This window comes from Lepidochelys olivacea, assembly GCF_965140295.1.
Source record: "Lepidochelys olivacea isolate rLepOli2 genome assembly, chromosome: 28".
Lineage (NCBI taxonomy): Eukaryota > Metazoa > Chordata > Testudines > Cheloniidae > Lepidochelys > Lepidochelys olivacea.
The window spans coordinates 3349841-3420083 of NC_140438.1; the positions used below are offsets into that span (position 1 = coordinate 3349841).

General features: G+C 53.8%; 1 protein-coding gene and 1 long non-coding RNA gene across 2 annotated transcripts in view; one reads left to right on the forward strand and one right to left on the reverse strand.

The window, feature by feature from the left end:
* Positions 1-1117: 1117 nt before the first annotated feature.
* LOC311514057 lies at positions 1118-39157 on the forward strand. Its single transcript, XR_014709814.1, has 4 exons — positions 1118-1415; positions 8496-8731; positions 31430-31479; positions 34093-39157. It is a non-coding gene; the product is annotated as an uncharacterized lncRNA (long non-coding RNA).
* A 24409-nt stretch (positions 39158-63566) lies between these two features.
* The window catches only part of LOC311514047 (hydroperoxide isomerase ALOXE3-like), a gene marked incomplete at its 5' end in the record, with an annotated part of 16972 nt that continues 10295 nt past the window's right edge, over positions 63567-70243 (reverse strand). Inside the window, 5 exons of the mRNA XM_084616342.1 lie at positions 63567-64099; positions 65952-66122; positions 67094-67194; positions 67624-67745; positions 69307-69476. Coding sequence (XP_084472468.1) covers positions 63920-64099; positions 65952-66122; positions 67094-67194; positions 67624-67745; positions 69307-69476 — 744 coding nt within the window. The 3' untranslated portion in view covers positions 63567-63919. The remainder of the gene's footprint in view (positions 64100-65951; positions 66123-67093; positions 67195-67623; positions 67746-69306; positions 69477-70243) is intronic.

Genomic DNA, 70243 nt, shown 5'->3' on the forward strand with positions numbered 1-70243 from the left:
CTGATCCCCGTGAGGTGCAGGGAGCAGTGTGGATGGGTGGGTCGGTAGGGGGCGCTCTCCCCACAGACAGCACTGATCCCCGTGAGGTGCAGGGAGCAGTGTGGATGGGTGGGTCGGTAGGGGGCGCTCTCCCCACAGACAGCACTGATCCCCGTGAGGTGCAGGGAGCAGTGTGGGTGGGTGGGTCGGTAGGGGGCGCTCTCCCCACAGACAGCACTGATCCCCGTGAGGTGCAGGGAGCAGTGTGGGTGGGTGGGTCGGTAGGGGGCGCTCTCCCCACAGACAGCACTGATCCCCGTGAGGTGCAGGGAGCAATGTGGGTGGGTCGGTAGGGGGCGCTCTCCCCACAGACAGCACTGATCCCCGTGAGGTGCAGGGAGCAGTGTGGGTGGGTGGGTCGGTAGGGGGCGCTCTCCCCACAGACAGCACTGATCCCCGTGAGGTGCAGGGAGCAGGGTGGGTGGGTCGGGAGGCACCGGAGAGCCAGAGCGTCAGCTTGCGGGAGCGGCGAGCCCCAGCCATGGAGGAGCCGGCATGGCGCAGGGGGGCAGCATGCAAAGGCCGTGGTGCCGCCAGCGGGGAGCAGCCGCACCCCCCGCCCCTCCTGCCCAGGCTGAGGCCCGGCTTTCCCCCTCCTACCCCCCCGGGGGCTCCTGTGGCGGATGCATGCGGGCGGTGGCCCCCGTGCGCCCCCCGGCTCCTCCCTCGCCGCGCTCGGGTTCTGCGGCTTCCGGGCACGCTGCCGGGGAGGGGCTGTGCGCGCAGCAGCCCGGTGGCGCGTCTGCCTCCGGGTGGAGCCAGCGCCTGACCGGCATGGGGGGGGCAGTCAGGGAGCAGGGGGAGGGTTGGATGGGTCGGGAGTTCTGGGGGTCCTGTCAGGGGGCAGGGGTGTAGATAAGGGTTGGGGCAGCCAGGGGACAGGTAGGGGGGAGAGTCCTAGGAGGACAGTTAGGGTGGGGGGTCCCAGGAGGGGACAGTCAGGGGACAAGGAGCGGGGGCGTTGGGGGTTCTGAGGGGGGCAGTCGGGGGGGTGGGAAGTGGGAGGGAGTGGATGAAGGCAGGACTAGGGCAGGGCTTTCCCCCTCCCCCGTCCTCTTTTTTGATTGTTGAAATATGGTAACCCCAGGTGAGGGGGGAGCCGGGGGGCGCACGGGGTCCGGCGTCCACATGCATCCACTGCAGCCTGCAGGAGCCCCTGGTGGGGGGCGCCAAGCTGCAGGAGGGGCGGGGGGTGCGGCTGCTCCCCATTAGTGGTGCCGCCGCCTTTGCAGGGCTGCTGCCCCCCTGCGCCTCGCCGGCTCCTCCATGGCTGGGGCTCGCCGCCACTGCAAGCAGGACGCTCTGGCTCTCCCAGTGCCTCTGGAAGGCAGCTCCTCCCTGCTGAGCTGCTGCATTGGACCAACCCAGCAAGACCAGTGAGTGGACTTGGGGTGGGGGCCACTGGGGTGGGGTGGAGAGGGCTCGTAGGGGGGCTGTGCACCCTCCAGGGGGTGAGGAGGGGGGAACCTGGTCTGGGGAGCAGCCCCTGGGCACAACTGGCCCCTGGGCAGGCTGGCCCTGGGGTCTATAAAGGCTCATTGGGATTTGCCCCTTGAACCTATGTGCGGGGGGGGGAAGGGGGTTGCAAGGTGGAAGTTTCGCCTAGCTCTGCTGAGCCCCTCTGCAGGGCTTTTCCTTCACAGGAGTGTGTTGTCAGCCCTGGATTACCAACTGGGAGACAACCAGAGACCTCTTTCTAATAGCCGTTGACTTGCGGGGGGCGGGGGGGGGGGGTTGTGATGGAGGCTTTACGGAGTAGGAAGCTACTGTACCATCTCAGCTTGTTTGCTTTTCTTCTTCAATAGCCTTAGCCCAAGGCAAAGCAGACAGACGCTCTCTAAGGATAGAAAACCGCTTGTTTCATACTAAATCTACAAAAATGTGGTCAAAAACCCTCCTTATTTAGAATAATAAGGAAACTGACCCTTGAAATTATTAGTAATAAAGCATTCAGGGAAGCTCCAAATTATTAATCAATTGTTTATAAAATACATTTCATATTGAACTTGCTTTCAGGCAAAAACCAAAGCTCTCTCAGCTTTCTGCATTTCAAACATTAATTATCCTATGTTTACCTAGCTTCCAATATGGGGCTTAAAATAGATCTTTGAATTAAAAAATGTGTCTAACAATTGTGTAACTGTGTCAAATATTTTTCTCTTTAGAGGAGGATTAACCTTTTGATCTAGGGAGATCATAGAATATCAGGGTTGGAAGGGACCTCAGGAGGTTCAAAGCAGGACCAATTCCCAATTTTTGCCCCAGATCCCTAAATGGCCCCCTCAAGGATTGAGCTCACACCCCTGGGTTTAGCAGGCTACTGCTCAAACCACTGAGCTATCCCTCCTGAAGCCAACCATTGCTGTGCTACATTTACTGTCTCTGCACATCATTGCTTTGCTACTCTACTATTATCTGAGAAATTTTTCACCAGCAATTATCAGTAATGAGATTCTTTTTGCTTATAATTTTCAAATTCCCAGATGATGAGAACAGACTCCCGACTTCTTTAATATGGAGATTGTCTGTGGTCATCAATGATCAGTAATGAGATTCTCTTTGCTTATAATTTTCAAATGTTCAAATTCCTGAGTGATGGGAACAGACTCCCAGCTGCTTTAGCATGAAGAGTCTCCGAGAAGGGCTAGAGCACCCAGACCCCATGGCCAGCAGCGGTAAGGCACAACAGCAGTGACACCCAGTGGCCAGTCGGGGTAAGGCACACCCTGTGTTCTCAGGAACAGCAGTGACACCTGGTGGCCAGTCGCGGTGATACAGAAAGAGACTAGTTGTGACAAGCTGCGGCCATCAGGGGCAGGCGCCAGCTTCTTCCCGGTGGGGAGGGGAGGTGGAGTAGGCAGATGCTCCCCCCGCCATGAGTCCCGGTCACTCTCTGTGGCCCTCAGTGAAGTGTCAGCCCCGCCTCCTCCCCTCTGAGGCCCTGCCCAGGTCCCAGGCCAGAAGGCAGAGCTGGACAGGGCGGGGCAGCTGTCGCGCTAGCTGGTGCCATGATGACAGGGATTCTGGCACTGAACCTAGGGTGACCAGCTATCCCGATTTTATAGGGACAGTCCTGATTTTTGGGTCTCTTTCTTCTATAGGCGCCTATTGCCTGCCCCCACCCACCCCCTGTCCTGATTTCTCACATTTGCTGTCTGGTCACCATAACGGAACCGCTCACGAGTCCCGTCTGGCAGTGTCCTTGATAAAGGAGGAGCAGGCCCCGGGGCCACATAATTTCCAGTCTCTGTCCCTGGTTGGACTCTAAAGGCGCGCGTAGCAAGACAACAATATGTTCTGGTCACTGTTCCCCGTTGGACTGTAAAGGCACGCGCACCTTGGCTACATAACTTCCGGTCACTGTTCCCGGATGGACATTGAAGGAAACCTTACAGGGACAATATAACTTCCGGTCGCTGTTCCCTGTTGGACTGTAAAAAGGCACTCTCCAGGGCAACATGACGTCTGGTCACTGTTCCCGGGTGGACCTTAAAGGTGCGCGCACAAGGGGAAAATAAGTTCCGGTCACTGTTTCCGGTGGGATTTTTAAGGTGCGCGCACAAGGGAAAACATAACTTCTGGTCACAGTTCCCGGAAGGACTCCAAAGGAGCGCGCACAGGATCAACGTATCTTCTGGTCACTGTTTCCGGAAGAAGAACAGGAGGACTTGTGGCACCTTTATTTGAGCATGAGCTTTCCTGAGCTACGGCTCACTTCATGGGATGCATCCCGTGGAAACTGCAGCAGACTTTATATACACACAGAGAATATGAACCAAAACCTCCTCCCACCCCACTGTCCTGCTGGTAATAGCTTATCTAAAGTGATCATCAGGTTGGGCCATTTCCAGCACAAATCCAGGTTTTCTCACCCTGAACCCCCCCCCACAAATTCACTCTCCTGCTGGTGATAGCCCATCCAAAGTGACCACTCTTTACACAATGTGCATGACAATCAAGTTGGGCCATTTCCTGCATAAATCCAGGTTCTCACATCCCCCCCACCCCCATACACACACAAACTCACTCTCCTGCTGGTAATAGCTCATCCAAACTGACCACTCTTCAAGTTTAAATCCAAGTTTAACCAGAACGTCGGGGGGGGGGGGGGTAGAAAAAAACAAGGGGAAATAGGCTACCTTGCATAATGACTAAGCCACTCCCAGTCTCTAGTCAAGCCTAAGTTAATTGTATCCAATTTGCAAATGAATTCCAATTCAGCAGTTTCTCGCTGGAGTCTGGATTTGAAGTTTTTTTGTTTTAAGATAGCGACCTTCATGTCTGTGATTGCGTGACCAGAGAATTGAAGTGTTCTCCGACTGGTTTATGAATGTTATAATTCTTGACGTCTGATTTGTGTCCATTTATTCTTTTACGTAGAGACTGTCCAGTTTGACCAATGTACATGGCAGAGGGGCATTGCTGGCACATGATGGCATATATCACATTGGTGGATGTGCAGGTGAACGAGCCTCTGATAGTGTGGCTGATGTGATTAGGCCCTGTGATGGTGTCCCCTGAATAGATATGTGGGCACAGTTGGCAACGGGCTTTGTTGCAAGGATAAGTTCCTGGGTTAGTGGTTCTGTTGTGTGGTATGTGGTTGTTGGTGAGTATTTGCTTCAGGTTGCGGGGCTGTCTGTAGGCAAGGACTGGCCTGTCTCCCAAGATTTGTGAGAGTGTTGGGTCATCCTTCAGGATAGGTTGTAGATCCTTAATAATGCGTTGGAGGGGTTTTAGTTGGGGGCTGAAGGTGACGGCTAGTGGCGTTCTGTTATTTTCTTTGTTAGGCCTGTCCTGTAGTAGGTAACTTCTGGGAACTCTTCTGGCTCTATCAATCTGTTTCTTTACTTCTGCAGGTGGGTATTGTAGTTGTAAGAAAGCTTGACAGAGATCTTGTAGGTGTTTGTCTCTGTCTGAGGGGTTGGAGCAAATGCGGTTGTATCGCAGAGCTTGGCTGTAGACAATGGATCGTGTGGTGTGGTCAGGGTGAAAGCTGGAGGCATGCAGGTAGGAATAGCGGTCAGTAGGTTTCCGGTATAGGGTGGTGTTTATGTGACCATTGTTTATTAGCACTGTAGTGTCCAGGAAGTGGATCTCTTGTGTGGACTGGACCAGGCTGAGGTTGGTGGTGGGATGGAAATTGTTGAAATCATGGTGGAATTCCTCAAGGGCTTCTTTTCCATGGGTCCAGATGATGAAGATGTCATCAATATAGCGCAAGTAGAGTAGGGGCTTTAGGGGACGAGAGCTGAGGAAGCGTTGTTCTAAATCAGCCATAAAAATGTTGGCATACTGTGGGGCCATGCGGGTACCCATAGCAGTGCCGCTGATCTGAAGGTATACGTTGTCCCCAAATGTGAAGTAGTTATGGGTAAGGACAAAGTCACAAAGTTCAGCTACCAGGTTAGCCGTGACAGTATCAGGGATAGTGTTCTTGACGGCTTGTAGTCCATCTTTGTGTGGAATGTTGGTGTGGAGGGCTTCTACATCCATAGTGGCCAGGATGGTGTTATCAGGAAGATCACCGATGGATTGAAGTTTCCTCAGGAAGTCAGTGGTGTCTCGAAGGTAGCTGGGAGTGCTCGTATCGTAGGGCCTGAGGAGGGAGTCTACATAGCCAGACAATCCTGCTGTCAGGGTGCCAATGCCTGAGATGATGGGGCGCCCAGGATTTCCAGGTTTATGGATCTTGGGTAGTAGATAGAATATCCCAGGTCGGGGTTCCAGGGGTGTGTCTGTGCGGATTTGATCTTGTGCTTTTTCAGGAAGTTTCTTGAGCAAATGCTGTAGTTGCTTTTGGTAACTCTCAGTGGGATCAGAGGGTAATGGCTTGTAGAAACTCGTGTTGGAGAGCTGCCGAGCAGCCTCTTGTTCATATTCCGACCTATTCATGATGACAACAGCACCTCCTTTGTCAGCCTTTTTGATTATGATGTCAGAGTTGTTTCTGAGGCTGTGGATGGCATTGCGTTCCGCATGGCTGAGGTTATGGGGCAAGTGGTGCTGCTTTTCCACAATTTCAGCCCGTGCACGTCGGTGGAAGCAGTCTATGTAGAAGTCCAGTCTGCTGTTTCGACCTTCAGGAGGAGTCCACCTAGAATCCCTCTTTCTGTAGTGTTGGTAGGGAGACCTCTGTGGATTAGTATGCTGTTCAGAGGTATTTTGGAAATATTCCTTGAGTCGGAGACATCGAAAATAGGATTCTAGGTCACCACAGAACTGTATCATGTTCGTGGGGGTGGAGGGGCAGAAGGAGAGGCCCCGAGATAGAACAGCTGCTTCTGCTGGGCTGAGAGTATAGTTGGATAGGTTAACAATATTGCTAGGTGGGTTGAGGGAACCATTGCTGTGGCCCCTTGTAGCATGTAGTAGTTTAGAAAGTTTAGTGTCCTTTTTCTTTTGTAGAGAAGCAAAGTGTGCATTGTAAATGGCTTGTCTAGTTTTAATAAAATCCAGCCACGAGGAAGCTTGTGTGGAAGGTTGTTTTTTTATGAGAGTATCCATTTTTGAGAGCTCATTCTTAATCTTTCCCTGTTTGCTGTAGAGGATGTTGATCAGGTGATTCCGCAGTTTCTTTGAGAGCGTGTGGCACAAGCTGTCAGCATAGTCTGTGTGGTATGTAGATTGTAATGGATTTTTTACCTTCAGTCCTTTTGGTACGATGGCCATCTGTTTGCATTTGGAAAGGAAGATGATGTCTGTCTGTATCTGTACAAGTTTTTTCATGCAGTTGATAGATTTCCACTCCATACGGCTAAATGCAGGGCCTTGCATAATGACAGGTTTCAGAGTAACAGCCGTTGTTAGTCTGTATTCGCAAAAAGAAAAGGAGTACTTGTGGCACCTTAGAGACTAACCAATTTATTAGAGCATAAGCTTTCGTGAGCTACAGCTCACTTCCTCAGATGCATATCGTGGAAACTGCAGCAGGCTTTATATATACACAGAGAATATGAAACAATACCTACTCCCACCCCACTGTCCTGCTGGTAATAGCTTATCTAAAGTGATCATCAGGTGGGCTATTTCCTGCACAAATCCAGGTTTTCTCGCATCCCCCCCACCCCCATACACACACAAACTCACTCTCCTGCTGGTAATAGCTCATCCAAACTGACCACTCTCCAAGTTTAAATCCAAGTTAAACCAGAACATCTGGGGGGGGGGGGTGGTAGGAAAAAACAAGAGGAAACAGGCTACCTTGCATAATGACTTAGCCACTCCCAGTCTCTATTTAAGCCTAAATTAATAGTATCCAATTTGCAAATGAATTCCAATTCAGCAGTTTCTCGCTGGAGTCTGGATTTGAAGTTTTTTTGTTTTAAGATAGCGACCTTCATGTCTGTGATTGCGTGACCAGAGAGATTGAAGTGTTCTCCGACTGGTTTATGAATGTTATAATTCTTGACATCTGATTTGTTTCCATTTATTCTTTTACGTAGAGACTGTCCAGTTTGACCAATGTATATGGCAGAGGGGCATTGCTGGCACATGATGGCATATATCACATTGGTGGATGTGCAGGTGAAAGAGCCTCTGATAGTGTGGCTGATGTTATTAGGCCCTGTGATGGTGTCCCCTGAATAGATATGTGGGCACAATTGGCAACGGGCTTTGTTGCAAGGATAAGTTCCTGGGTTAGTGGTTCTGTTGTGTGGTATGTGGTTGTTGGTGAGTATTTGCTTCAGGTTGCGGGGCTGTCTGTAGGCAAGGACTGGCCTGTCTCCCAAGATTTGTGAGAGTGTTGGGTCGTCCTTCAGGATAGGTTGTAGATCCTTAATAATGCGTTGGAGGGGTTTTAGTTGGGGGCTGAAGGTGACGGCTAGCGGTGTTCTGTTATTTTCTTTGTTAGGCCTGTCCTGTAGTAGGTAATTGGATACTATTGGATACTATTAATTTAGGCTTAAATAGAGACTGGGAGTGGCTAAGTCATTATGCAAGGTAGCCTGTTTCCTCTTGTTTTTTCCTACCCCCCCCCAGATGTTCTGGTTTAACTTGGATTTAAACTTGAAGAGTGGTCAGTTTGGATGAGCTATTACCAGCAGGAGAGTGAGTTTGTGTGTGTATGGGGGTGGGGGGGATGTGAGAAAACCTGGATTTGTGCAGGAAATAGCCCAACTTGATTGTCATGCACATTGTGTAAAGAGTTGTCACTTTGGATGGGCTATCACCAGCAGGAGAGTGAATTTGTGTGTGGGGGGGTGGAGGGTGAGAAAACCTGGATTTGTGCTGGAAATGGCCCACCTGATGATCACTTTAGATAAGCTATTACCAGCAGGACAGTGGGGTGGGAGGAGGTATTGTTTCATATTCTCTGTGTGTATATAAAGCCTGCTGCAGTTTCCATGATATGCATCTGAGGAAGTGAGCTGTAGCTCACGAAAGCTCATGCTCTAATAAATTGGTTAGTCTCTAAGGTGCCACAAGTATTCCTTTTCTTTTTGCGAATACAGACTAACAACGGCTGTTACTCTGAAACCTGTTCCCGGAAGGATTCCAAAGGACTGCGCACAGGATCAACATAACTTCCGGTCACTGTCCCCAGTTGGACATTGAAGGAGACCCGGTTGGACTAAAAAGGAGCTCTCCAGGGCAACATAACTTCCGGTCACTGTACCCGGACGGACTCCAAAGGAGCGCACAAGGGGAAACATGACTTCCGGTCACTGTTCCCAGTGGGATTTTAAAGGTGAGCGCACAAGGGGAAATATAACTTCCGGTCACTGTTCCTGGTGGGAGGTTAAAGGTGCACGCACAAGGGGAAATATAACTTCCGGTCACTGTACCCAGACGGACTCCAAAGGAGCGCACAAGGGGAAATATAACTTCCGGTCACTGTTCCCGGTGGGAGGTTAAAGGTACGTGCACAAGGGGAAATATAACTTCCGGTCACTGTTCCCGGTGGGATTTTAAAGGTGTGCGCACAAGGGGAAACATAACTTCCGGTCACTGTTCTCGATTGGAGTATAAAATAGTGAGTGAGTTTGTGTGTGTGTGTGTGTGTGCGCGCGCGCGCGAGGGGGGTGGGGGTGAGAAAACCTGGATTTGTGCTGGAAATGGCCCACCTTGATTACCATGCACATTGTAAGGAGAGTGGTCACTTTGGATGAGCTATTACCAGCAGGAGAGTGAGTTTGTGTGTGTGTTTTTTTGAAAAAAGGGGGTGGGGAGGGTGAGAAAACCTGGATTTGTGCTGGAAATGGCCCAACTTGATGATCACTTTAGATAAGCTATTATCAGCAGGACAGTGGGGTGGGAGGAGGTTTTGTTTCATGGTCTCTGTGTGTATATAATGTCTTCTGCAGTTTCCACGGTATGCATCCGATGAAGTGAGCTGTAGCTCACGAAAGCTCATGCTCAAATAAATTGGTTAGTCTCTAAGGTGCCACAAGTCCTCCTTTTCTTTTTATAAAATAGCGGTTACCGGGACAATGTAATTTCTGCTTACTGTTTCCGGTCAGGCTGCGCCTGCTGGGGCCCTGCCCTGCCCGCAGTGCTGTCGACCCTGGTGAGCGTGGCTGGGGCAGGTTCCCGCCTGGGAGCAGCCACCGCCTGGGCAGGGCCCTGCTCCAGGGCACCAGGGTTGGCACCAGCCCAGCCAGACCCTCCCTGGCCCCGGCGTGTAAAGGCCCCGGCCTGGCCCTCCAAGCCCGCGGCGTGAACAAGCTTCCAGAGCTACCCCGGGGGAGCAGGGACAAGCAGCCTTCAAAGGGGGGCGGAGGGATTGCGGTCAAGGGGGTTCACCATCCGCATGGCTCCCTGCGCGCCCCCTGCCCCCCCCCGGCGGCCCCTGCCCGCCCCCTGCCCACCCGCCCGCCGGCCCCTGCGCGCCCTCTGCAAATAACACTTCCTTGTCTACTTTCTTCACACCAGTCGTGCATTTATAGACCTCTATTATATTCCCACTTAGTCGTCTCTTTTCCAAGCTGAAAAGTCCTAGTCTTAGTAATCTCTGCTTATACGGAAGCCGTTCTATACCCCTCATCATTTTTTTGCCCTTTTCTGTACCTTTTCCAATTCCAATAGATCTTTTTTGAGGTGGGGCAACCACACCTGCTTGTAGTATTCAAGATGTGGACGTACCATGGATTTATATAGAGGCAATAGGATATTTTCGGTCTTATTATCTATCCCTCTCTTAATGATTCCAAACATTCTGTTCGCTTTTTTGACGCTGCTGCACACTGAGTGGATATTTTCAGAGACCTCTCCACAGCGACTCCAAGATCTCATTCTTCAGTGGTATCAACTAAGTTTTAGGTGTATAGTTGTGATTATGTTTTCCAATGTGCATTACTTTGCATTTATCAACATTGAATTTCATCTGCCATTTTGTTGCCCAGTTTTTGAGAGATCCTTTTGTAGCTCTTTGTAGTCTGCCCCTTCTGCAGATTTGCCATCACTTGGAGAATTTACCCAGCCCTGGTTGCTAAATACTTCTTTTCTCCCCAGGGAAAATTTGTATGGAAATTAGCTTTGGATTTTCTGGAGGTTGCTTTTGGGGGGGGGGGGTAGGGGAGGTTTGGTCAAAATTTTTAGTGGAAGTTGTTGTCCTCAAACTGTAATCCGAAGGTTTTTTGGCCAACAGTCTTTGAAAAACCACAACATTTTCAGCTGCAAACTGAGCAAATGAGAACGGTTTTGGCCCAAATCGTCCAAACCCAGAAAATCTTCTGAGGAAAACTGCTCAGAACCAGACATTTCTGGGAAAAAAATGAAAAATGTTCTCTTTTCAGATTCTAATTTTCAAAATGAAAACAGAAAACAAAAAGCAATGTTTTTAGAAGAAAGTTAACATGTCCCACAAACTTTCATTTTGTTGAAAACAAATTTAAAAAAAAAAAAAAAGTTTGAATGGAAAATGTCCAGCCAGGCATAGCCTTTCCATTGGATTTGGATGTCTCTTTTAAAAAGCGACTCTTTAGCTCAGGTACAACTTCTTGGGCTCAGTTCAGGACTTTCTGGGTGAGATTTTGATGTGTGGGTTGGACTGGGGGACAGAGTAGGTGATTGTAGGGGTGTTAACTTCCAGGAATCACGAAATCACATCAGTGCTATTAGCAGCATCCTGCCACTGATACAAATATCTTTGTGTGGAATCACAAATGCTGGGCACATCTGGGGCACAGATGTCCTTGGGCACAGCTGGCACACGGCTGTTTGCTGGCCAAAGGTGCACGAAGGACGTGAGAGTCGTACCCCAGCTTCTCCCAGGAGCCCGTGCATGCGGAGAAACCCTTCAGCTTCAGCTCCAGTTTCCTTGGGACAAGAGAGCCACTTAGAGGAGAGACTGGCCAGTAAAGACGAAGGGGGCACGGCCAGAGCGCCGTCCCCAGGCAGGCATGCGCAACCAGCTGCCCAATTGAAGGAAGGGCCTTGCAAGGGCCCCATTGTGACAGCACTCCATATATGTGAACATATGCTAATGAGTGTGAATATGACGTAACTGGAATATTCTCCATGCAAAAGGTCTCTTGTAAGGTATCGTTACAAAGTTTATAATCTATTGAGCGTGGTCATCCTATTTGTATAAATGTATCACTCTTGTGTCTGAATCTAGAAATATGAACTATAACTCTGAGGTCCTATTGCAAATATGCAAAGTGTGGGCCATTAATGGTGGCTTGGAATCGTGCTGTTTCCCATTAACCAGGACAACTGACTGTAGATGGCTCTGTCTACTTGTAAGTCTTCCTGTATACCTGTGTGCTGGCAAGTGGGTAATAAAGTCTTACAGTGACATGTGATTGGGTCACCGGAACTGGAATCCATCTTTAACCTGGTGCTTTTCCACCTATAGGGAGGGGTGGAAACCCAGAGAGGGACAAAGAATTCCTGCCTTGTGCAAAAGCTATATAAGGGGGTGGAAGAGAACAAAGAGGGCTGCAGTCATGAGAAATCCCCTAGCTGCCACCTGAGCTGGAACAAAGACTGGAGCAGGGAAAGGACTGGGCCCAGACTAGGAAGGAGTCCAGGCTGTGAAAGAAGCTCATTGAAACATCTCTAAGGGTGAGATTTTATCTGTATTCAGCTTCTTACTGTATTAGGCTTAGACTTGCGTGTTTTATTTTATTTTGCTTGGTAATTTACAGTACTTTGTTCTGTCTGTTATTACGTGAGGTAGAAAATTAACCACGGGTTGTGTTTGGATCAGAACAGCCTGAGACTCCTTTATTGTAATACAAGCATGCAGGGAGACACAGCTAGCCAGGAGCTGCTCTGCCTGGTTCAGGAAAATTTAACAACGTATAAAGGGTTATGTTCATGCTCAAAGGAAGCATACTTCCCCGTTAGTATTTTTCCTACTTAGCAATACAGCAAAGATCATCTTTTCCTTACATGGCAAACACAAGCTTTTCCTGTTCTTAATAGTTGGTTCTTTTGCGGTTGGTGGTTGTAATACGGCTAGCTGTTGCAGCTACATGTTGCAATTGCATTACTCAGAGCCCCTCCCCCCCCAGCCCCCCCCCCCCCCCCCGTGCTCTTGTCACATACACAGTCAGACTGGTGAAAGTTTGGCTAGCTTGACCAAAGTCTAGGCCCACGCAATTTTGCCTCCACGATCCCCACTTTTGTTCTTTTTATAGCACAACTATTACTCTTAAACCTTTATTTTTATTAAATCTTGTATTTCTGGTTCTAAATGAAAGGGATCGACCTTATAAACCTTAGCTGGATACATTAATAATGCATGTTTAGTACGAACATGAAAGGCGTTCCCATTATTACAGTTTTCACAACAACAACACATTCTCAAACTACACAACAAAAATACAAGCATTAATGCTCCATTGTAACACTACACGGGGGTTATTTTATAGCCTTAGTTACATGATGCAACATATTATAATCAGTACCTAAGGTAGACACTTTATAGGCTGTATGAAAAGCATGTTTTTCAATTTGATATATATTTTGAAGGACATGAATTTGACCTTGCAATTCAGAAATTTTTCGGATCTTTAGTAGGAGCGAAAGTAGATTTTGAAGTCGATCAGGTACTAAAATGGTCCAGTTAAAAGATATTTTAAATTTAAAAGCTACCTGCCGGAACTTGTCTGCAGGCCAATAAATAATGTGATTTCCTGCAGCAGTGGAGAGATTGAAATGCAGGTCTTACAAGGTGGTGGCCTTAACATTTACACAGCTATTATTAGCTTGAAAAAGCAGGTGTCCTATCAGGGTAGTTTCTTGTCCAATACCTTCCCAGCAAACACTGTCATAAACAGTGGTAACTTCCCCTGGCTTCAGCTTTTGTATACACAAAAGGGCCAAAATGGTCATTGATTTCCTATTCTTATTTAAACGTTGGGTGTTATTCCAGGAGCACTGACAGCAAATTGTCCAGGCATACCAGGTGGTTTAATTTCCCAGATGTCACGGTGAATAATCCAGTCCCACATGCATCCTCCCCACAGACCTGGCAGGATTTGGTGTGTGGGAACCCACCCCCCCGACTGGCCCATATGCTTGGAAGGAGCACTGCAGGTACTTGCAACTCCACCCTGAAAATTGTCAAGTATGTCTCCATGGCTACAGATTAGATGGTCCTCCTGAAGCACTAGTAAGGGCAGTGGGCCAAGCCCGATGCTCAAGATGACTCCGAATGGCCATGAGCTGGTCATCCAGGAAATCCTGAATTTCTGAACATGCTAGATCCCACCGCAATTCCTTTCCCGCCTTAGTGACATTTAACACCATCTTTGTTAGCGATTCCTGGGTCATGGAACTAAGGGTGGAAATAACATGTAATTTACCAAATTCAGCCTGCACCCGGGTTAACTGAGCTCCCATAGCCTTTTCCAGCTGCCCCAATTTCTTATCATGTTATTGACCTTTATAAATATTCCAAATCGCTGCTGAACGATTTGCACCAGCCCATAGGCGTCCAGCCAAATTTCTTTTCCTTCTAGAGGAAACCCATGCCCTCTGCTGTGCTAACTGAAGAGCAGCCCCCTTGGGAGCAATTTGGATACATGGAAGTAATTTGAAAGCTGGATAAGGGCAGGATAAATTTTACAGTTCCTAGGGTAGCATTAATTTCTGTTATCCTGAATAGTACTGTACCACATCTGTTGGTGAAAAAATTTTTATATACTTTTGTGAGGCATTAATATTAAGAGCATAGGAAGGGGTATATTGCAATATGGTACAGGTTAAATTATTTCAATACAGGTAAAATTTCCGGTGACAGAGCACACTTTTTTTTGAGTATGAGTTTGATTATTTACGAACTGGGTGAATAAACAACAATAAGGGCCCATTGCCGCTGATACGCTGCAAACCCCCGGAATGGCCATCCTATCAACTTCCTCATAGAACCCATCAACCTCAAATTCAGAGTCCTGGGGCTTGTGTGTTGGGGTATTATACTCTTCTATTTTTACTGACCCATTTGTTCTCCACTTAATTGTTTGCTCATATGACATTTTATACCTGGGAAAATAAATGTTTTAAACAATATTTAAATAGATCACTAAGATGTGAAGGTCTTGGCCTTTCTTGGTCTGAACCTTGGTCTGGGTTTCATCAGAATATATGGTGCTCTCGGTTTCTGGATATATTGGAGGGGACATAGTGGTGATGGGGGAAATGGCAGGGGTAGTGGCAGCAAAACGCTTTTGATATTTATCATCTGAAAGCCAAGTAGGGGGAGCAGTACACGCAGAAGGTACTTGTTCAGAAATACAAGGCACATCCTGTGGAATAAACCCCAATATCCAATCAGTACCACATTCCCAAGAGGGGGACCCCCAATTTCCTCCCTGCCAGTGTATAATGCTTCCTTTCTTTCACCAGGGCCAGTTTTTAATGTCCTTTGTAGTCAGGAACTCCTGGGCCTTGGCAGGTTCAGCGGAGCGAGCATTTCTTTCTTCTTTCCTGGAACAGTCGTGGTTCAGTGTCATACAGGGGAGAGGTTGCCAGCACATCACCCTGTAGTGCTTTGGTTTCTGCAGCAAATGCTGAAGGCACGATAATTCTATCAGTGGACAAGGGAGAGGTAACTAGCACTTCACCTTGTCCTTTCCCTCCTGCTGGCCTTGTTGTTTTGCAGAAGCTGTGAGCACTGTCCTTGGGCGGGGGCCAGCATTTTCTCTTTGGACTGAGCTTGCCAGCTACAGTGTTGAGTTTACTCGTTCTTGATTCTTTTCTTCTTCTTTTCCCCTTCTCAGCCTTTTGTAACCTACAAAGGAAACTTCCATTCTCCACTCACACACCTTTTCCCAAAAATTAACATATGCACATTACATTGCCCATTATACAGCATTTTAGTCTTATTATTTAATTCATGCCACATACACCCTTCCGTGAAATGTCTTTATTACAGAGCTTTGGAGCAACAGTTCAGCACAAGCACACCCACTTCTGAGGAGTCCACTCGGTACAACCTCTGGTGTCTAATAGCTTTCCTCCTTCCCCAGCCCTCTGGCTTGAGATCCAGGGTAGCCAGAAGGATCGCATGTGCAATACAGGGAGTGGGCTAACTTTTCATGTCTTTGCTTCCAAAGTCTGTTGGTTTGCAATTTTAACAATAATTTTCCCAATTAAAAGGTCTGGCCATACTATGCTACCAACATACTGTACCCGTTTGTACTGATAAGTCTCAGTAATTTTTCTTTTCCCTTGCTTTAGCCCATGCACTAAACCCCTAGTATTTCGTGATAGTCGCCAAAATGTTTTGTATTCAAGTTGAATAGAACAAGTATCTGCGTTTTTGGTCTGAGCCTTCCATTTGGTTTTGAACTAGACTGTCCTGTGGAAAATTAAACACAACAGTCCTAGCCATGCCGCAAAACAAAACACCACACGACAGGACATAAAACATAAAACACAATTTTCATCATGCCAGTAAATTCATGATATGTTGGATTGTTCCTCAGCTAAAATTAGCTTTTTCTGATTTTCTGAAAGACAAAAGAACATACTTCTACCCCTTTTGGGGGCAATTAGTTATTGCTTAAAATATTTTTCTTTTATACAAATATCCGTTCTGAGTGCAGGCTAAACAGAGGAATGACCCCCATTTTTCCTGTGTTTGTTTCATAGGCAGGCTAGTTTCAGTAGCTTTTATCAGTTAGGTAATTTGCATGAGCACACACATGCTTTTTTGCTTGCTTTTGGATCCAGAGCCATTTACAATTAAAAACTTGTACTTAATTTTTTTTTTAGCGTTCTGATTGCCTTTTACTTTTAACGCTTGCTTTCAAAATACACAGTGATCTAAAGAGAAACCAGCACCTATTATAGCCCCTTGGAGCCTAATCGGATTTTAACTAAGTAGCACTGTGTAATTGCATTCCTTTTATACATTTGAGGCGGCTAAGTTGATGTTCTTTTAGCTAATTTGACTAAATTGTTCGTAGTCAAACGATTTCAATTAGATAGCCTTTTGCCTGGACCATTTACAGACACTCCCTTGGAAAATGGCCCATTTTGCCTTCAGAATGGCTGCAAAGAAACCAAAACTTCTTTTACAAAATTCAACTTCTTAAATCCCTCCAGCACCTACAGAGTAAACATTTCACTTTCTTTCCTGTTTTTTTAGCTGTTGCCTGCCTGCTGGCCTGGGTCTGATCTTGCTTTTCTCGCTAAACCATTTCTTCTGCTTTTTAGATCATGTTGTCGCACTCCTGCACAGTTCGTTAATATAAGTTTTAAGATCTTTTAATCACTTGAGATTTCATGTTACCCAAACCAGCACTGGATCACATGCGTGGAGTGAGACTCCCCGAGTCCTCCCCTCCACCAACCTGGACTTCTACAACTGGGAGTATACCCACTTGCTCCTGAGCCCGGAACCTTGCTAAACCTTTCCCCGGTTCTCAGACCTACTGCGGCTGAGGGTGGGCACACATTCATTCAATCCTTAACATGTAATACCAACCATGCCAGACCAAGCAAATCTGAAATACCAAGGGCAAATACCAACTGTGCCTCAGTTGATCAGGCTCAGACCTCAGGATCTTAAGAGCAGAGATGAAGAGAACACACCATGTAATTAAATTTAAAGCTTATTAATAAAATAATAAAAGGAACAGCCACTTCATGCAAAGAAAAAAGAAAGGTTTCAGAGTAACAGCCGTGTTAGTCTGTATTCGCAAAAAGAAAAGGAGTACTTTATATATAAAGTCTGCTGCAGTTTCCACGATATGCATCTGATGAAGTGAGCTGTAGCTCACGAAAGCTTATGCTCTAATAAATTGGTTAGTCTCTAAGGTGCCACAAGTACTCCTTTTCTTTTTGAGAAAAAAGAAAGGTACCTTCAGTGGGAATTGTTTAGATGGATCATCATGCTTGTAAGAATTCCAATTCTCTAAGTACTTACAAGTCCCAGGACTATAATACACATACATAGAATAAGCAGGTGTGCCCTTCGGCTGAGCGGGAATAGTTCTGAACTGATTTCCACCATTTTCCAATGTGTCCTGTCCACCGGGATTAGCGGCTTATACAGCTAAAATTACCAGACCCTTCAGGGAAAGGTTGTCACTCTTTTTCATTCTTGCTGGGTCTGGAGGTTGGGCTCAACCCCCCCCCCCATTGCGTTCAGGACTCCCTCACTCAGGAAGTGAGGGCCCTGGTGCAGCTGAAGCTGGCTCAAGCCTCAGACCCAGTCAGCAGCATTCACCTCTCATACATCACTCGCATTTATTCATTCCCATAGCTACATAAAGCTTCATTCAGAATGGAATGGCTCTTTGTAATTTTGGGTCATCGTTGGTACGCCAATCCCATTTTTCGAAGAACTTGCAAGTAACAGGACTGTAATTTAAGTACATGTAACGCATAGGCATGCCTTTTGGCAGGACAGGGAGCCTTTTTGAGCCGCCGGCCCCCATCCTTCCTCTTGTGGCAAGTTGTGCCAATCTCCCACGGGGGACACTCACACCGGAAAGGTTTTGTTAAGGTTATCCACGATCCTCCTACACCTCCCTTCAGCAAAGAGCATCAGCTAGTCTCAGAGAGAATGGGGCCGCTTACTCTGTTGCTTCGGGCAAGCTGATCAGACCAGTCAGTGGCTCGTGGTCCGCCGTTGGATGGGGAGGGGAGCGGAAAGAGGTTACAGGGTCATCCTAAAACAGAGAAGCGTAGGTCACACACTCACCGGGGCCCCCTGGACCATGCTGGATCCACCAATTGAGGTGGAAAATTAACCTCACATTGTGTGTGGATTAGAACAGCCTGAGACTCCTTTATTGTAATACAAGCATGCAGGGAGCAACAGCTAGTCAGGAGCTGCTCTGCCTGATACAGGAAAATTTAACAACATATAAAGGCTTACGTTCATGCTCAAAGCAAGCATACTTTCCCGTTAGTATTTTTTCTACTTAGCAGTACAGCAAAGATCATCTTTTCCTTACATGGCAAACACAACCTTTCCCTGTTCTTAACAGTTGGTTCTTTTGCGGTTAGTGGTTGCAATACGGCTAGCTGTTGCAGCTACATGTTTCAATTGCATTACTCTGAGCCCCTTCCCCCCCCCCCCCGTCCTCTTGTCACATACACAGTCAGACTGGTGAAAGTTTGGCTAGCTTGACCAAAGTCTAGGCCCACGCAATTTTGCCTCCACACTTGGAACCACTTAAATCCTACTTTTTGTACTTAATAAAATCACTTTTTACTTACTAATTAACCCAGAGTAAGTATTAATACCTGGCAGGGGGGCAACTGTGCATCTCTCTCTAACAGTGTTACAGAGGGCGAACAATTTAGGAGTTTACCCTGTATAAGCTTTATACAGGGTAAAACGGATTTATTTGGGGTTTGGACCCCATTGGGAGCTGGGTGTCTGAGTACTGGAGACAGGAGCATTTCTTAAGTTGGTTTCAGTTAAGCCTGCAGTTTGTGGGGGATGTGGTTCAGACTTGGCTCTGTGTTTGCAGCAGGCAAGCGGGTCTGCCTCAAACAAGGCAAGGTTCTGAAGTCCCAAGCTGGCAGGGAAAACGGTCTCAGAGGTAGTCTAGGCACATCAGGTGGCAGTCCCAAAGGGGTTTCTGTGATCCAATCCCTCACCCATAACCACAGCACAGTGTGTCCCAGCCATGGCCACGATGCACCCCCTCTGGGCCCTGGGAGGCAGGGAATAGCCACAGTGCAGAGCTCTCTCACCAGGCCCCCAATCTTCCACATAGCAAGATAGCTATATCATACACTTGGTGGGGAAGTTTACATGACTGGAGCACTGTCATGGATGGGTATAAACTGTTCAGGAAGGACAGGTACGGTGGGGAAAGGTGGGGGGTCTTGCATTGTATGTGAGAGAGCGGTATGCTTGCTCAGAGCTCCGGTATGAACTGGAGAACTGTTGAGAGTCTTTGGGTTAAGTTTAGAGGCGAGAGCAACCAGGGTGATGTCACGGTGGGCGTCTGCTATTGACCACCAGATCAGAAGGAAGAGGTAGACAAGGCTTTCTTCGGAAGCCTAGTGACAGATGATTTTTTTGCCTCAGTCTTCACAGACAAGGGCAGCTCCCAGACTGCTGCATTGGGCAACACAGTATGGGGAGGGGGTGAGCAGCCCTCAGTGGCGAAAGAACAGGTTAAGGGCTATTTAGAAAAGCTGGACGTGCACAAGTCCATGGGGCTAGGTGCTGAGGGAGTTCACTAATGTGATTGCAGAGCCATTGGCCATTGTCTTTGAAAATTCATGGCAACTGAGGGAGGTCCCGGAGGATTGGAAAAAGGCAAATGTAGTGCCCATCTTTTTGAAAGGAAAGAAACAGAACCCGGGGAACTACAGCCCCACTTCCGTCCCCAGCAAAATCATGGAGCAGGTCCTCAAGGAATCCATTTTAAAGCACTTGGAGGAGAGGAAGGTGTCATGGAGTGTGGGGGAGTCTGGGGCTTGCACCCCTCTTCCTGGGAATCACTGTGACTCCTAGCCAGCCAGTAAAGCGGAAGGTTTATTGGACGACAGGAACACAGTCTAAAACAGAGCTTGTGGGTACAACCAGGACCCCTCAGTCAAGTCCTTCTGGGGGCAGGGAGCTCAGACCCCAGCCCTGGGGTTCCCTGCGTTCCACCACCCAGCACCAAACTGAAACCAAAACCCCCCAGCAGGCTCCCTCCTGCAGCCTTTGTCCAGTTTCCCGGGCAGAGGTGTTACCTCCCTCTCCCCCTCCTGGCTCAGGTGACAGGCTCTCAGGTCTCCCATCCCCAGTGAAACTCCCCTGCCACATTCCCAGGTCAACACTCCCCCCTCCCTGCTGCGTCACATCTCTCCCCCCTTCGAGACTGAGCTGAGCGGGGTCACTCTGACCAGTGACCTGGGGAAGTTCGGGGCCCCCTCTCCAGGACAGCGCATCTGCTATCAGGTTGGCACTTCCCTTCACGTGGACCACGTCCATGTCGTAATCCCGCAGGAGCAGGCTCCATCTCAGGAGTTTGGCGTTGGCTCCTTTCATCTGGTGCAGCCAGGTCAGGGGAGAGTGGTCGGTGTAGACGGTGACGTGTCGCCCGAAGAGATAGGGCTCTAGTTTCTTGAGGGCCCACACCATGGCCAGGCACTCCTCCTCGATGGTCGCGTAGTTCTGCTCCCTGGGTAGCAACTTCTTGCTCAAGTACATGATGGGGTGTCTCTCCCCCTTTTCATCCTCCTGCATTAACACCGCCCCCCAGTCCCGTGTCTGCGGCATCGGTGAACGCCATAAAGGGCTTGTCAAAGTCTGGGTTTGCCAGAAGTGGGCCACTGACCAGAGTCTCCTTCAGTGCCCGGAAAGCCTCCTGGCACTGCTCGGTCCAGACCAACTTGTCTGGCTTCCCCTTCTTGCATAGCTCAGTGATGGGGGTAGCTATGGCGATAAAGCGGGGCACAAACCTTTGATAGTATCCTGCCAACCCAATAAAGGCTTGGACGTGCTTTTTGGTGTGGGGAGTGAGCCAGTCTCTGATCACCCCCACCTTAGCTGGTTCCGGCTTTAGGCGGCCACTCCCCATCCGATGGCCCAGGTAAGATACTTCCGCCATCCCCACCTTGCACTTCTCTGCTTTTATGGTCAGCTCAGCCTCCTGGAGTCGGTCCAGCACTTGTCTAACCTGGGACACGTGGTCCTCCCAGGTCTGGCTAAAGACACAGATTTCATCAATATACGCCATGGCAAAACTCTCCATCCCCCTCAGTAGCTGATCCACCAGATTCTCCCTGGCCAGGCCTATGAGTTCAGCAAGTCTCTCTCAGAAGATCAGGACATACTCCACCACTGACTCTCCACTGGGAGTGGCCTTCCCCTCCCATTTGTCTCTCATCAGGTCCAGGGCGGGCCCCTTACCCTCCTTCCATATAACAGTTCGAAAGGCGAAAATCCGGTAGACTCCTGGGTACCTCCCTATACGCGAACAGCAGGTGAGGTAAGTACTTGTTCCAATCCTTTGGGTGCTGGTTCATAAAGGTTTTCAGCGTCATCTTTAGCGTCCCATTGGTTCAGCCCATTGGACTGGGGGTGATAAGCTGAGGCCCAGTTGTGCCGGACTCCACATTTCTCCCACAAGCACCAGAGCAGGACCAACATGAAGTTGGATCCTTGGTCTGTCAAGACTTCCTTGGGGAACCCCATTCGGCTGAAAATGGTCAGGAGCGCATCTGCCATGGTGTCTGCTTCAGTGGAAGCTAAGGGCACTGCCTTGGGGTAGCGGGTGGTGAAATCTACCACCACCAGAATGTATTTCTTCCCTAACCGGGTTGTCTTGCTGAGAGGCCCCACGATGTCCATGGCCACCTTCTGGAAAGGCTCCTCTATGATGTGCAAAAGTCTCAAAGCCGCTTTCCCCTTGTCCCGGGCCTTTCCCACCCTCTGACAGGGGTCACAGGATCGGCAATACTGCCGGACCGTGGTAAAGACCCCGGGCCAGTAAAAGTTCTGTAGCAACCTCTGCCGGGTGCGCCGGATTCCCTGGTGCCCTGCGAGGGGGATGTCATGGGCCAGGGACAGGAGCCTGCGGCGATACTTCTGGGGGACCACCAGCTGCCTCCTAATCCCGCAGGACTCCACTTCCCCCTGGAGGAGCCCATTCTCGGTACAGGAACCCCTTCTCCCACAGGAACCTCTCCTGGCAGCCTCTCCTCATGGTCCGTACCACACTGAGGTCAGCCAGGTCCCTGAGCTTCCGCGAGGAGGGATCTCTCTGCAACTCGGCCTGGAACTCAGCAGCTGGGGAAGGGATGGGGACCGGTTCCCTCTCACTGGCTGGGTCTGAGGCCACAGCCTCTCTGAGCCATGCCTCTCGGTGCTTCCTCCCCACTACGGTAGGGTCCTGTGCCTCTGGTGTGGTGCCCTCCCCAAGGTCAGGGCGCAGTGCCCCTTGCCGGCTCTGGCTATGGGTCACCACCAGGGTGTTCTGGGGATTGCTTGGCCAGTCCTCCAGGTCCCCCCAATCAAAACCTCAGTGGGCAAATGGTGGTGCACCCCCACGTCCTTGGGACCCTCCTTGGCCCCCCATTTCAGGTGTACCCTTGCCACGGGCACCTTGAATGGAGTCCCGCCCACCCCCGTCAGGGTCAGGTAGGTGTTGGGCACCAGCTGATCTGGGGCCACCACCTCGGGCCGGGCCAGCATCACCTCTGCACCCGTATCCCAGTATCCATTGACCTTCCTCCCATCCCGTCTGCCCCTTGTCCAGCTGGGTCCCTGCCCAGTTAACCCTGGGTAGGTTGTATCTGTTCAGTCTGTCCCTGAGCCTGGGGCACTGGGTCCGTACGTGGCCTCTCTGGCCACAGTGATAGCAGCTCAGGTCACGTTGGTCCCCTCGAGCAGGTCGGATGGTCCTGACGCCAGGCATTCCTCTTGGCAGGGGGTTCTCCATATTTCCCCGCTGGGAGGTCCCATGGTGATTCTCTCTCTGCATCGTGGGGGGCCTGTTCTTTTTGGACTCCTCCCAGCTACCCTCTGACCGACTGTTCACAAACTCATCGGCCAGCTACCCTCCCTGCATGCTGTGGGTTCTCTAGCTTTTTGTCCACCAACCATAGCCTCAGGTCAGAAGGGCACTGTTCATACAGTTGCTCCAGTACAATTAGATCAAGCAGGTCCTACTTAGCTTGGGCCCCAGCTGTCCACTTGCGGGCATATCCCTGCATTCAGTTGACCAGTATGTGACCTCAGGTGTTTTACACTGACTCCGGAACCTTTTCCGGTACATCTCAGGGGCCAGTCCAAACTCATGGAGCAGGGCCTTTTTGAACAGTTCGTAGTCCCCTGCCTCCGCCCATCATTCGGCTGTACACCTCCATGGCTTTGGGGTCCAGTAAGGAGGTGAGAAACTGGAGCCTGTCTGCAGGGTCAACCTGTGCATCTTGCAGGCATTCTCAAAGGCCATCAGGAAGCTATCTATGTCCTCCCCCTCCTTCTGCTGGGCCAGGAAGCACTTATCAAAGCTCCTTGCAGTCTTGGGACCCCCCTCACTCACCGCAGCCAGCACCCCACTGCTCCTCAGCCTGGCCAGCTCCAGCTCATGCTGACGTTGCCTCATGCCTCTCCTTCTCCTCCCGCTCATGCTAACATTGCCTCTCCTGCTCCTCCTGCTCATGCTAACGTCACTTTTCATGATCCTCCAGCTCCCGCATTTTCATCTCCCTCTCCCATTCCAGCCGCCTCCGCTCCAGGGCTGGGGAGCTCCGCCGGGAGGATCCCCTGCTGGCTGCCGGGGTCAAGGTGCCCTCGGTATTCCCTGGGCTTCCCTCAACCCCTCTCCTAGGCGTAGGTAGGAAGGGTCTTGGGATGTCCTCGGCAGCAGTCTGACCCCTCCCTGCCCGGTCAGGCCCCAGGGCCCACACTGCTCTGGGCAGCTTTCCACGGTTTCCAGGAAGAACCCCTAGGGGGCCAGTCCTTCTTGAGGTCACCATCTCTTTGCCAGGGTCGAGCTGCAGACTTCTCCGCCCCGGGACCACTCGCTGCAATCATAGAATCATAGAATATCAGGGTTGGAAGGGACCCCAGAAGGTCATCTAGTCCAACCCCCTGCTCGAAGCAGGACCAATTCCCAGTTAAATCATCCCAGCCAGGACTTTGTCAAGCCTGACCTTAAAAACCTCTAAGGAAGGAGATTCTACCACCTCCCTAGGTAACGCATTCCAGTGTTTCACCACCCTCTTAGTGAAAAAGTTTTTCCTAATATCCAACCTAAATCTCCCCCACTGCAACTTGAGACCATTACTCCTCGTTCTGTCATCTGCTACCATTGAGAACAGTCTAGAGCCATCCTCTTTGGAACCCCCTTTCACGTAGTTGAAAGCAGCTATCAAATCCCCCCTCATTCTTCTCTTCTGCAGACTAAACAATCCCAGCTCCCTCAGCCTCTCCTCATAACTCATGTGTTCCAGTCCCCTAATCATTTTTGTTGCCCTTCGCTGGACTCTCTCCAATTTATCCACATCCTTCTTGTAGTGTGGGGCCCAAAACTGGACACAGTACTCCAGATGAGGCCTCACCAATGTCGAATAGAGGGGAACGATCACGTCCCTCGATCTGCTCGCTATGCCCCTACTTATACATCCCAAAATGCCATTGGCCTTCTTGGCAACAAGGGCACACTGCTGACTCATATCCAGCTTCTCGTCCACTGTCACCCCTAGGTCCTTTTCCGCAGAACTGCTGCCTAGCCATTCGGTCCCTAGTCTGTAGCTGTGCATTGGGTTCTTCCGTCCTAAGTGCAGGACCCTGCACTTATCCTTATTGAACCTCATCAGATTTCTTTTGGCCCAATCCTCCAATTTGTCTAGGTCCTTCTGTATCCTATCCCTCCCCTCCAGCGTATCTACCACTCCTCCCAGTTTAGTATCATCCGCAAATTTGCTGAGAGTGCAATCCACACCATCCTCCAGATCATTTATGAAGATATTGAACAAAACCGGCCCCAGGACCGACCCTTGGGGCACTCCACTTGATACCGGCTGCCAACTAGACATGGAGCCATTGATCACTACCCATTGAGCCCGACAATCTAGCCAGCTTTCTACCCACGTTATAGTGCACCTTATAATCCCCCGGGGGACCCTGTTACTGCAAAAGTCCTTCTCTCTGGACACACACTCCCAGGGGTTAACTGCCCCCTGAAACCGTCTCTCTCTGAATCTTAAGCATGCCTGGTCCCCATCAATCCCCCTTTGTTTTACTGCTCCCCAGTCACTTACTGCAGGAAGCACCGTTCATGGGGTGCAGTACATCCCACCACTCCCACCAGTTGTCACAGAGTGTGGGGGAGTCCGGGGCCTGCACCCCTCTTCCTGGGATTCACTGTGACTCTCAGGCAGCCAGTAAAACAGAAGATTTATTGGACAATAGGAACACAGTCTAAAACAGAGCTTGTGGGTACAACCGGGACCCCTCAGTCAAGTCCTTCTTGGGGCAGGGAGCTTAGACCCCAGCCCTGGGGTTCCCTGCGTTCCTCCACCCAGCCCCAAACTGAAACCAACCCCCCCACCCCACCCCAGAAGGCTCCCTCCTGCAGCCTTTGTCCAGTTTCCCAGACAGAGGTGTTACCTCCCCCTCCTCCTCCTGGTTCAGGTTACAGGCTCTCAGGTCTCCCATCCCCAGTGAAACTCCCCTGCCACATTCCCAGGTCAACACTCCCCCCTCCCTGCTGCCACAGAAGGTGATTAGGAACAGTCAACATGGATTCACCAAGGGCAAGTCATGCCTGACCAACCTGATTGCCTTCTCCGATAAGATAACTGGCTCTGAGGATATGGGGAAAATGGTGGATGTGATAGATCTTGACTTTAGCAAAGCTTTTGAACTGTCTCCCACAGTATTCTTGCCAGCAAGTTAAAGAAGTATGGATTGGATGAATGGACTATAAGGTGGATAGAAAGCTGGCTAGATTGTTGGGCTCAAAGGGTAGTGATCAACAGCTTGATGTCTAGTTGGCAGCCGGTATCAAGTGAAGTGCCCCAGGGGTCGGTCCTGGGGCCAGTTTTGTTCAATATCTTCATTAATGATCTGGAGGATGGTGTGGATTGCACTCTCAGCAAGTTTGCAGATGACACTAAACTGGGAGGAGTGGTAGATACGCTGGAGGGTAGGGATAGGATACAGAGGACCTAGACAAATTGGAGGATTGGGCCAAAAGAAATGTGATGAGATTCAAGAAGGACAAGGGCAGAGTCCTGCACTTAGGACGGAAGAATCCCAGGCACCGCTACAGACTGGGGACCGACTGGCTAAGCAGCAGTTCTTCAGAAAAAGACCTAGGGATTACAGTAGACGAGAAGCTGGATATGAGTCAGCAGTGTGCCCTTGTTGCCAAGAAGGCCAACGGCATAGTAGGAGCATCACCAGCAGATCGAGGGAAGTGATTATTCCCCTCTATTCAGCACTGGTGAGGCCACACCTGGAGTACTGCGTCCAGTTTTGGTTCCCCCACAACAGAAGGGATGTGGACAAATTGGAGAGAGTCCAGCGGAGGGCAATGAAAATGATCAGTGGGCTGGGGCACATGCCTCATGAGGAGAGGCTGAGGGAACTGGGCTTGTTTAGTTTGCGGAAGCAAAGAATGAGGGGGGATTTGATAGCTGCTTTCAACTACCTGAAGCGGGGTCCCAAAGAGGATGGAGCTCGGCAGTTCTCAGTGGTGGCAGGTGACAGAAAAAGGAGTAATGGTCTCAAGTTGCAGTGGGGGAGGCCTAAGTTGGATATTAGGAAAAACTATTTCATGAGGAGGTGGGGGTGAAGCACTGGAATGGGTTCCCTAGGGAGGTGGTGGAATCTCCTTCCTTAGAAGTTTTTAAGGTCAGGCTTGACAAAGCCCTGGCTGGGATGATTTAGTTGGGGTTGGTCCTGCTTTGAGCAGGGGGTTGGACAAGATACCTCCTGAGGTCTCTTCCGACCCTGATCTTCTAGGATTAGATTAGATTAGTTTTCAATTGGTTGGTCACTTGGGAGCCATGATTTCTATTCCTACCACTGAGCAGCTGGGTGACCTGAGGTGAGTCTCTTCCCTCTCCTGTGACTTAGTTTCCCCTCCCACCCTGTGTTTAGACCGGAGGACTTTGGGGCATGCACTGTCTCTCACTGTGGGTCGCCAGTGCCCAGCATAACATAGAGACCTAAAGGAATGGCTGGGGATGTCAGGCAGAGAGGCAGCCATGAACCCAGGGTCTGAGATAGAAGGTGACTCCTTTAGAGTGATCCTGAGTTCAGCCCATCCCCGCTGGGGTACCTGGGGTGCAGGCATTTGAGCCATCTCATGACACCCTCCCAAATCTCCACTGCACTAGTGCCCCAGGCTGCTCTCCAGGCCCTCGGGCCGGCCCCAGACTGAGTGTCCCCCACACTCATGTTTTGATGGTGTGCACCGTCCAGATGGTGGTCTTGGTCAGGCTGTACTTGACATTGGAGTCTAACTCATCCACGCTGGCCAAGTCCAGGCACCTTGGCCACCGCAGGGTATATTCCTTCCAGCTGTTGGGAGATACACATGGGATCACCATCCCACCCCTAAGAGCGCAGGCAGGCACGGACCCCACCAGAGACCTCCTCTGCCTTTCCCAGGTGTAGCTGGAGGCTTCCAAAGGGGCAAAGAGATCCCCTCCAGCTCAGCTTCCGATCACAAATAAGAGTGTCTCTAGCTTTTGTAGTTACAGAGGAACCATCCAGAATAGGCAGCCAGTGTGACCAACTCAGCACTGCTGCCTGAGTCTGCAGAGAGCCTGAGCCCATTGCTGTGATGGGGGAGCTGCCCTGAGTGTGACTGATGCAGTGATACTGCCTGAGTCTGCAGAGAGCCTAAGCCTGTTGCTGTGAGAAGGGGGGAAGCTGCTCTGAGTGTGAATGAGTGACACTTCCTGAGTCTGTAGAGAGCCTGAGCCCATTGCTGTGAGATGTGGGGGATCTGCCCTGGGTGTAACTGATGCAGTGATACTGCCTGAGTGTGCAGAGAGCCTGAGCCCATTGCTGTGAGAACTTACCAGAATGCAACTGACACAGCAATGCTGCCAGGATACTCTGAGAGCCTGAGCCCATTGCTCTGAAGTGTGGGGGGGGGACCTGCCCCAGGTGTGACTGATGCAGGGACTTTGCCTGAGTCTGCCAAGAGCCTGAGCCCATTGCTCCAAGAACTGCCCCTATTCCCTTCAAATGTCTTAAGAGGCTAGTTTAAATACAGTCTTGCAAACCCCAAGAGTTCATAGACCATGCACCAGCCCCCACCATCACAAGATTGGCTTCAAAATAATGAGATTTCACTAAATAATACTATGGGGTCTACTCTATGGCCCCAGGCCCTGTACGTGGGGGTCACAGTTCTCAGCTGCTCTCCCCACACACAATGTCTGGAGAGTGATGTGGCTTTTTAAATGGAAGCTGAGTTTTTCCCCATCATAACCCCAGGACTCCAGGAGCTGGGGCTTGCAGAGAAGCCCTGAGCTGCTGATGCCACAGGGTTAACTCTTCCATTGTCTCCCCAGAGCAGGCATGGGAGACTGATGGGCACTGGGGATGGTAAGGCCTACCCAGGGCAGGGGGGGCGGGGGCAGAGGTATGGTTTTAGATGAGTCTCACCCAGCATACTCTCTTGACTGGCCTTCTGCCAGTGGCTGGATCCTGCCCACCCCTCCCAGGTGGAGACCAAAGGAAAAGACCCTGCCCTTCCAGCGTTCACTGATGGGAGGCGTGATAGCAGCCGACAAGGGGGACTGGATGTGGCACAGCCTGGCTTATCCTGACATGGGGGGTGGATAGGTTTGGATCAGGGTCCCTATGAGCCTCTGGAGAGTGCTCTGGACTCCTGGGTTCTCTCCCCAGCTCTGGGAGGGGAGTGGGGTCTAATGGTTAGAGCAGGGGGGACTGGGAGCCCAAAGGGGGAGGCAGGGGAAGGGAGTGAAAGCAGAACTGACTCTAATCATTGTCCTCCCCCGGACAGTGCTTATGGCTTCACCAGCCTGACCCGGCCCCCCTTCCCCAGCCCTGCCACCCCTGCCTGGCTCACTGGTAGGCTGCCTGCTGCCCCTTCAGCTCCTCTTGCCGGTGCTGCAGCAGCAGTGGACGCTGGGTGTCCTCAGCAGTGGGTTTGGCTGGAGGGCGAAGCAGGAGCCGGTGGCCTGGCCTGGCGTGAGTCACACGACAGGCCCACCCTCCTGTGTGCGCGGTGGAGGGGGAGGATGAGAAACGGCGCCTCCTGCTGCTCCCTCAGGGAACCAGGGGGTGCTCTGGGGGCTCCCTCCCCCACCACACAGCCCTGCCACAGTCTAGACTGCTTTCTCGAATGGGAGTATACAGGGTGGGGGGGAGGGTAATGAGAAGGGAGGAGAGGTGCAGATGGAGTGTCAGATGCTGACAGGACAGATGTGGACAGATGTCCATGTGGGAAACTTCATGAAGGACAGATGTTGACAGCTGTGCATGCGGCAAACCAGGCCAGGGCCGTCCCTACCAAGGATGGTACCCTGCACTGCCTGAAAACCTGCTCCCCCCCCACCCCCAACCCCCCTGTGGCAGATCTAGGCTGCACTCAAGACCTGTGGGGAGCTGTGGGGGGCCACTCAGGCCCAGAGCATCCTGGGGGATTAGCGGGGGGGGGGCCTGGCACCGGCAGCAGGAAATGGAATGACCCGGCCCCAGCCCGTTCTGCTCCCCCCGTCCCAGCCGTGTCGCTCAGGGGAGGGGGATTGGGGGAAGGGGTCCAACTCCCCCCCGGCACTCACCGGCAGTGGGAAGCGGAGTGACACAGCGGGGAGCCAGCAGAGTGGAGCGGGCTGGGGTGCTCTGCTTCCCGCCACTGCCAGTGAGTGCAGGGATAGGCCTGACCCCTGCTGCTAGCGCCAGCCCCCCATCCCCCACTAATCCCCTGGGTCCATCGCTGGGTGTGGGGGCTTGGGAGAAGGGGTGGAAAATGAGGGCGGGGTGGGGGTGGGAAGAGGCGAGGCAGGGGTGGATGGAGTTGTCCCGGCCCCACACCCCCATAGGAATGCACAGGGGGGCCGGCTGTGGGATGGGGAGGGCTGCTGGCGCTGCTGCACACAAAGCACGTGGCTGCTTAGGGCACCATGAAATTTGGGGCAATTTGGTGGTCCAAAATTTGTGGTGCCCTATGCAGCGGCATATTCTGCATATGCCTAAGGACAGCCCTGAACCAGGCCCAGGCCAGATGTGGACAGCTGTGCACACAGCAAACCTCATGAAATATAGATGTGAATAGCTGAGCATGGAGCAGATTAGCCCCAAGGTACAAGTTGATAGATCTTGCATGTGGCAGACCTTACCAAGGCCAGATGCAGACAGACGTGCAGAGTGCAAACCGGTAGCGAGGCCAGATGTGCATGAATATGTTGCACCACGCTGGTCCCAGGACAGACCCTCAAGGGAACCCGCTATTTACCTCTCCCCACTGTGAAAACTGCCCATTCATTCCTACTCCAGTGTCTAGCTGCTTACCAGTTACTGATCTAAGCTAGGATCCATGAACATTCATGGAAGACATGGCGACATCCTGGCGATCAAGTCAAGAGGGAATTTCCCCTCCTCAGGATCACCATGTTCGGCGGGCCCTGGGGCTCGCCCCCGATCAGCTGCTGGGTGGGCGGGAGGTGCTCGGGTTATGGGGCGCAGAGAGGAGGGAGCGATGGACATGCAGGGCCTGTGATCCTTGTGTGAAGCGGGGGAATTGGCTTTGAGAACCTACCTGCCCCTTCTCGCAGCTCCACGGTGCGGTACCCCTCGATCCATTGGTAACGGGGGAAGCAGTATGTGTCCCTCTCGGGCAACATCACCTGGACACAGCTGCAGAGCCAGCTGTCCGAGGGGAAGAAGGAATAGGACTCCTTGTGCAGTCGGATCAGCACCTTGATTATCACTACAAAAGGTTTTTTCCCCCCAACTCTCCTGCTGGTAATAGCTCACCTTAAGTGATCACTCTCGTTACAGTGTGTATGGTAACACCCATTGTTTCATGTTCTTTATGTATATAAATCTCCCCACTGTATTTTCCACTGAATGCATCCGATGAAGTGAGCTGTAGCTCACGAAAGCTTATGCGCAAATAAATTTGTTAGTCTCTAAGGTGCCACAAGTCCTCCTTTTCTTTTTGCAAATACAGACTAACACGGCTGCTACTCTGAAACCTAAGTTTGTAAGGACATTGAAAGTGTTAAGATCAGCTTAGAAGGCATTTTGCTTTTATTTCATTTGATTAAATCTGACTTGTTATGCTTTCATAGAATAGCAGGGTTGGAAGGGACCTCAGGTCATCTAGTCCAACCCCCTGCTCAAAGCAGGACCAATCCCCAATTTTTGCCCCAGATCCCTAAATGGCTTCCTCAAGGATTGAGCTCACAACCCTGGGTTTAGCAGGCCAATTCTCAAATCAATGAGCTATCCCTCCCCTGTTATTTGACTTATAATCACTTAAAATCTATCTTTGTAGTTAATAAATCTGTTTGTTTATTCTACCGGAAGCAGTGCGGTTGGTTTGAAACATGTCAGAGACGCCCCTTGGGATAACAAGCCTGGTACGTATCAATTTCTTTGTTAAATTGACAAACTCATATTAGGTTGCAGCGTCCAGAAGGCATAACTGGACACTGCAAGACAGCGGTTCCTATGGTTGTGTCTGGGACATAGGCGGCGAGTTATATGGGCCTGGGCTACACCAATATTCAGAGCACTGGGGCCCGGATCCACCAATATTGGGAGTCAGGCCTCTCCCCTGGCCCCGCCCACCACCCCTGCATTCCTCCCCTGGAGCGCCCCTGTGTGACGAAGTGGAAATGTTCTTAATGTTTTCTCTGAATACTGTGTGGGTGCCTCAGTTTCCCATATGCCCTTCTTAAGTATCTAGGTGGTGGGATAAGGGGGTGTGATTGTGGCAGAGCCCGAGAGGGCAGGTGTGATGCTGTCTACACAGAGAATGGCCAACACCCTGTCTCCTGGCCACTTCCCTGCAAGGTGCCAGCTGAAGGGGTTAGAGAACAAAGAGATCAGGTGGCCAGAGGAGGGGCTAGAGGAGGTTTTAGTTTGGAGCTGTCTGGGGAGATGGGGGAAGGCCCAGAACCCTGGGTCTGGGCTCCCCGCCTCCCGAAGCTGGACCTGACTGAGGGGTTCTGTTTTCTGTACCTACAAGCTCGGTTTTAGACCACGTTCCTGTTGTCTAATAAACCTTGTGTTTTACTGGTTGGCTGAGAGTCCCAGGGAATCGCAGGAAGTGCGGGGTGCAGGGCCCTGACTGCCCCACACTCCTTGACACTTTGCACCCTGGGCAGTAGCTAGATGCTGTTCCCTGCCCCCTCCTGTAGCCAGGGCCACAAGCCCCCCCGCCCAAGGAAGCCCTGAGTGCCCGGAGCCTCAGGGCAGCCACGCCGCATCAACCCAGCCTGTTCTGGGGAAAAGCTGCAGCATCTCTTGATTCAGAGACACTTTTGATATGCCCCATGCTACTCCACTGCCTGGAACCTGCATGGGGCAAATCAAAAGCATCTTTGAATCAAGAGTTGCTTTTCCCCAGAGCAGCCACAGCTACTGCGGTAGTGGCTGGGGTCCCTGGGCCCTTTTAAATCACCTGGGTAATTGCCCCTTTGCCCCCCCCCATCAGCAGGCCTGGCCGATGTGGAGAGGGGGGCTCCTACCCCGGAACTCACTGCTGCTGGCGGGGAGAGGGCTGGTGGGAGTCCTCTTCTGGCCCCAGACCCAGGGCAGCCTGTCTGCACCCCAAACTCCTCATCCCCAGTCTCACCCCAGAGCCCACACCCCTAGCCAGAGCCCTCACCCCCAAACCCCAACCCTCTGCCCCAGCTCTGAGCCCCCTCCTGCACCCTGAACCCCTCATCCCAGCTCCACTCTGCATCCCTCACCCCAACCCTCTGCCCTAGCCCTAAGCCCTTCCCACACCCCAAGCCCCTCAGGCCCAGCCAGAGTCCTCAAGCCGCCACACCCCAACCCTCTGCCCCAGCCCTGAGCCCCTCCCACACCTCAAACCCCTCGGCCCCAGCCAGAACTGTCACCTCCACACCACAACCCCCTTCCCCAATCCTGAGCCCCCCTCAAACCCAGAGCCACTTCCTGCACCTTAAACCCCTCATTCCTAGTCCCACCCTAGATCCTGCACCCGCAGGCCAGATCCATAACCCCCTCTCACACTCCAAGCCCCTGCCCCAGCCCAGAGCCCCCTCCCACACCCTGAACCCCTCATTCCTGGCCCCACCTGCCAGCCCTCACCCACACACCCCAACCTCTGCCCCAGCCCGAGCCCCTCCTGCACCCCAAACCTCTCAGCCCCAGCCAGAGCCCTCACCCCCTGCACCTCAACCTTCTGCCCTAGCCCTGAGCCACTTCCACACCTCAGAGCCCTCATGCCCCCACCCTCCACCCCATATTGTGAAATATAGGGAAACTGTTAAACACTTACTGTTTCCAGTCCATTTTTACATTATTTCTAAAACTATATATTGGCTTACAAGGCAGGTAGAGGGGCTGGGGGGCAGGACTTAGACCCATTCTAGGCACCACCAAAAATTATACAAACCTGGTGCCCATGGTCTGGGACCGGAGATATTGACTAGTGTTATTCGCTTGCAAGTACCTGGGAGCAGCTGACATGCTAGAGGCCGTGTGTGACCAGCCCAGGAGTGTGTGTGTGTGGGGGGGGGGTTGTTTCTCACAGCAGAGCAGGGTCAGGCTGGCTCCCAGAGTCAAGGACTGGCGTGATCTAGCAGATCACCGGTCCGGATAACACCAGAGGGGAATGTCACAGTGGCACAGCGAGCAGGGTGTGTGCGGCTTGTTACTCCAAGTGACGTTCGCACTTCAAGCACTGATATTTGTGACTTTAAGTGAGTCTTAAGTGCAGCGGCTAAGAACAGCCAGGAGGAGGAAACAGTTTTGTTATTTTCTGTCTGTTTATTTTGGGTGAGGGAAATAATCACAAGAAAGCAGAAAAATGACTCCCAGGGAGTCAGGTACCAAACTAGAGCTGGTCAGACTGGAAGTGGCAGAGAAGGAAGAGGACCACGAGTTTCAAATAAAAACAACAAAGAGTCCAGTGGCACCTTAAAGACTAGCAGATTTATTTGAGCATAAGCTTTCATGGGTAAAAACCCCACTTCTTCAGACGCATCCATGTTCTTCAGAGTTTCAGATGTGGCAGGCAGAAATGAGGCTCAAAGAAGAGAAGGCTGCACACAGAAGGGCTATGGAAGAAAAAGAGGAGCAAGAGGGAAGAAAGAGAAAGAAAGACAAAACACCAGCTGGACCTGCTAGAGAAGCAGAACCAGACCCCCCCTGACCCCAACGACTCCCATCACTCCAAAAATCCACAAACGGGAACACTGATGTCCTACGTACAGTGAAGAGGATGATCTTGCTGAATATCTGACTACCTTCAAAAGGCCGTGTGTAATACATGAAATCCCTGATGATAAGAGACTCCTACCCTGATTGCGAAATTAACTGGTAAAGCTCAAAATGTGTTCAATGGAGTGTCTGTTGAAGATGTTTTAGACTATTGTAAATTTAAAGATACAGTTTTGGGACGTTTTCAGATCACCCCTGAAATATATAGAGTTAAGTTTAGGACTCTTAAGGGGGACATTGGGATGAGTAATGGGGAATATGAGAACAAAACGAAAGGTTTGTTGGGCAAATGGGTGAGGGGTAAAGAGGTGGCAAGTTTTGAGGGAATGTTGGATCTTGTTGCTCAAGAGCATTTCCTAGGCACACGTCAGGCTGACGCAAAGCAGTGTCTATGGGACAAAGGTGTCGAGTCTGTGGAGGATTTGGCTTTTTTATCTCATGCCTTGGAACAGACTCCAGCGTCTATTGAGGGCAGGCCGCAGAAAGAGGGGTTTAAAACTGGTGGGGAGGGAGGATCCCATTTTGCCCCTGGGAAAAGAGAAGGGGGTTGGGAGCCTAAACGTTCCTCTAACCCTCATCCCAAATCTCCGGTAAAAGCAGACGAGCCCAGGAGGTGCGATCAGTGTAATTCCACTGATCCCCTGGGGAATAAACGCCCTGGGTTAGGGGGAAGCAGGCAACCACTAGCTCATGTTAGTTCTGTTGTCCTCAGCACAGAAACCCCCCCAAGCAATTGAAACCGACCGTATTGGCTCTGGGAGGTTAGCCTCTGCAGAACCAGATATGGAGCATGTTACGGCTGTCCAAATTGACGGCAGGGAATACTTGGGCAGAGGGATACAGGGGCCCAGATCTCTCTGGTTAAGCAGAGTGTGGTCCCAAAGGCCAGTACGTTGCCTGGCCAAATGGCAGAGATTGTGGGGGTGGGCGAAAGCAGATTCCTTGTACCACTAGCTAAAATCCATGTGGGGTGGGAAGGTTTGGAAAGTGTTCTGACTGGGGGGTCATAGAACACCTTCTGCTCCTTGGGAATGATTTTTTCCATGTAGCTCAGGTTAAAGTATTTGCCTGCAGCAGGAGGGAGTGGGACTCCCAAGGGAAAGGGGAAGGTCTCAGGAACTGCTGAGAGAATGGGAGAGTCTCCTTGATTCTTCTGCAGCCGAGGGAAGCCACATGCTTCCAGGTGGGAGGGCGGTTGAGACCAACTCCTGCACTGCAGCGGGAGGCACCACCATATCAGGAAGGGATGGGGGCGTAATGCCTGCCAGAGGAGAGCCCAGAGAAGGAGCAGGGGATCTCAGAAACCACCAAGGTGGGTGAGGATTCCTGTGACTCTCTAACACAGGGAAGCAGGGTGTCATGGAGTCCCCAGGCAATGCTCTGGAAGGGCTCCCTACGAAGCCAGGCAGGACTCTGGGGAAGTCTCGTTTCTGTGAGCAGACTGTCTGCAGGACACCCAGCTCACACAGCTTCCACCTTCCTGGGTCTGACCTCGGAGCATTCAGCCTCCTCTGCCCCTCTGTGCGCTTCCCACGGCGAGGCCGCTCAGGCGGGGTCCTGGGGAAGCCAGAGGGTCCTGCCCCCCAACTCCGCAGCCAACCAGTAAAACAGAAGGTTTATTAGACGACAGGAACATGGTCTAAAACAGAGCTTGTAGGTGCAGAGAACAGGACCCCTCAGCTGGGTCCATTTTGGGGGCAGTGAGCCAGACAACCACGTCTGCACTTCACTCCACGTCCCCAGCCAGCCCCAAAATTAAACTCTCTCCTGACCCTCCTCCTCTGGGCTTTGTCCCTTCCCGGGGCCAGGAGGGCACCTGATTCCTTTGTTCTCCAACCCTTTAGCTCTCACTTTGCAGGGGGGAAGGGCCCAGGCCACCAGTGGCCAGGAAACAGGGTGTCGACCATTCTCCATGTCCTGAACCCTGCACACACCTGCCCTCTAGGGCTCTGCAACGATCAGACATCCTTATCCCACCACCTAGATACTTAAGAACTGCCTAGGGGACACTGAGGCACCCCACAATATTCAGAGGAAACATTAAGAACAGTCCCGCTTCGTCACCTCGGGTGCTTCCAAGAATGGGAGGGGCTGAGACGAGCTCCTTTCCAGCAGAAGGCAACATGCCCGCAGGGGCAGGGGCAGGAGAGGCGTGGTCTGTAATTAAGGAAACTGTCCCAGTTGCTAGCTGGCAGAGTATTGCAGCTGAACAAGAGATAGATCTCTTCTTACGGAGCACAGAGAAATGCATCCTAGGAGGGGGCCCAGAGGAGGAAACGGGGGAAGGAATAGTGGGGGTACGGGAATGTCTCCTCACTAGTCACTTAGGGCAGGATGACCAGGGCACTAGGAGGAGGCTAGGTCAGCGTCTGTGCACCCAGGCACTCAGCCTGTGACCCAGGGTTGGAGAGGGAACTGTGTCACTGACCTCCTGGAGGGCAGCAGTCACACCGCTGACTTCTCAGGGACAGAGAAAGGGGTGTCAGGGGGTACCCCAATCCAGGTCCCAGTTTTTCGGGATGCTATTTCTGATAAGTTTTTGGCAAATAACTGTCTTTACGTCTAGATGCAGCTCCAACGCCTGTGACAACAGAGGAGTTGGGAGCAGGAAATTGCCAGGTGGTAGTTTGTGAGAACACAAATGGCCTAGCTGACAGAGAAGGGAGTGTTTTCCCCCAGGCTGGTGAGAGACAGGGAGCCGTTATAGGAGAGCTGCTGGGAAAAGGTGCATCTGATCAAAGGCTACACACACCTAGCCCAGAGAGCACCGATCACAGCCCTCTAGGGGGCAGGGGAGGACTCAGTGCTGGGAGAAGGAGACACAAGGTAACCCCAAAAAGGGAGCTGGATTTTTCTACTTATGTACAGTCCTGGGGTTGGGAGACTGCTCCCCAAAGGGCCAGCCAACATGCAGGATCCCCCTGAACCCTTATCTTGCCAGCTCCTGTGTGATCATTGTTGCAACCAAGGTCCTATAGTTGACCTCCTTTGTACAAGACTTGGTGCAACTAAGGTGTCTATGAAAAGGTTGTAATTTCCTGGTTATGATTATGCCGTCTGTGTGTGTCATTTTTGTATTTGAAGTTATGAATATTGGCTATGTACTTGTATCGCAATGTGTTTGAGTCTAAGTAGCATCAGTGAAGCACTTGCTCAGCTTCTTGAGAAAGTATCAGAGGGTTGCCATGTTAGTCTGTATCCACAAAAACAGTGAGGAGTCCGGTGGCACCTTAAAGACTAACAGATTTATTTGGGCATAACCCACTTCTTCAGATGCATGGAGTGAAAATTACAGAAACAGGCATAAATATATGTTGGCACATGAAGAGAAGGGAGTTACCTTGCAAGTGGACAACCAATGTTGAAGGCCAATTTAGTTAGGATGGGTGTGGTACACTCCCAATAATACTCCCAATACACTGCATTTGCTCCAATCCCTCAGACAGAGACAAACACCTACAAGATCTCTATCAAGCATACTTAAAACTACAATACCCACCTGGGGAAGTGAGGAACCAGACTGACAGAGCGAGACGAGTACCCAGAAGTCCAGACTGGACTGGCTACAGAGTACCCAGAAGTCCAGACTGGACAGTTGGGCTACTCAATAACATTGAAAAGTTGGGCTCAGGACAGGCCCAACAAGGAAAATAACAGAACACCATGAGCCATCACGTACAACCCCCAGCTAAAACCTCTCCATCACATTATCAAACGATCTACAACCTACCCTGGAAAATGATCCCCCACTCTCACAGGCTTTGGGAGACAGGCCAGTCCTCGCTTACAGCCAGTCCCGCAACCTGAAGCAAATACTCACCAGCAATACACACCACCGAAACACTAACCCAGGAACCAAATCCTGCAACAAATCCCAGTGCCTACTCTGTCCCAATATCTACTCTAGCGACACCATCATAGGACCCAACCACACCAGCCACACCATCAGGGGCTCCTTCACCTGCACATCTACCAATGTGATCTATGCCATTATGTGCCAGCAATGCCCCTCTGCCATGGACATTGGCCAAACCAGAGAGTCTCTATGTAAAAGGATAAATGGACACAAATCAGACATCAGGAATACCAACATACAAAAGCCAGTAGGAGAACACTTCAATCTCCCTGGACACTCAATAACTTTGAAAAGTAACCATCCTTCAACAAAACACTTCAAAAACAGACTTCAAAGAGAAACTGCTGAGCTACAATTCATTTGCAAACTTAACACCATCACTTTGGGCTTGAATAGGGGCTGGGAGTGGTTGGCTCACTACAAAAGCAATTTTCTCTCTCTTGGTATTGACATCTCCACATCAATTATTGTGGCCAATTTGGAGACACTCCAGAGGAGAGCAACAAGAGGTTTAGAAAACGTGATCTACAAGAAAAGGTTAAAAAAATTGGACATGTTTAGTCTTGAGAAGAGACAGCTGATGGGGGACCTGACAAGAGTCTTTAAAAATGTAAAAGGCTGCCATAAAGAGATCGGGATCAATTGTTCTCCACGGCCACCGAAGGCAGGACAAGAAGGAACCAGCTTAATCTGCAGCAAGGGACATACAGGTTAGACATTAGGAGAAACTTTCCAACTAGAAGGCCACTTGAGCTCTGGAACAAGTTCCCAAGTTAGGTTGTAGAACTGGAGGTTTCTAAGAACAGGTTGGACAGACGGCTGTCAGGGATGGTCTAAGGATACTTGGTCCTGCCTCAGTGCCGGGGGCTGGATTAGATGACCTCTTGAGATCCCTTTCAGTCCTACATTGTTATGAAGTAGGGCATGGTTATCTAAGCAGGGAGGTCATTTGTTTGCCCTTTATTAAATTCTCACCGAAAGTGCAAGACCGACAAAGCAATTAACGAGCCTGTCTCCCACACTTTGCTCTTTCAAGACAAAAGGAATGTAAACAAGCAAGTCTATCATTCTGAGCCAACGAGCCACCCACTCTGTGGCTGGTTGCCAGACTTGTGCTGCAGCTCAGAGAAGCTGGACATAGAAAATTAGGAGGTTGGATGCACTGAAGTCAGGGCTTAGGGTTCAAGGAAAGGGTTTGGGGCTAGGATTTAGGGGTAGGGTTTAGGTTTCCTGGGTTAGCAGTTTGACTGTATGTTCAGGATTTGAGGGTCGGATTTTAAGGTCTTGTTTAGGTTTAAGGGAGAGGGTTTAGTGTTTGGAGTTAGTATTAGTGTGACAAAGTTCCTCCTCTGCCTTGATGGTTCTGCTCTTTCTGGAGGATTTGCTCACCTCAGAGGTTCACAGCAGTCCTCCGATTGGCTCCTTTTGTTAGTGGCACAAACCTGCCATTCACTTGGCTAACCTCATCACTGGCCAGGATAGGGAAAAGGAGGAGAACAATCCCCGCAGTCTCTGCTGGCCCACCTAATGGGTCAGGGGACAGGCCAGGGACCTTCCCCTCTGGTGGGACCCACAGTCCAGATCAACTCCTCTTGTATCAAATAGGGAGTTGGGGTGATGGGGGGAAGGTGGGCCCGCCCTCTACTCCAGGTTCCAGCCCAGGGCCCTGTCAATTGGAGCTGTCTACTGTCAAAGTTTGACTCAGACTCACCATTTATCAGACCACTCTGTTTTATTAGCAAAGCTGCTCTGCTAATACATTTAGAAGTGAGCCCCCCGAGTGGGGCTTGTGTCTTTTAATTTATACAGTTTTTTGGAGAACAAGTTACAGAGAAGTTACAGACAAAAGAAGAAAAAGATTTTAGTCACCACCCTTCGAGATCCCTGAGACCAGTCATGTATCTTCAATTACCTGCCACCCTTAACAATCTCCTTTAACAGCTTCCAGTTAACTTAACTAATTGCCCTTCACGCCTTCCATTCTGATGCCTGCTTCTTAGATGTGCTGGCTCTATCTTAATTGCTTCTCCATTCAAAAGCTAACTGTCCCAACGTGTGCTCCCTCAGATACTTTGTAACATGTTTTGGCATGCCCTCTCATATACAATGTATCCAGCATGTCCCCTTATACAATGTTATACTTCCACACTACAGTGTCTCTTGTAACACCTGTGTGACAGCTACAACTCCCTGGGTTACTTCCCCATGGCCTCCTCCCAACACCTTCTTTATCCTCACCACAGGACCTTCCTCCTGATGTCTAATAACGCTTGAACTCCTCAGTCCTCCAGCAATACGCCTGCTCACTCTCAGCTTCTTGCGCCTCTTGCTCCCAGTTCCTCGCACGCACCTCAGTAACTGAGGTGAGGTCCTTTTTAAACCAGGTGCCCTGATTAGCCTGCCTGTCCTAATTCATCAGAGGGGTAGCCGTGTTAGTCTGGATCTGTAAAAGCGGCCACTACATGCATCTGACGAAGTGAGTATTCACCCACAAAAGCTCATGCTCCAATACCTCTGCCTGTCCTAATTGATTCTGGTAGCTTCTTGATTGACTCCAGGTGTTGTAATTAGCCTGCCTTAATTGGTTTCAGCAACTTCCTGATTGTTCTAGAACTGCCCCTGTTACGTGGGCGCTGTCCGGGGTTCTCTGCTCGGTGACCCCGTCCGGTTCCCTCCGTCTGACCCTCTGATTGAGGGAAAGAGCGAGAGCCGCCAGTCACAGCCGTTAGTTGCTGTGAATACCATCATTACTGTCTTCTAGGAGGGGTCCTATAATACATGGGTGTACCCCCCTCCCTCCCAACCACCCACCCCGCAGCCGTGCCCATCTTGTCGGGCACTCTCAGGAGAGGGAGGGTCGGTGACCCTGGGCGCGGCACTAGGTAACTCGAGAGGGTGGAAGACCACGAGTGTCGAGGAAGCCCCCCCGCTCTAGGCCACCAGGTAACTCAGGAGGGTGGAAGACCACGAGTGTCGAGGAAGCCCCCCCGCTCTGGGCCTGGGCTAACCTGAACACCTCTCCCTCCTGAAAGCTGTTGTGTTATACCTTTTGATTGCGTTGTTTTGTTGCTAAGTTTTTTTTATCCCTTTGTATTCTTTGTAACTGTTACAAATGAATTTCCTTTCTGTTTCAAAAAAAACTGCCCCTGTTACGTGGGCGCTGTCCGGGGTTCTCTGCTCGGTGACCCCGTCCGGTTCCCTCCGTCTGACCCTCTGATTGAGGGAAAGAGCGAGAGCCGCCAGTCACAGCCGTTAGTTGCTGTGAATACCATCATTACTGTCTTCTAGGAGGGGTCCTATAATACATGGGTGTACCCCCCTCCCTCCCAACCACCCACCCCGCAGCCGTGCCCATCTTGTCGGGCACTCTCAGGAGAGGGAGGGTCGGTGACCCTGGGCGCGGCACTAGGTAACTCGAGAGGGTGGAAGACCACGAGTGTCGAGGAAGCCCCCCCGCTCTAGGCCACCAGGTAACTCAGGAGGGTGGAAGACCACGAGTGCCGAGGAAGCCCCCCCGCTCTGGGCCCGGGCTAACCTGAACACCTCTCCCTCCTGAAAGCTGTTGTGTTATACCTCTTGATTGCGTTGTTTTGTTACTAAGTTTTTCTTTCTCCTTTTGTATTCTCTGTAATTGTTACAAATAAATTTCCTTTCTGTTTTAAAAAAAAAAAAAAAAAACTGCCCCTGTTACGTGGGCGCTGTCCGGGGTTCTCTGCTCGGTGACCCCGTCCGGTTCCCTCCGTCTGACCCTCTGATTGAGGGAAAGAGCGAGAGCCGCCAGTCACAGCCGTTAGTTGCTGTGAATACCATCATTACTGTCTTCTAGGAGGGGTCCTATAATACATGGGTGTACCCCCCTCCCTCCCAACCACCCACCCCGCAGCCGTGCCCATCTTGTCGGGCACTCTCAGGAGAGGGAGGGTCGGTGACCCTGGGCGCGGCACTAGGTAACTCGAGAGGGTGGAAGACCACGAGTGTCGAGGAAGCCCCCCCGCTCTAGGCCACCAGGTAACTCAGGAGGGTGGAAGACCACGAGTGCCGAGGAAGCCCCCCCGCTCTGGGCCCGGGCTAACCTGAACACCTCTCCCTCCTGAAAGCTGTTGTGTTATACCTCTTGATTGCGTTGTTTTGTTACTAAGTTTTTCTTTCTCCTTTTGTATTCTCTGTAATTGTTACAAATAAATTTCCTTTCTGTTTTAAAAAAAAAAAACTGCCCCTGTTACGTGGGCGCTGTCCGGGGTTCTCTGCTCGGTGACCCCGTCCGGTTCCCTCCGTCTGACCCTCTGATTGAGGGAAAGAGCGAGAGCCGCCAGTCACAGCCGTTAGTTGCTGTGAATACCATCATTACTGTCTTCTAGGAGGGGTCCTATAATACATGGGTGTACCCCCCTCCCTCCCAACCACCCACCCCGCAGCCGTGCCCATCTTGTCGGGCACTCTCAGGAGAGGGAGGGTCGGTGACCCTGGGCGCGGCACTAGGTAACTCGAGAGGGTGGAAGACCACGAGTGTCGAGGAAGCCCCCCCGCTCTAGGCCACCAGGTAACTCAGGAGGGTGGAAGACCACGAGTGCCGAGGAAGCCCCCCCGCTCTGGGCCCGGGCTAACCTGAACACCTCTCCCTCCTGAAAGCTGTTGTGTTATACCTCTTGATTGCGTTGTTTTGTTACTAAGTTTTTCTTTCTCCTTTTGTATTCTCTGTAATTGTTACAAATAAATTTCCTTTCTGTTTTAAAAAAAAAAAAAAAAAACTGCCCCTGTTACGTGGGCGCTGTCCGGGGTTCTCTGCTCGGTGACCCCGTCCGGTTCCCTCCGTCTGACCCTCTGATTGAGGGAAAGAGCGAGAGCCGCCAGTCACAGCCGTTAGTTGCTGTGAATACCATCATTACTGTCTTCTAGGAGGGGTCCTATAATACATGGGTGTACCCCCCTCCCTCCCAACCACCCACCCCGCAGCCGTGCCCATCTTGTCGGGCACTCTCAGGAGAGGGAGGGTCGGTGACCCTGGGCGCGGCACTAGGTAACTCGAGAGGGTGGAAGACCACGAGTGTCGAGGAAGCCCCCCCGCTCTAGGCCACCAGGTAACTCAGGAGGGTGGAAGACCACGAGTGCCGAGGAAGCCCCCCCGCTCTGGGCCCGGGCTAACCTGAACACCTCTCCCTCCTGAAAGCTGTTGTGTTATACCTCTTGATTGCGTTGTTTTGTTACTAAGTTTTTCTTTCTCCTTTTGTATTCTCTGTAATTGTTACAAATAAATTTCCTTTCTGTTTTAAAAAAAAAAAACTGCCCCTGTTACGTGGGCGCTGTCCGGGGTTCTCTGCTCGGTGACCCCGTCCGGTTCCCTCCGTCTGACCCTCTGATTGAGGGAAAGAGCGAGAGCCGCCAGTCACAGCCGTTAGTTGCTGTGAATACCATCATTACTGTCTTCTAGGAGGGGTCCTATAATACATGGGTGTACCCCCCTCCCTCCCAACCACCCACCCCGCAGCCGTGCCCATCTTGTCGGGCACTCTCAGGAGAGGGAGGGTCGGTGACCCTGGGCGCGGCACTAGGTAACTCGAGAGGGTGGAAGACCACGAGTGTCGAGGAAGCCCCCCCGCTCTAGGCCACCAGGTAACTCAGGAGGGTGGAAGACCACGAGTGTCGAGGAAGCCCCCCCGCTCTGGGCCTGGGCTAACCTGAACACCTCTCCCTCCTGAAAGCTGTTGTGTTATACCTTTTGATTGCATTGTTTTGTTGCTAAGTTTTTTTTTTATCCCTTTGTATTCTTTGTAACTGTTACAAATAAATTTCCTTTCTGTTTTAAAAAAAAAAAAAAAAAAAAAAAACTGCCCCTGTTACGTGGGCGCTGTCCGGGGTTCTCTGCTCGGTGACCCCGTCCGGTTCCCTCCGTCTGACCCTCTGATTGAGGGAAAGAGCGAGAGCCGCCAGTCACAGCCGTTAGTTGCTGTGAATACCATCATTACTGTCTTCTAGGAGGGGTCCTATAATACATGGGTGTACCCCCCTCCCTCCCAACCACCCACCCCGCAGCCGTGCCCATCTTGTCGGGCACTCTCAGGAGAGGGAGGGTCGGTGACCCTGGGCGCGGCACTAGGTAACTCGAGAGGGTGGAAGACCACGAGTGTCGAGGAAGCCCCCCCGCTCTAGGCCACCAGGTAACTCAGGAGGGTGGAAGACCACGAGTGCCGAGGAAGCCCCCCCGCTCTGGGCCCGGGCTAACCTGAACACCTCTCCCTCCTGAAAGCTGTTGTGTTATACCTCTTGATTGCGTTGTTTTGTTACTAAGTTTTTCTTTCTCCTTTTGTATTCTCTGTAATTGTTACAAATAAATTTCCTTTCTGTTTTAAAAAAAAAAAAAAAAAAAAAAAAAAACTGCCCCTGTTACCTTACCCGGGGAAAAGGGACCTGCTTAACCTGGGACCCAGACCTCTCCCTTGGATCGCTCTCCTGTTGCCCTCTGGCCTGGAGGGAGAGGGCTGCTGCTGGTGATACTAGGCCCTGAGCTCTGCTCCAGCTGCTCCCCCGGCTGGGTCAGACCCCCCCCCTTCTCTGCTACCTGGTTGCTGGCTGACCGTGGGACACCCCCACCCTTGGTTGCTGCTGCTCCAACTACAGCCCTTTGGGGGGGCTGCTGGCCTACTCCCCAGAGGAGGGGAGTGAGGGGCCCCAGCCGTTGCTGCTGTGGACACCACCACCTGAGAGGGGTCCTTCCCAGGGCCGGTACAAGCAGGTTTCACGCCCTGGGTGAAACTTCCACTCTGCGCTGCCCACACCCCTCCCCCACAGCAGCAGCTCCCCACCCCAGCTCACCTCTGCTCCGCCTCCTCCCTGAGCATGCCGCTGCTTCTCCCGCCTCCCAGGCTTGTGGAGCTTGCAGCTGTTTGGCCAGGCTTGCAGCTGTTTGGCGCGCAAACCTGGGAGGGAGAGAAGTCGAGCGGGGCGGTGCTCAGGGGAGGAGGCGGAGCAGAGGTGAGCTAGGGCAGGTAGCGGTTTCCCTGTGCACGCCCCGCCTGGAGCCGCCTCCGCCGCCAGTCACGCCCCGCCTGGAGCCGCCGCCGCCGCCATCACGCCCCGCCTGGAGCCGCCGCCGCCGCCATCACGCCCCGCCTGGAGCCGCCGCCGCCGCCGCCAGTCACGCCCCGCCTGGAGCCGCCGCCGCCGCCGCCATCACGCCCCGCCTGGAGCCGCCGCCGCCGCCGCTAGTCACGCCCCGCCTGGAGCCGCCGCCGCCGCCAGTCACGCCCCGCCTGGAGCCGCCGCCGCCGCCGCTAGTCACGCCCCGCCTGGAGCCGCCGCCGCCGCCAGTCACGCCCCGCCTGGAGCCGCCGCCGCCGCCGCCAGTCACGCCCCGCCTGGAGCCGCCGCCGCCGCCGCTAGTCACGCCCCGCCTGGAGCCGCCGCCGCCGCCAGTCACGCCCCGCCTGGAGCCGCCGCCGCCGCCATCACGCCCCGCCTGGAGCCGCCGCCGCTGGAGCCTCAAGGAGGGAGACCAAGAGGACCATTTGCCGCTGTGGGAGCGAGCGGACACTCTGCAGACCACTGTGGAGGGGGCCATCAAGGACTGAGTAACTTTCGAACTGTGCTCTTGTGGTGAGCGTCTTGTCTGTTTTTGTGGGGACTTCGGGGGTGTGGTGTGGAGCCTGCCCCCAGTCCATCTGGGTCCCCCCAACCACCACCACCACTGCTGCCCCCTCCACCACCCCCACTGGCACTTTACCTTGTGCCTCAGTTCCTGCCTCTGGGACTCAGCTGCTTGCTTGGCCTGCCACACCCGTTTCCACTGTTGGGGCCTGAGGCAGCAGCCAGCCTAAACATTGACTTTGTCGCAAGCACACGTGGGCACACGTGCCCCCACCCCGGACTGCCCACCCTACCCCTGCAGCAGTCTCCCCCTCTCCCCTTGTAGCCTTTGCTTCCCCCTTTTTTTGCCCAGCCTCTCACCAGCTCCAGTTTGTTTGCCTGCCCTGCCCTTTCCCCTCAGCAGCCTTTGTTTGTTTGCCCTGCCCCAGTCCTGAAGCTAGCCCCTTGGTTTCTCTGCCCCACTCCCAGTGTGGTTGTCTCCCTCCCTTGCCCTGACTAGCGCCCTCCTCGTGTGCCCATGCCCCCTCCCATGCACTTGTGCCCCTCCCCATTTTAGTTTGAACCCCTGTCACACTGCACTCCGCCAATGCTGTTATATCCCCCCCTTCCCCTAGTGCATCCTGAGTCTGTGACCAACCACACCCCCCCACGTCCTTGATTGCCCCCCCTCCCTTTGGCGTCCTCCTCCCCTGCCTGCAGCCTAGCGGGGAGGAATGGTCAATCTGCTTTCCCTTTCCCCTCCTCTTTCTGGTGTTTTCCCCTCACTGCTTATTATGGCGGGGGACAAGGCGAGTGGGACCCTTCCAGCAGCCCCAGCTGCCCCTCTCCGGCCTGCCCCCTGTCACCCCCCCCCAGCCTCTACTTCAACTGCCGCTGCCAAACCACCTGCCACCGCCCCTGCTGGGGCGCCAGCAGCGGTGGGCAACGGGGTGACCTCTGCTGCTGCCATGTCCCTCGCTCCCACAGATTCTGGGGGAGCCCCCCCAGCCGGCGGGAAGGGCCAGGGCAAGAAGAAGGGGAAGGACCCCACCAGAAAGACCAGGCCCTCCATGGCAGGAGCTGCCCCCACTGCTCAGGCCCCGCCACCGGCCACGGCATCCCTACCAGCTGCTCCCTCCACCAGCTCTGCGGGTGCCCCTCCCCCGGCCCCCAGGGCGTGCGCCCAGATGGTGGCAGTCCCCCCGCCTGCAGCTACATCATCTCTCCTGCCCACCATCTCCGCTACTGTCTATAGCGGCCGGGGCCCCTTCTCCACCATGACCAGGAAGCACGGCATCCGTTGCCTCCTGGTGCCCGCCTCGCCCCACGTGGAGACCTACGTGCGGGTGTTGGCGAGGGCGGTGGGGCCCACGGCCATCATGGTGGCCTCCAAAATGTATGGAAAGGTCATCTTCTTCTTCGCATCGGAGGCCGCCTTCCAGGAGGCAGTGGAGAAGGGTCTGGCGGTGGGGGGAGGGTTCGTCCCCTTGGAGCCATAGGAGAACCTGGGCGTCCATCTGGTCCTGACCTCTGTCCCTTCTTTTCTTCCCAATGTCGCCCTATTCCCTGCTCTCTCCACCCTGGGGAAACCCATCTCCATCATCAGCCCTCTCCCGTTGGGCTGCAAAGACCCCACCCTCCAGCCCGTCCTCTCGTTCTGCTGGCAGGTGCAGCTTCAACTGCCCCTGGTGGCACGTGACAGAGAGGCGCTCGAGGGGTCCTTCCTGGTCCCCTACCAGGGGTCCCATTACTGGGTGCATTATTCAATGGGGGAGGCCCGGTGCTACCTCTGCCGGGTGATGGGGCACATCCAGGGGGACTGCCCCTTGGCCCGGCAGGGAGGAGGGTCCAGGACCCCCAAGCCCTGGCAAGGCGCTGGCCCCGTCATCGCCGGCGCCCCTGGCTGCCTGGCGCCCGGAGCCACCTCTCCTCCGTCCCAGTCCACCACTGCTCCCACTCAGGCCCAAGGGGCACTTCCCCCACTATGCCCAGATGAGCGGGAGAGCCCCGCCTCCGCTACATGCAATCTGACGGGGCCTGTGGAGGAGGGTGTGGCAGGGACACCGCCGGGCATGGGAGAGGGCCTGCCCCAGGGAGAATCTTCCCTTCCTCGTGCCACCCCACCTTTACCTCCCTGAGTACCCATGCCAGTGGCCCTGCCCCCCAGCCCTACCCTTGTTAGCCAGCCCCCAGATGATGCCATGGAGGGCTGGGCCCCAGTGCAGGGCAAGCAGGGCAAGCGGAAGGCTTGAGCTCTGTGTGAGGCAGCAGGGAGGGGGGAGTGTTGACCTGGGAATGTGGCTGGGGAGTTTCACTGGGGATGGGAGACCTGAGAGCCTGTCACCTGAGCCAGGAGGGGGCGGGGGAGGTGACACCTCTGCCCTGGAAACTTGACAAAGGCTGCAGGAGGGAGCCTGCTGGGGGGGTTTAGTTTCAGTTTGGGGCTGGGTGGTGGAACGCAGGGAACCCCAGGGCTGGGGTCTAAGCTCCCTGCTCCCCCACAGCCCTGTGGGGAAGGACGTGACCAAGGGGTCCTGGTTGTACCCACAAGCTCTGCTTGAGACTGTGTTCCTATTGTTCAATAAATCTTCTGTTTTACTGGCTGGCTGAGAGTCACGGTGAATCCCAGGAAGAGGGGTGCAGGGCCTGGACTCCCGCACACTCCATGACACTCTGCTCCTCCCATCCGATGCGGAGGCCCCCCGGAAGACCAGGAAGGGGGGCACCTATGCCAGGCCATCCGCGTTGCCCCCGGCTGTGTTCCACCCACCGGTGCCAGCTGGGGAAGATGTGGCAGCATGGGAGGGCAGTACCACCTCTCCACTGGAGTCTCTTCCCTCAGAGGCCCCCCATGGAGCCCTTCCTCCCCCCTTAACAGTTGCAGCTTCTGCGAGCCCCGAGGAGAGCGTCGCTTTGGGTGCCGGTGCAGAGAACCCCAGATGGTGGAAGGTGATCTCCCCTCCATTTATGAGGAGATCGAGACCCTGGGTCTGACCCCAGTCACCCAGGGGGAGGACGACCCTTTGCCAGCAGGCCTCAATCTAAGCGACCTCACCCCGGCCCCTTTTCCCCATGCTCCCTCCCCCTAATCACTGCTTCCGCTCCTGTCTCCGAGCCCACTGCAGCAACAGCCGGTGCCATGCGGCCAGGACCCGAGCCCCATGGGATGTCCCTCATAGGTGTGAAGCAACCGACCTCCTTCCCTGGAGCGGACCCCACTGAAGACTGTCCACCTCCTGATGCCGTGACTGCCACACCAGCCATAGAACCTGAGCCCAGCCTCATTGAGGGTCCCCTTCCCACCCCCCCAGATCCCTGAGCCAAACCGAGAGGGGCCACCTCCCAGCAGCCCAGCTACTGGGGCTCAGGATCCTGCCTCTGTCCCTCTCCCTGACTCTGCTTCTGACCCCTGCCCCTAATCTTGATCCCTGCCCTGCCCCTGATGCCAACCCTGTCCTTATCCCCTCCACCTCCCATGATACCATTGCTGACCCTGGGGCCGACTCCTTCCATCTCCCAGAGGATGACCCCGAGGGAGCGGCCTTTGTATTTCCCTGTCCCAACCCACCAGGAGCTGCTATCTTCCCTCCACCGCCTCCTATTGAGCCCATCGGGCGCCATGTCGGGGGTCCACCCCTTGCCTGCCCGTCTCAGTGGGCCACAGGGCTGAGTCAGAGGCCAGGGACCCCGCTCCACCACAGGACGCGAGAGGAGCTGCGGGAGTTCCTTGAAGATGTCTGCGGCTCCCGTAACAAGGTGCAGCTCACTCTCCAGCGCTGGGGGATTTTCATCGAATCCTCTGGGCCACGAGGGCCCTCATGCAGGAGGGTAAAAGGACAGGGAAGCAGGCCGCTGCGGCCTACCAGCGGGGCTGCCTCTTCCGTGACTCCTTACTCACCTACGGGGTAGGTCACGGTTTCCTGCGCAGCCTGACGGGGCTGTGAGTGACCCTGCCGGTGAGGATCCCCCCAGGGCTGGTGCAAGGATGTTTCGTGCCCTAGGCGAAACTTCCACTTTGCACCCGCCTCAAGCCCTGCGGCAGCTCCCCTCCCCCTTCCTCCGCCCTGAGGTGTCCCACCTGCGGCAGCTCCCCGCCGCCCCCTCCCTCCCCTCGGCCAAGGGAGCCGTGCGGCAGCTCTCCACCTCAACTCACCTCTGCTCCGCCTACTCCCCTGAGCACACTGCCACTGCTCCACGTCTCCGCCTCCCAGGCTTGCAGCGCCAAACAGCTGTTTGGAGCTGCAAGCCTGGGAGGGAGAGAAGCAGAGCAGGGTAATGTGCTCAGGGGAGGAGGCAGAACAGAGGTGAGCGGGGGGGGAGGGGTTCCTCTGCATGGCGCTGACCCCCTGTTACTTGCTGCAGGCGGCCCTCCCCGCCCCCGCCGCCCCAGCTCACCTCCACTCCACCGCCTCCCCAGAGCACGCTTTTGGCCTCCCCCAACCACTTGGTGCCCTAGGCGACCACCTAGTTTGCCTAGTGGTTGCACTGGCCCTGGATCCCTCCCAACCCTCCTTGTGGCACCGCTCATCTTTGCGACATTGAATACTTGGGGCTGTAGGATGGGTCTCCGCAGGAGCCAGGTGCTCTCCTTCCTCTGGGAGCGGGGGTACTCTGTGGTTTTCCTACAGGAGATCAATACGGATCCAGCCGCCAAAGACCGCTGACGGCTGGAATGGGGGGACAGGGTCTACTTTAGCCATCTCACGGTTCGTACAGCTGGAGTGGTGACCCTATTCTCCCCTGACCTTCGGCCCAAGGTGCTGGGGGTCGCCAAGGCTGTGTCAGGCCACCTGCTGCACCTCCGGGTGTGTATGGAGGGGCTCGTGGTCAACCTCATTAACATCTATGCCCTGATATCGGGCCCGGATCGGCTGCGATTCTATCAGCAGGCGTCCGCCTTCCTCAGCACCTTGGATCCTTGCAAGTGCCTGATCCTGGGCAGGGACTTTAACACCACCCTCGAGGAGCGGGACCACTTGGGGACCGAGCAGTGCCCAGCCACTGCAGACATCCTCCGGGAGATAGTCGATCATCACTCCCTGGTGGACATCTGGCGCGACCAGCACCCGGACAACATCTCAACGTTTACTTTTGTTCGGGTGGAGGTCCATCAGTCGCACCACTCCCAGTTGGACCACATCTACTTATCACGTTTCCACCTTTCATGGGCCCACTCCTCAGCATCCAGCTGGCCCCGTTCTCTGATCATCATTTGGCTGCCGTGACAGCCTCTCTCTGCACGGAGGGGCCGGGGCCAGCCTATTGGTATTTCAACAACAGCTTGTTGGAGGATGTGGGCTTCATGGTGTCCTTCCAGGAGTTCTAGCTGGCCTGGTGAGGGCAGTGGCGTGCCCTTCCTTCAGCGCGGCAGTGGTGGGACCTGGGGAAGGTGTGCGCCCAGCTCTTCTGCCGTGACTACACCCAGGGCACTAGCCGATGGAGGGATGCAGCGATAGAGCAGTTGGAGCGGGAGGTCTTAGAGCTGGAGAGGCGTCTGGCCGCCAGCACTGAGGATCCGCCCCTCTGCGAAGCGTGCCGGGAGAAGAGGGAGGAGCTCCAGGCCCTCAAAGATCATTGGGCCCGGGGCACCTTTGTTCGATCCCACATCCACCTCCTTTGGAAAATGGATCATGGCTCCTGCTTCTTCTACACCCTGGAGAAAAGGAGGGGGGCCAAGAAACACGTCACCTGTCTTCTGGCAGAGGACGGCACCCCCCTCACGGATCCGGCGGAGATGTGCGGGAGGGCTAGGACCAGAATTCTATGCAGGCTTTTTCTCCCCGGATCTGACTGATCCTAACACTTGCAGAGTGCTCTGGGAGGAGCTCCCTATGGTCAGTGCAGGTGACCGAGACCAGCTAGAGCTGCCTCTCACTCTGGCCGAGTTCAAAGAAGCCCTCTGCCACATGCCCACCAATAAATCTCCAGGCATGGATGGGCTGACCGTGGAGTTCCACTGCGTGTTCTGGGACTTCCTTGGCCCAGACCTAGTCACCATCTGGACTGAGTCCCTGCAGAACGGGGTCCTTCCTCTCTAATGCAGGCAAGCCGTGCTTGCCTTATTGCCTAAGACGGGGGACCTCCATGACTTACAGAATTGGCGTCCCATCTTGCTCCCCAGCATGGACTGCAAAGTTGTAGTGAAGGCCATCTCGCTGTGGCTGGGGTCTGTGCTGGCGGACGTGGTCCACCCAGACCAGATCTACACCTATACCATCCCGGGCTGTACCATCTTTGACAACCTGTATCTGGTCCGGGATCTCTTGGAGCTTGGGTGTAGGGATGGTCTGTCGTTCGCCCTCCTGTCCCTGGATCAGGAGAATGCATTTGACAGGGTGGACCATGGGTATCTCCTGGGCACTCTGCGATCATTAGGCTTCGGACCCCAGTTTGTGGGCTTTCTCCAGGTGCTGTACGCTTCTGCAGAGTGTCCGGTCAGGCTCAACTGGACCCTGATCGAGCTGGTCAGCTTCGAGCGGGGAGTACGGCAGGGGTGCCCCCTCTTGGGCCAGCTGTATGCTCTGGCGATCGAGCCCTTCCTCTGTCTCCTCCATCAGGGGTGGAGCTGCAAGAGCTGGAGCTGCGGCTTGTCCTGTCGGTGTATGCGGACAACATGCTCCTCGTGGTCCAGGATCCGGGTGACTTGGTGGAGGCTTGCCAGGCCATCTACTGGGCAGCCTCCTCTGCCCAGGGCAAATGGGTCCAGAGCTCTGGCCTGGTGGTCAGGGACAGGTGGCAGGAGAGCTCCCTCCCACGTGCGCTTCAGGCCATCCGGTGGAGCGCAGGTCCACTGCTCTATCTCGGCATTTACCTTTCTGCCACACATCCGTCTCTGCAGGAGAACTGGCACGGTTTAGAGGGCAGGGTGACAGAGGGGCTCCGGAAATGGACAGGACTCCTCCGGTGCCTCTCCCTCCGAGGGAGAGCACTGGTGCTTAATCAACTAGTCCTGTCCATGCTCTGGTACCGCCTCAACACCCTAGTCCCAGCCCCGTGCTTCCTGGCCAACCTCTGGACATCGATTCTGGAGTTCTTCTGGTCAGGACTGCACTGGGTCCCTGCAGGGGTTCTCCAACTACCCCTGGAGGAGGGAGGGCAGGGCCTGAAGTGTCTACACACTCAGGTCCATGTCTTCCACCTCCAGAATCTGCAGAGGCTCCTTTATGGTGCAGGTAGTCCGGCGTGGAGCATACTAGCGCACGCCTTCCTGCGCCGCTTCCAAGGGCTCCAATACGACCAGCAGCTCCTTTATCTCCATCCGAGAGGTCTTCCTCAAGACCTCTCTGGGCTGCCAGTCTTCTACTAGGACCTCCTCCAGACCTGGAAACTGTTCTCAGCAACCAGATCCATGGCGGCCACTGTGGGGGCAGATCTCCTCATGGAGCCCCTGCTACACAACCCTCAGCTCTGTGTGCAGGTGGCGGAGTCCCCCTTGGTGAGTCAGAGGCTGGTCCTGGCAGAAGTCACAAGAGGCAGCGACCTCCTGGACTACGACCGGGGAGACTGGCTCAGCGCTTGGGGCTCTTCCGGCCTCATATTCCCCAGCGCATACTTCAGCAGGTGGGGGCTGCTTTGCTGCCCACTGCTCGGGTTTACCTTGACAGGGTCCTGAGAGAGGGCATGCCCACCCACCCTCTACCCCAGGCCTTCCGGACCTTTTCGTCGGGCCCCTGCCCTGTGGACCCAACCGGCCCTCCTGCCCCTTCACCATGAGCCAGCTGCACGATCTGCAGCCGGTCTGCTTCCAGACTGTGCCAAGGAAACATCTATACACACTTGTGCTCCATACCCTTCATCTCCTCACCCTCACATACTGCCCCGACACAAAGTGGTGGGACCTCCTATCACCTTTATAGGGTGAGGAACCCTGGTGGGCCAGTCTTTTTCTCCACCTTGGTCCCAAGGCCCGCCGGGGATATCAGTTGGCGGCTCCTTCACGGGGCCGTGAGCACGGGTGTGTACTTGGTGCAGCTCACCCCATCCCAGCCACCTGCCCCTTTTGCGGCATGAGGGAAACCCTGGTGCACATTTACATGGAGTACGCCAGGCTACAGCCCCTATTCTGGCTCGTCTTAGACATCTTGTTAAGATTTTGATTGCACTTTTCCCCTCACCTCTTCATCTATGCAATTCCTGCGCTGGCCACATCTGTGGCCCCACAAAGCTACGGGACCTCCTGGTCAACATCCTTCTGGCCCTGGCTAAAATGGCCATCTATAAAACCAGGAAGAGGAAGTTGGCCGACGGAGACTCCTGTGACTGTGGGGCCTATTTCCGATCCTCCATCCGTTCACGCATTCGGGCAGAGTTCCTCTGGGCGGCATCCACTGATTCCCTTGACGCCTTCGAGGAACAGTGGGCACTGTCCAGGGTTCTCTGCTCGGTGTCCCCATCGGGTTCCCTTTGTTTGACCCTTTGACTGCACTCCTGTCCCTGTTATTTCATTAGGTGTCCCCCGAAATCACTTGGTTTCCAGGTCCTGTGGATCCCCCCTTTAGCAGATCCCAATAGGATCACTCTCCTGTAGCCATCTGGCCTGACCATGGGATGGTGTTCCAAGAAGGAGGAGTGCTAGGCAGACGGGCTCCACCTAACGAAGAGAGGGAAGAGCATCTTCACAAGCAGGCTGGCTAACCTAGTGAGGAGGGCTTTAAACTAGGTTCACTGGGGGAAGGAGACCAAAGCCCTGAGGTAAGTGGGGATGTGGGATACTGGGAGGATGCAGGAGTAGGAGAGTTGAATTGATTCCTTGAGGACCTGTTCCATGATTTTTCCAGGGACTGAGATGAGGCTGACTGGCCTTTAGTTCCTGGGATCCTCCTTCTTCCCCTTTTTAAAGATGGGCACTACATTAGCCTTTTTCCAGTCGTCCGGGACTTCCCCCGATCAGGAACAGTCAGCATGGATTCACCAAGTCCTGCCTGACTAATCTCATCTGACTACCTACCCAGGGTTTTCCGACACCAAAGCAGTGGTAACGTATCAGTTTCTCTCCACGCGGTGTCACGACTAAATCAATGGGACACAGCTCCTCCATCTGATAAATGATTGGTACAAGCAAGAGTGTGTGACACTTTGTACCTTGGGGGAGCATCCTACACCCCCACATTCATCTTTATAAAATGATTGTGTGATATCCAATGCAAAGTTTGTCATGTCGGGTGTCTTCAGAAGGCCTATGTTGCACTGAGCATAGTTGTTATAGTGAGGTTATAGTAATTGTTACGGTAATGTTATAGGTTATAATTTCATGTATGTAGTTATGAGGCTGAAAATGTGTCCTCATGGCTTAAAGCAAGCCCAGGCAAAAACTCCCCAAGAGCAGAGAGGCAGTTCACACCTCATCTGGGCATGTATGGGACAAACCCACCCCAGCCTCTCAGGAACAAAGGACGCTGGCCTAGGCAGCAACAAAGGGATCTGTTGGACTCTTGAGTGAGTCACCCCCCTTCCTTTGGTCAGGTTGGGACTGCGATGTGGTAATGTTCACCTGACACTGAAGCGGGGAGCAAAGTCAAGAGGGAGGAAAGGACATGATAAAAGGGAGATGTGTTTGCCTTGCTCTTCCTCTCTCTTCCACCTCCATCTACGGACACCAGCTGAAGCACTGATCATAGGGGATAGCCTGGCTGCAGAGCAACCAGCCAGCCCGTGGTGAGAAGCATCTAAGTTTGTACGGGCACTGAAAGTGTTAAGATCAGCTTAGAATGTGTTTTGCTTTTATTTCATATGACCAAATCTGACTTATGTTTTGACTTATAATAATTTAAAATCTGTTTGTGTATTCTATCTGAAGCAGTGCATTTGGTCTGAAGCATGTCAGCGTCTCCCCTTGGGAGAACAATCCTGGTACATATCAATTTCTTTGTTAAATTGACAAACTCATATAAGCTTGCAGCATCCAGCGGGCATAACGGGGCTCTGCAAGATGGAAGTTCCTAGGGTTGGTAGTGTCATTCGGTTGCACAATCCAAGAAGCCGTTTACATGTCAGAGGTCGTGCGTGAACAGCCCAGGAGTGGGGGTTCTCACAGCAGAGCAGGGTAAGGCCGGCTCCCAGAGTCGAGGATTTGAGTGGCCTAGCAGATCCGGATAACACCAAAGGGGAATGTCACAGAGTGCTTTTACCTAAAACTACTTTTTATTAGGTCTCAAGGGCGCTCTCTCTCTCTCTCTCTCTCTCTGTAGCAGTAAGGTGAGAGCATTCCCAACATTTCTATTTACCTGAAGTCTTAAATGGTTTAGAGGAATCAGCAACCAGCTTTCTGGGGACCCTCCTTCTGTCCAGTTGCTGGGGAGTTTAAATGCCCAATCCTTGTCCAAAGAAAAGCTTCCTCGGACTGCTCCAAAGTCTGTTCTTTCGCCTAGTCTTTTAGAGCTAACTTAAACGAAGCACAGACCTCATAAGGATTCCTAGTGGGTTGTCATAGTAAACCTGGTGGATCACCAATTCTCCTAATTTCAGCAAATTACTCGTTATCTCTTAGCTTTGTGGCACTTGGTTTTCAGCCAACAGTGGCTGGACACACAAGATGGCTGACTGTAGTCCTGCCAGGTTCTGGGGTTACCAGCAGGAATGTCAAATCAGGGGGGTTACAAGCTCCCTTCAGTGAGTCCACTCAAGTTGGAGAACCTGAGAGAGACTTTTACCCCCAAAGGGAGCAGTGCACCCTGCCAGCTCCAGCATGGGAAGCAACTCTCGGGCAGTGTTGTGAAAGCAGTCCTGTTTATTAGATGTCTGGAACCCAGCTCACTTGGGTCATGAGAAGCCAGCAGCAAGTTACAGCCTGGTCCATTTTGGTTGGTCCAGAGCCCTCTTTTGTGTCCCAGTTCAGGAGAGTCTCCAACTTCCAGCAGCCCACACTTAACAACTCCTCACCTGGCCACTTCTCAGCCCTTTGCTCTTGTTCCCTGGCAAACCCATCTGGCTTCCTGTGGAGCAGTGGATCATCCATAGTCGTTTGTTGCTAGGTACCAGGCAATTGTAGTGGCTGTTGTCTTCTCAGACTCTCTCCATGGACATGGAGGTAGGCAGGTATCCATCACACCCTACAGGGTTTACTGTGCAGACAGTCAACAACCTTTTCCCACCACCAAGTTAACTATGCAGCACATTGGGAGAACTGACACACAGACGGCATTCAGATAAACTATCACAGAAAATGCCCACTCCATCACACAAGCCCTTTCCGGTTTGTCAGTTTCCCCTGCTTATTCATCACAGGATCACGTTCACCCTCTTAGCTACAGCATCACACTGTGGTCTCATGTTTAGTCGGTGTCTACCAAGACCAACCTGCTCTGCTCATGAATTGTACACCAGTTGCACCTCAAGTCGCCAACCAAGACAATGAGCCACCATGGGGCACTGCTCAGACAGCTGACGAACAGGACAGACTCATCCCCAAGACATTCTCAAGCTCAATGAGGAGCAAAGAAATGAGAGCAGGATGCCCAAGTTGAAACGGGAATTGTTTGGGGGAAGTTTTCTGTCCTGTGTCATACAGGAGGTCAGAGTAGATGATCACAATAGTCCCTGCTGGCCTTGGGATCTATGAATCTAAGACGTGGAAAACCTACGGGTGCCTCTGTTTCTGATGCGCCTTAAAGAGGCCATGGTTTTGAGCAGAACATGTCCCTTTGGGAAAATCAACTTTCTTAAGGTATCTTCAATCAACTCTTCAGGACCCTTAACCTGGACCCCCATATTCTCAAACAACTTTTGCAAATATTGGATGCAATGACGGAAGTGCAGGCCAACTTCACCCAGCAATGTGTCTCCGTGCAGAATAAACCAATTCACAAGGGGACGGAGACCATGGTTCAGTGTGGCCACATCACCTGATAGAGGGATGAGCAGCTGAACCAAGACACCATCCCAGGCAAGGGGGTGGGGAATGGAAGGAAATGATAAGGAGGCGTGTACGGGAAATGATTTCCTGATAAGGAGACTTGGCACCTTGTTACTCAGAAATGACAACACCTGTCCACGGGATTTGCCTTGAGTACAACAGGCAATTCAACACCCGCTCCTTCACTGGTGTGAAACCCGGAGGTAAGGGAGTCCTTTGAGACTGTTATGAAACTGGGGGTTTATGGAGGCCCTGGGCAGATCCCCAGCTGGTGTCAATGGGATTCTCTCTATCGAAGTCAGTGGGGCTGGATCCCCAGCAGGTGTGATTCACCATTGCTCCATCGGGTTGGGTGTATGTTCTCAGGATCATAGGTGTGCGCAGCACATTCCATTAGGATGTGCACCCAGGGTGCCCCACCCTAGCCCCACCCCCATCCACTCCCTCCCACTTCCTGCCCCCTGACTGCCCCCCTCAGAACCCCCAACTGCCCCTGCTCCTTGTCCCCTGACTGCCCCCTCCAGAGACCCCCCCCCCACCCTCTAATCACCCCTCAGGACTCCACCAAGTATCCAACTCCCTGTCCCGACTGCCCTGCCCCCTAGCCACTCCCCTTCCCCTTGACAGGCCCTCTGGGACTCCCACGCCCTGTCCAATGCCTCCGTTCCCCATCCCCTGACTGCCCCAGAGACCCTTTGGCCCGTATCCAAACCCCCCCAGCCCGGCCCCACCGCTCAGAACAGAGTCCCCACCAAATTCCTCCCTGTCAGGGTTCCCTCCCCACTCTGAATTCTTGTGTACAGATGTGGGGACCCGATGAAAGACCCCCTAAGCTTATTCTACCAGCTTAGGTTAAAAACTCCCCAAGTACAAATTCTCCCTTGTACCTTGGGTTAAGTAACGCTGCCACTACCAAGTGATTTTAACAAAGAACCAGGGAAAAGGACCACTTGGAGTTCCTCTTCCCCCAGCAACCCCCACAAGCCCTTACACCCCCTTTCCTGGGAGGCTTGAGATTAATATCCTAACCAATTGGTTACAAAATGACCAAAGACCCAAACGCCTGGGTCTTGGAACAATGGAAAAATCAGTCAGGTTCTGAGAAGAAGGATTTTATTTAAAGAAAAGGTAAAAGAATCCCCTCTGTAAAATCAGGGTGGTAAATATTTTACAGGGTAATGAGATTCAAAACACAGAGGATTCCCCTCTAGGCAAAATTTTAAAGTTACAAAAAAATGGGATAAACCTCCCTCTAGCAAAGGGAAAATTCACAAGTTGAAAACAAAAGATAATCTAACACACCTTGCTGTATTTACTTACTCTTTTTGTAATATCAGAGACACGTACAGGATGGTTTATTGGAGAAGGAGTTTTTTTGACCTGATGCTTCTCTGCTTTCCCCAGAGACCACACCAAACAAAGCCTCCCCGCCCAGCCCAAGATTTGAAAGTATCTTCTTTCCCCATTGGTCCCTTTGGTCAGGTGCCAACCATGTTATTTGAGCTTCTTAACCCTTTACAGGTAAGAAGGAATTCGAGACTACCATTAGCTGTATGGTTATGACACACCCCCTGGACATCCCCTTGACCAGTGACATGATGGCACTTACGGGACAGGCACAAAGAGACCAACCGAGCTGGAGCGCAGCCGAGGAAAAGCACTATGACTGATGTAAGTCAACAAAGGTCACATTTAGTGCTGGGGAGGCAGCGATTGGCTGGGCAGGCCCGGCTGGGCAGGGGGGGCCAAGCGGGATCATGGTAGCAGCGTGGGGTTCACTGTGTGACACAATTACAACAACTTTGTGCAGCTGCTGGGGAAGTTTGCACAGGTAACAAATATATCCTGCATTGGCGGGAGGGTGGGCAGGCAGGGGAACCCTGTCACCAGGGGTGGCAGATTTGTAGAAACTTTGTTGGTGCCCAGAACCTGCCCCCCGCCCAAACACTGCCTCAACAAACTCCACCCCCCACCTGCCCAAGGCTCTGGGAGGGAGTTTGGGTGGGGGAGATCTGGAGTGCAGGTCCTAGGCTGGGGCAGGGGATTGGGGTGCAGGCTCTGGGAGGGAGTTTGGGGATGGGAGAGGGTGCAGAGGTGAGGGGGCGAGGACTGTGGGGTGTGGTTGCAGATGAGGGGTTTGAGTGTGGGAGGGGTGAGAGTAGGGGTATAGGGGGTGAGGGCTCGGGCTGGAGATGAGGGGTTTGGGGTGTTAGAGAGGCTCAGGGCTGGGGCAGAGGGTTGGGGTGTGGGGGGGGGTGAGGGCTCTGGCTGGGGCTGGAGATGAGGGGTTTGGGGTGTTAGAGAGGCTCAGGGCTGGGGCAGAGGGTTGGGGTGTGGGGGGGTGAGGGCTCTGGCTGGGGCTGGAGATGAGGGGTTGGGGTGTTAGGCTCAGGGCTGGGGCAGAGGGTTAGGGTGTGGGGGGGGTGAGGGCTCTGGCTGGGGCTGGGGATGAGGGGTTTGGGGTGTTAGGCTCAGGGCTGGGGCAGAGGGTTGGGGTGTGGGGGGGGTGAGGGCTCTGGCTGGGGCTGGAGATGAGGGGTTTGGGGTGTTGGAGGGGCTCAGGGCTGGGGCAGAGGGTTAGGGTGTGGGGGGGGGGTGAGGGCTCTGGCTGGGGCTGGAGATGAGGGGTTTGGGGTGTTAGGCTCAGGGTTGGGGCAGAGGGTTGGGGTGTGGGGGGGTGAGGGCTCTGGCTGGGGCTGGAGATGAGGGGTTTGGGGTGTTGGAGAGGCTCAGGGTTGGGGCAGAGGGTTGGGGTGTGGGGGGGTGAGGGCTCTGGCTGGGGCTGGAGATGAGGGGTTTGCGGTGTTGGAGAGGCTCAGGGCTGGGGCAGAGGGTTAGGGTGTGGGGGGGGGTGAGGGCTCTGTCTGGGGCTGGAGATGAGGGGTTTGGGGTGTTAGGCTCAGGGTTGGGGCAGAGGGTTGGGGTGTGGGGGGGTGAGGGCTCTGGCTGGGGCTGGAGATGAGGGGTTTGGGGTGTTAGGCTCAGGGTTGGGGCAGAGGGTTGGGGTGTGGGGGGGGTGAGGGCTCTGGCTGGGGCTGGAGATGAGGGGTTTGGGGTGTTGGAGGGGCTCAGGGCTGGGGCAGAGGGTTGGGGTGTGGGGGGGTGAGGGCTCTGGCTGGGGCTGGAGATGAGGGGTTTGGGGTGTTAGAGAGGCTCAGGGCTGGGGCAGAGGGTTGGGGTGTGTGGGGGGTGAGGGCTCTGGCTGGGGCTGGAGATGAGGGGTTTGGGGTGTTGGAGGGGGCTCAGGGCAGGGGCAGAGGGTTGGGGTGTGGGGGGGGTGAGGGCTCTGGCTGGGGCTGGAGATGAGGGGTTTGGGGTGTTGGAGAGGCTCAGGGCAGGGGCAGAGGGTTGGGGTGTGGGGGGGGTGAGGGCTCTGGCTGGGGCTGGGGATGAGGGGTTTGGGGTGTTGGAGAGGCTCAGGGTTGGGGCAGAGGGTTGGGGTGTGGGGGGGTGAGGGCTCTGGCTGGGGCTGGAGATGAGGGGTTGGGGTGTTAGGCTCAGGGCTGGGGCAGAGGGTTAGGGTGTGGGGGGGGTGAGGGCTCTGGCTGGGGCTGGGGATGAGGGGTTTGGGGTGTTGGAGAGGCTCAGGGCTGGGGCAGAGGGTTGGGGTGTGGGGGGGGTGAGGGCTCTGGCTGGGGCTGGGGATGAGGGGTTTGGGGTGTTGGAGAGGCTCAGGGTTGGGGCAGAGGGTTGGGGTGTGGGGGGGTGAGGGCTCTGGCTGGGGCTGGAGATGAGGGGTTGGGGTGTTAGGCTCAGGGCTGGGGCAGAGGGTTAGGGTGTGGGGGGGGTGAGGGCTCTGGCTGGGGCTGGAGATGAGGGGTTTGGGGTGTTGGAGAGGCTCAGGGTTCGGGCAGAGGGTTAGGGTGTGGGGGGGGTGAGGGCTCTGGCTGGGGCTGGGGATGAGGGGTTTGGGGTGTTGGAGAGGCTCAGGGCTGGGGCAGAGGGTTGGGGTGTGGGGGGGGTGAGGGCTCTGGCTGGGGCTGGAGATGAGGGGTTTGGGGTGTTAGGCTCAGGGTTGGGGCAGAGGGTTAGGGTGTGGGGGGGGTGAGGGCTCTGTCTGGGGCTGGAGATGAGGGGTTTGGGGTGTTGGAGAGGCTCAGGGTTCGGGCAGAGGGTTGGGGTGTGGGGGGGGTGAGGGCTCTGGCTGGGGCTGGAGATGAGGGGTTTGGGGTGTTGGAGAGGCTCAGGGTTCGGGCAGAGGGTTAGGGTGTGGGGGGGGTGAGGGCTCTGGCTGGGGCTGGGGATGAGGGGTTTGGGGTGTTGGAGAGGCTCAGGGTTGGGGCAGAGGGTTGGGGTGTGTGGGGGGTGAGGGCTCTGGCTGGGGCTGGGGATGAGGGGTTTGGGGTGTTGGAGAGGCTCAGGGTTGGGGCAGAGGGTTGGGGTGTGTGGGGGGTGAGGGCTCTGGCTGGGGCTGGAGATGAGGGGTTTGGGGTGTTAGGCTCAGGGTTGGGGCAGAGGGTTAGGGTGTGGGGGGGGTGAGGGCTCTGGCTGGGGCTGGAGATGAGGGGTTTGGGGTGTTGGAGAGGCTCAGGGTTCGGGCAGAGGGTTGGGGTGTGGGGGGGGTGAGGGCTCTGGCTGGGGCTGGAGATGAGGGGTTTGGGGTGTTGGAGAGGCTCAGGGTTCGGGCAGAGGGTTAGGGTGTGGGGGGGGTGAGGGCTCTGGCTGGGGCTGGGGATGAGGGGTTTGGGGTGTTGGAGAGGCTCAGGGCTGGGGCAGAGGGTTGGGGTGTGGGGGGGTGAGGGCTCTGGCTGGGGCTGGAGATGAGGGGTTTGGGGTGTTAGGCTCAGGGTTGGGGCAGAGGGTTAGGGTGTGGGGGGGGTGAGGGCTCTGGCTGGGGCTGGAGATGAGGGGTTTGGGGTGTTAGGCTCAGGGTTGGGGCAGAGGGTTGGGGTGTGGGGGGGGTGAGGGCTCTGGCTGGGGCTGGAGATGAGGGGTTTGGGGTGTTAGGCTCAGGGCTGGGGCAGAGGGTTGGGGTGTGGGGGGGGTGAGGGCTCTGTCTGGGGCTGGAGATGAGGGGTTTGGGGTGTTGGAGAGGCTCAGGGTTCGGGCAGAGGGTTGGGGTGTGGGGGGGGTGAGGGCTCTGGCTGGGGCTGGAGATGAGGGGTTTGGGGTGTTAGGCTCAGGGTTGGGGCAGAGGGTTGGGGTGTGGGGGGGGTGAGGGCTCTGGCTGGGGCTGGAGATGAGGGGTTTGGGGTGTTAGGCTCAGGGTTGGGGCAGAGGGTTGGGGTGTGGGGGGGGTGAGGGCTCTGGCTGGGGCTGGAGATGAGGGGTTTGGGGTGTTGGAGAGGCTCAGGGTTGGGGCAGAGGGTTGGGGTGTGGGGGGGGTGAGGGCTCTGGCTGGGGCTGGGGATGAGGGGTTTGGGGTGTTGGAGAGGCTCAGGGCTGGGGATGAGGATGGGGGTGGGACTAGATGACCTTCTGGGGTCCCTTCCAACCCTGATATTCTATGATTGAGGGTGCGGTGGGGGGTGAAAGCTCTGGCTGGGGGTGCGGGCTCTGGGGTGGGGCAGGGCTAGGGATGAGTTTGGGGTGCAGGCAGGCTGCTGCGGGACAGGGGCCAGAGAGGAGGACTCCCCCCCCCAGCCCTTTCCCTGCCGGCAGCAGCGAGCTCTGGGGGAGGAGCCTCCCTTTCCCACCCCCCAGCAGCACACTCACCCCCCCCCCCACTGTCACTGCATGTGCTCCTAGGGCCCCTCTCAGGTCCAGGAATCTCCCTGGCCTCCCCCGTGGTGGGTGCCGGGGGAGCTGGGTGCGTCTCCTCCCCTGCTGTTGCCCTGCCTGTAGCCTCACCGGGGGTGGGGGGTGGGGCTGGCCCTTGCCTAGCACGGCGCAGGAGCGGTGACTGCGGGTGGGGGCCCCCGTGCTGGTGGAGGGTCCCGCTGGAAAAGGGAAGGGTCTGAGGTGGCAGGGCAGGCTCCGTCGGCCCGGGCTGGCGAGACGGGGGCACGAGGACCCTGGGGCAGCGGTTGCTGCAGGGAGGCGGCAGGGCCCGGGGAGGTGTGTGGGGGCAGCAAGAGGGGGCTGGGGCAGGCGCGGGGGTGGAGAGGCTGGGCTGACTCCACTCACCCCGCGCTGCTGGGACCAGCAGGGCAGCAGCAGTGTAAACGTGGCTCCCATCACGGCCTGCAACTGCTGCAGCCTCCAGCCGGGAAGGGGGAGAAGCAGCCTTTGCAGCCGGGGCTCAGGGCGTCCCTGGGCACATCCCCTGCGCACACCTCGGCTCCGGATGCGGCTGTGGAGATGCTGTGGCCTGTTCCTGCGGGGGGCACTCAGTGGTGGGTGTCTGGGTGAGGGGTTCTCCATCATGGGGCAGCTGGAGGGGTGGCGCCTCTGGGTGTTATATGGCTGTGCTGTTCTCTATGTTAGGGGGATACATGTACTTGTAGCTCAGAGCTAGTGACTGGTTCCTCTCCTCAATTTCCCGGGAGATCTCTGCTAGGCGATCCTGGAAGGCAGCCATGAGCTGCTTTGGCCCGTGTTCGGTAAAGTGCTCCTCAGGGTATGTCCCCAGGGGTCTCTGGAAGGGAACAGGGAGAGTGGTGAATACAGAGGCATCAAAATCACTGACCCCCCTCCAGGATCAACTCCAGGGCTGCATTCTTATTACTCCAAGGCTGGAGTAGAGAAGAGAGGTTTTCTCGGGGGATTGAGATAGCAAAGGCAAGGGCTGGGGCACTGACTGGTGGAGCTTTGCACGCGAGAGAAACAGACACTGAAGCAGCACAGAGCCAAGGAGACAGCCAGAACAAGCTTTGGGGGTGTGGCTCCGGACAAAGCCGAGAGAGAGAGAAAGTTTTTGGGCTGAGTGCTAGTTGGAAGGAGGCTTGGAACTGTGAGCAAGGAAATTGCCTCCTGTTCTTTGAGTCCTCCAGACTTTGCAAATAAACACAATTCCAGCAAAGAAACACCTGGGTCCACCACCAATGTCTCCTCCTGATGGAAACAATCCACGCCAGCCCCTGAGTAATCATTTTCCACCCAAACTTTTCTCTTTTTTTTGAGAAAAAATGGACGTTTGGGGACACCAGAATATTTTCTGAATTATCCCTTTTGCCAAAGAGTTAATTTAAAAATAATACTAAAAAAAAAATGTGACCCATGTCGAGTTTGCAACCCATTTTCAGTTCCAAATGGCTTTTTGTGTCGAACGTTCTGAAACGTCCACGCACAAAAATGCTCAGAATCGAAAGGAAATGTTGCTTTCGGGTTGAACAACAGGTTGGGCTTGACCCCAAAACGATTCATTTTCAACTTCTCGAAATCACCGACAATGGCAGCGCTATTGTAGCCATGTTGGTCCCAGGATATCAGAGAGACAAGATGCCGGAGGGAATATCTTTTATTGGACCAACTTTCCTTGGTGAAAGAGCTCGAAAGTTTGTCTCTCTCACCGACAGAAGTTGGTCCAAGAAGAGATATTCCCTCTCCCACCTTGTCTAACAAACCAAAAAAGTCACAGATTCACCCACCTCTGTCATTGGAGATTTTTAAGAGCAGGTTGATCAGACACCTGTCAAGGATGGTCTAGATCATAGAATCATAGAAGATCAGGGTTGGAAGAGACCTCAGGAGGTATCTACTCCAACCCCCTGCTCAAAGCAGGACCAACCCCAACTACAGCATAGATAATACTTACACTTGCCTTGAGTGCAGGGGACTGGACTAGGTGACTGTTCCAGGTCCCTTCCAGTCTTACACTTCTACAATTCTAACTGCAGGGTCCAAAATTTTGGTTAAACGGCTTGGGTCAGAAATGTTTAACAATGCTCAGGGAGAGCTGGGTCTATGGAGAGAACTGGAGAGTACTTTATGTCTGAACAGTGGTCGAACCCGTCTCCATAGGGAAAGACCTCTCCCCACCTCTTCTGACAGGCCCCAGGCCTCTAAACAATGATCACATGCATGTCACTTTGGGGACATTTCCTCCCTGTCGGCACAGTGGCTGTCCACCCCCACCATGTCCCGAGAGGGTAACAGAAAAGGGGCTGAAATGCTGGGTCCATGTCCTCAAATCAGCAGCAGGTCCAATGGACCTCCTGCTGATTGACACCAGCTGAGGATCTGGCCCCATTGACTCCAATAGAGAGATGCCCATTGACACCAGCCGGGAGCTGGCCCCATTGACTCCAATAGAGAGACGCCCATTGACACCGGCTGGGATCTGGCCCCACTGACTCCAGTGGAGAGACGCCCTTTGACACCAGGTGAGGTCTGGCCCCTCTGTGGGTGTTTCAGAGGCAGTGAAGGACACACACCCCTAATCCAATACTGAAGGATTCAGAGGGGGGGTTCCCCTCCCGAAAGACACCCCCCACCCCAGATCCAGGGTCCCCCCCCTTGTCCACCAGCCCCAGCAGCCCTGCTCTCACCATGTCCTGATCCTCATTACGCAGCACCCAGAGGACAGAGAGGATCAGGCTGGTGGTGTTCATCTCAGGGATGGTGTCCAGGAACTCCTTCAGGGTCACCTTGGCCTTGTTCTGGGGTGGCGGCTTCCGCATGGATGATGGGTAATTGGGCATGAAGACTGCCAGCTCGAACTGGGGCCAGGAAAGGGAAGCCAGAGGTTAGATCCCACCTGGGAGCTTGGCTGGCAAGGTCATGAGAGAATCCAGGAGTCCAGAACAGGAGCCGCAGGACCAGCTGCCCAGGGGGTCCTGGGACCCTGCCCAACACCCAGCCTGACCCAGGCCCCATTCAGTAAGCTGCAGAGGCAATTCAGAGCCATGGCTGGGACTCTGACCTGCAGTCCAGTCCCAGCGACTCCATGATCTCCCTCTGTGCCACCAGGCCAGGCACCAAGGCACTCCATGCCTCAATTTCCCCATCTGTACAAGGGAGGTGACCATTCTTCCCATTGTCTGTTTTGTCTATTTAGAGGGTGAGCTCTTTGAGTCAGGGACCATCTCTCACTATGTCACCGTGCAGCGCCTGGCACAATGGGGGACCTGATCTCAGTGTGGTGGGGGGTTCTGTGCAGTGTGCACAAGGGGGGACCCTGATCTGAGATGGGGTCTGTGCAGCACCCGGCATGACTGGGCCCCGATCTCTCCCACAGCTTTTCATTTTGATTCATTTTGTTGAAAAAATGAAAAAATTACAAAGGAAATGAAAATTTTCTTTAAAAAAAATTGTCAGAGGGAGGGAGGGGATGGAACATGTGCAAGATGCTTGACAAAGCCAGGAATAGAACCCAGGAGTCCTGGCTCCCAGCCCCCCTGTGCTAACCCACCAGACTGCACTCCCCTCCCAGAGCTGGGGAGAGAGCCCAGGAGTCCTGGCTCCCAGCAACTCCACCTGGGCTAGAGTGGACTTTAAGCCACAGTAACTCCTGGGCATGAGCCACCAAGTCTCAGACCCCAAAGTATGGGGCGTACCCAATGGGCCCCAAAGGGCAGGAGGGGACAGACTGGGGCCCAAGGGCAGGGAAACTGGTGTAAGGAAAGGAAAGGGGGAGAAGGAAAGAGACACCCCCTCCAAGAGGGGGACAGGGCGGGCGGCCCTCACCCACCTGCCCGGCGTTGACCGCAGCGTGATAGGCGGAGCAGGTGAAGATCACCATGGTCAGGTACTTGGTCAGCTCGGCCGCGGTGCCCAGAGTCGAGGGGACGCCTGCCGGGGAGGGATGGACTGGTGAGCATGGGACTGGGGCCCCCTCCCCTGCCCCTGGCTGGGAGCCTCCCGTCTCCGCTCCCCCTGCCAGGGGTGATGCTGGGCCAGTGCAATACCAGCCTCACTACTGCGAGTGCACGTGTAACACCGACAGACTCGGCGGGCGGGATCGAACCGGGACCCTCCGGAGCTTAGTGCATGAGCCTCTACCGCGTGAGCTAAAAGCCACGTGGAGGCGTGCGGGCGACCCACGGCTGTCGCACGGCAGGCGTCACGCCTAGGCCGTGGCTGATGTTTTCACGAGCGCCTTGGGGTTTGGAGACTCCTTAACGGGGGCTGGTTCTTGGGGGTGGGAGGGAGGACCCCTCAGCGGCGCCTGTGACCCCAGGCCCAGAGATCGCTGCCCGCTAGCTGCCCCCGCCCTCTCACCCGATGCCTGTCGGCCGAGGAATCCCTTGGTGAATATCTCGCCCACCCACGCCTGCAGCTCGTGGTCACTCTGCACCGAGAGGCTGGTCTGGTAGTAGATCCCCACGATGCCGGAGACAAAGCTGGGAGAGTTAAAGGGGAATCGGGTCAGCCCGGACGCCGGGGTCCATGGTGAGAGGCTCTCCCCTAGGACAAGCCGGCCCCCCCCCCAGTCTCCACAGAGCTATTCCTGCTCCCCTTCAACTTCACTTCTTAGGTGGTCCATTTTCCCCTCCATCCCCCGTGCCACCCAGGAGAGTTGGTTTTATGGTTTGGGGTCAAATGTTTCCAAGCCTCTAAGTGATTTAGGAGCCTGTCTGCCATTCTCCAAAGGGACTTAGGCGCATGGTGGGTTAAATTTACAATGGCAGCTGGGCGCCCAGAATAATTTACAAAATGCCCAAGCTGGTTCGGTGTCTAAATTCCGTGGACTTCAGCATTTAGGTTCCTAAATCGAGAGGGACGAAATGTTTGCACCATGGTGGCAGGAACAGGGAAAGCTAAGGGACCATGGCCCCATCGCTTTTTACCCGCTTTAATGGGAAGCGACGTGGGGAGGGGGGGCGGAGAGAAGCAAGCAGGGACAGGGCCTCGGGGAAGAGGCGGAATGAGGGCGGAGCCTTGCAGGGAGGGATGGAGTGGGGGCGGGGCCAAGGTGCAAGCACCGATGGCCCCCCTACTTCCAGGGAGTTTCCAGCGCTCCTGGTTTGAGCTAAAACTTTTTTGGGGGTACAAAATGGAGTCGCGGTGACCCTGAAAGAGTTTGCAGATGACTCCAGTGTTGCCAGCTCTTGTGCTGAAAAAAACAAACCATCCAAAAATCTGGAAACCGCCCCCCAAAATTTAATTTTTTGTTCTAACATTTGTTCAAAATGTCCTGGAAATTTATTTTTTTTTAATTCAAAAATGTATCAAAATGCTCCAAATGGAAACAAACCAAGTCAATTAACACAAAACAAAATGTTTCATTTGACCTGAAAGGAATTTTATTTTGGGGGTGTGATATTTTGAGGGGCTGAACATTTTGAAAATTGCTAGTTTGGGGCCAACCTAAAACTATATAAAATTAAGTTATTTATTTATACTTTTCAAAATTGCCAACCCACCCAAAAAAAAACCTTAGCCCTTTGTGTGCACTTCGGAAAATGTTACCCTCTAAATGGAGATTTGGACTGGGTTAACCACAGATGTGAATTTAAAGCAAGTTCATTGGACTAGACGACCAATGAACCTCCTGAGGTCTCTTCCAACCCTGATCTTCTGTGGTTCTATGAACCGGCAGCAGATCCTGGGGCTGACGGTCTCATTTGGGCTGTTCTTCGATTGGGATCGCGTTGAAGTGGTTTCAGTGAAAGTGAATTAAGAGCTTCCACATTGTCACTAAACCGGATTGAAATCTGATTTCAGTTATCAACGGGCCCAACTTTGTGTGGTAAAGGACGTTCGCTGGATCCCAGCAGAACAAGCCCAGTATGCAGGGCTCCCTCCCATACAGGACCTGGACTCCCACGGGGCCCTGCCCCTGATCCCCTCCACACTCAGAGCCCCAACACTTTGCCCCCTCTGATTTCACTAGGTCTAACCCCTTCCCCTACATTTGTCTTCATCTCTCCTCCCCACCCCCCACCCCCCAGCACCCCTCACCTCTCTATAGCCGCCCAGATCTTGAGCCCATCATCCCTGTAGTAGTAGTGCTGGACTGAGCCCACCCCGCGCTCCTGGATGTCATCGGGAAGGCAGAGCGCGGTGTAGGTCAGGTTCTCCAGGCCCTTGCGGAGGAGCTCGGCGAGGCCTGGGCGCCCAGTCGCTATGGCCTGTGGAATACAGACCCGGCCCGGGCCCGCTGGGAGTGACTGCCACGGAGCAGCAGGCCCCAGGGGAGGCGGGAGGACACTGGAATTGCGTTAATTCCCCAGGGTCTGGGGCCGCACTGGGAATCACACTTACGAAATCCTTTGGTGACAATTGATTTTCCCTCCCAAAATATGTTCACTAATGAAAGTGACCAGGAAAATAAAAGGAACTGGGGACACGGGGGACAAAAGGAAGAAGGAGAAGGAAAAAAGGGAGGACAGCAGGAAAAACTAATTAAGATGAACAATGGGGGGAAACAAGAAAAAAAACAAGAAAAAGAAGTGAAAAAATAAGAAAAAAGGGGAAAAGAGGGGGGAAGAACAAGGAAAAGGGGAAACCCAAGAAAAAATGGAAAAACCAAGAAAAAACAGACAAATCAAGAAAAAGAAGTGAAGAGAGAAACAAAGAAAAAGGGAAAACCCCATGGGAAAAAATGGAAAATCCAAGAAAAAATGGAAAAAAAAACCCCAAGAAAAACCAGACAAACCAAGAGAAAAAAGGGAAAAGAGAAAAAAAAAACAAGAAAAAAGGGAAAACCCAAGAACAAAACGGGAAAACCAGGAAAAAGCAGGCTGGGGGAGAGGAGCCGGGAAAACAGGGAAAGGACGAAGTCGGGGAATCTCAGGGAAAAGAAGCAAAAGGCAACAAAGGAAGGAAAATCACGATTATGAAGGAAAATGCCATAAAAATGCCATGAACTTTTTTTTTGAAAGCCGACCATTTTAAG